Source organism: Oncorhynchus keta, unplaced genomic scaffold, assembly GCF_023373465.1.
Source record: "Oncorhynchus keta strain PuntledgeMale-10-30-2019 unplaced genomic scaffold, Oket_V2 Un_contig_6067_pilon_pilon, whole genome shotgun sequence".
In the NCBI taxonomy this organism is placed as follows: domain Eukaryota; kingdom Metazoa; phylum Chordata; class Actinopteri; order Salmoniformes; family Salmonidae; genus Oncorhynchus; species Oncorhynchus keta.
Genome location: NW_026288657.1, coordinates 1 through 72,089, shown reverse-complemented (window position 1 = coordinate 72,089; position 72,089 = coordinate 1). Strand labels below are relative to the sequence as shown.

Below are 72,089 nucleotides of genomic sequence, written 5' to 3'. Positions count from 1 at the left end.
AGGGAATGGTTAGAGAACAGAGCTCTATGGGGTAGGTTATAGGGCATGGTTAGAGAACAGAGCTCTATGGGGTAGGCTATAGGGCATGGTTAGAGAACAGAGCTCTATGGGGTAGTCTATAACATGGTTAGAGAACAGAGCTCTATGGGGTAGGCTATAGGGCATGGTTAGAGAACAGAGCTCTATGGGGTAGGCTATAGGGCGTGGTTAGAGAACAGAGCTCTATGGGGTAGGCTATAGGGCATGGTTAGAGAACAGAGCTCTATGGGGTAGGCTATAGGGGATGGTTAGAGAACAGAGCTCTATGGGGTAGGCTATAGGGGATGGTTAGAGAACAGAGCTCTATGGGGTAGGCTATAGGGCATGGTTAGAGAACAGAACTCTATGGGGTAGGCTATAGGGGATGGTTAGAGAACAGAGCTCTATGGGGTAGGCTATAGGTCATGGTTAGAGAACAGAGCTCTATGGAGTAGGCTATGGGGCATGGTTAGAGAACAGAGCTCTATGGGGTAGGCTATAGGGCATGGTTAGATAACAGAGCTCTATGGGGTAGGCTATAGGGCATGGTTAGAGAACAGAGATCTATGGGGTAGGCTATAGGGCATGGTTAGAGAACAGAGCTCTATGGGGTAGGCTATAGGGAATGGTTAGATAACAGAGCTCTATGGGGTAGGCTATAGGGCATGGTTAGAGAACAGAGCTCTATGGGGTAGGCTATAGGGCATGGTTAGAGAACAGAGATCTATGGGGTAGGCTATAGGGGATGGTTAGAGAACAGAGCTCTATGGGGTAGGCTATAGGGCATGGTTAGAGAACAGAGCTCTATGGGGTAGGCTATAGGGCATGGTTAGAGAACAGAGCTCTATGGGGTAGGCTATAGGGCATTTAGAGAACAGAGATCTATGGGGTAGGCTATAGGGCATGGTTAGAGAACAGAGCTCTATGGGGTAGGCTATAGGGAATGGTTAGATTACAGAGCTCTATGAGGTAGGCTATAGGGCATGGTTAGAGAACAGAGCTCTATGAGGTAGGCTATATGGCATGGTTAGAGGACAGAGCTCTATGGGGTAGGCTATAGGGCATGGTTAGAGAACAGAGCTCTATGGGGTAGGCTATAGGGCGTGGTTAGAGAACAGAGCTCTATGGGGTAGGCTATAGGGAATGGTGGGACACATTCTGAACGGAGCCTCACTAACCTTGGTCTAAGACTTACCCCATATGGCGCTGGGCAACATGAGGGCACTACATAGACAACACAGGGGCCATTTGGGACACATTCTGAACGGAGCCTCACTAACCTTGGTCTAAGACTTACCCCAAATGGCTCTGGGCAACATGAGGGCACTACATAGACAACACAGGGGCCATTTGGGACACATTCCAGGACAACAGTTGGTAATGATGGAGAGACAGACGGCAGGAAGTGCTCTGGTGTTTAATAAAGGTAATGTTGGTTCAGCAGGAAGTCCTCTGGTGTTTCATAAAGGTCATGTTGGTTCAGCAGGAAGTCCTCTGGTGTTTCATAAAGGTCATGTTGTTTCAGCAGGAAGTCCTCTGGTGTTTAATAAAGGTCATGTTGGTTCAGCAGGAAGTCCTCTGGTGTTTCATAAAGGTCATGTTGGTTCAGCAGGAAGTCCTCTGGTGTTTAATAAAGGTCATGTTGGTTCAGCAGGAAGTCCTCTGGTGTTTAATAAAGGTCATGTTGGTTCAGCAGGAAGTCCTCTGGTGTTTAATAAAGGTCATGTTGGTTCAGCAGGAAGTCCTCTGGTGTTTAATAAAGGTCATGTTGGTTCAGCAGGAAGTCCTCTGGTGTTTCATAAAGGTCATGTTGGTTCAGCAGGAAGTCCTCTGGTGTTTCATAAAGGTCATGTTGGTTCAGCAGGAAGTCCTCTGGTGTTTAATAAAGGTCATGTTGGTTCAGCAGGAAGTCCTCTGGTGTTTAATAAAGGTCATGTTGGTACAGCAGGAAGTCCTCTGGTGTTTAATAAAGGTCATGTTGGTTCAGCAGGAAGTCCTCTGGTGTTTAATAAAGGTCATGTTGGTTCAGCAGGAAGTCCTCTGGTGTTTAATTAAGGTCATGTTGGTTCAGCAGGAAGTCCTCTGGTGTTTAATTAAGGTCATGTTGGTACAGCAGGAAGTCCTCTGGTGTTTCATAAAGGTCATGTTGGTTCAGCAGGAAGTCCTCTGGTGTTTAATAAAGGTCATGTTGGTTCAGCAGGAAGTCCTCTGGTGTTTAATAAAGGTCAACAACTAATGCTAGCCAGATCAACAACTAATGCTTGCCAGATCAACAGCTAATGCTAGCCAGATCAACAGCTAATGCTAGCCAGATCAACAACTAATGCTAGCCAGATCAACAGCTAATGCTAGCCAGATCAATAACTAATGCTAGCCAGATCAACAGCTAATGCTAGCCAGATCAACAGCTAATGCTAGCCAGATCAACAACTAATGCTAGCCAGATCAACAACTAATGCTAGCCAGATCAACAACTAATGCTAGCCAGATCAACAGCTAATGCTAGCCAGATCAATAACTAATGCTAGCCAGATCAACAACTAATGCTAGCCAGATCAACAACTAATGCTAGCCAGATCAATAACTAATGCTAGCCAGATCAATAACTAATGCTAGCCAGATCAATAACTAATGCTAGCCAGATCAACAGCTAATGCTAGCCAGATCAACAGCTAATGCTAGCCAGATCAATAACTAATGCTAGCCAGATCAATAACTAATGCTAGCCAGATCAACAGCTAATGCTAGCCAGATCAATAACTGATGCTAGCCAGATCAACAGCTAATGCTAGCCAGATCAACAGCTAATGCTAGCCAGATCAACAACTAATGCTAGCCAGATCAACAACTAATGCTTGCCAGATCAACAGCTAATGCTAGCCAGATCAACAGCTAATGCTAGCCAGATCAATAACTAATGCTAGCCAGATCAACAGCTAATGCTAGCCAGATCAATAACTAATGCTAGCCAGATCAACAACTAATGCTAGCCAGATCAACAACTAATGCTAGCCAGATCAACAACTAATGCTAGCCAGATCAACAGCTAATGCTAGCCAGATCAACAGCTAATGCTAGCCAGATCAATAACTAATGCTAGCCAGATCAATAACTAATGCTAGCCAGATCAACAGCTAATGCTAGCCAGATCAATAACTAATGCTAGCCAGATCAACAACTAATGCTAGCCAGATCAATAACTAATGCTAGCCAGATCAATAACTAATGCTAGCCAGATCAATAACTAATGCTAGCCAGATCAACAGCTAATGCTAGCCAGATCAATAACTAATGCTAGCCAGATCAATAACTAATGCTAGCCAGATCAATAACTAATGCTAGCCAGATCAATAACTAATGCTAGCCAGATCAACAGCTAATGCTTGCCAGATCAATAACTAATGCTAGCCAGATCAATAACTAATGCTTGCCAGATCAATAACTAATGCTAGCCAGATCAACAGCTAATGCTTGCCAGATCAATAACTAATGCTTGCCAGATCAACAGCTAATGCTTGCCAGATCAATAACTAATGCTAGCCAGATCAATAACTAATGCTTGCCAGATCAATAACTAATGCTAGCCAGATCAATAACTAATGCTAGCCAGATCAATAACTAATGCTAGCCAGATCAACATCTAATGCTAGCCAGATCAATAACTAATGCTAGCCAGATCAACAACTAATGCTAGCCAGATCAATAACTAATGCTAGCCAGATCAAGATGAGCTTAGATCTAACAAAGGAACGTTAGATAAAACCTCTCAAACTTTTTCATCGAGATAAACAATGGGGAAGAGTAAGTAGACTGCTCGTCCTTCTGCAGCTTGCCTGCCAATGCATGCTTGTCCCAACCAAGCACTCCAGCTAACTGGCTAAAGTTGGCTAGCGGAGAACACCTCACTCTGACCATTTTACTCACCGTAACAGAGCTGTTAGGCTGTTTACATGTTATCTAGAACGTTCTTGATTAATTATTACTTTTTGTTTGCCTACGTTTACTAAACCCCGGTCATATTCATTACATTACATTTAAGTCATTTAGCAGACGCTCTTATCCAGAGCGACTTACAAATTGGTGCATTCACCTTATGACATCCAGTAGAATAGTCACTTTACAATAGTGCATCTAAATCTTAAAGGGGGGGGGGTGAGAATTCAGTGGGTTTTCGTTCGTAAATGTATTTTCGTCAGTTATTCTTCGCTCTGGCATACAGACGAGACGCTCTGAAATTTCAGAGCGTCTGGATATGCAGTTTTTCAACTTCCAACATTTAATTTTAATTTTACTAGAACAAATTCTTACTTTCAATGACAGCCTAGGAACAGTGGGTTAACTGCCTGTTCAGGGGCAGAATGACAGATTTGTACCTTGTCAGCTCGGGGATTCGAACTTGCAACCTTTCGCTTACTAGTCCAACACTCTAACCACTAGGCTACCCTGCCCTGCTGTGTATAGCCACCGAAAAACGATATGAGGGGGAAAAAGGGTCAGTCACTCACCCTCTCCTTCCAATGACATGTCATCCTCCTAAACAGCTAGCTAGCTAACGTTAGGCTCTGTGCTTTTAGCTCGCTACATAAATAGATACGCTAGGCTACTAGCCACGTTAACACTGACTTGTGATCATTGCCTTTTGCTTGTTTGATTGTAGTGACACTCCCAGCCTTTATAACATAGGTATGTTTTTGTCCAGAATATTGAGTCGTTGAAACTGAAACAGTGGATCCCGAATGGGAGGCAGTAAACAACGTACCAGGCCAGCTGCGATTTACAACCCGATAGCAATATGCTTTTTTTGGGAATACTAAGAAATGTATTGGTGAATTCTATTAATCATGCATTGAACTGCATCCATCGGTTCTGCCAACATTGCCTTACTCATGGAATGTTACAAAGTTGGTTTTATAGCATAAACTGGGATTTTGACAGATATTATGATTGTCTATTTCTTTCATATCTACAAAGTAGTTAACACACTGTCAGTTCCACTTTAACGAGTACTATTACAGACTTAGCGATGTTCCATTAGAGAAGTATCTCCCTTCCAACCTCCTGTCTGTCTGTCTGTCTGTCTGTCTGTCTGTCTGTCTGTCTGTCTGTCTGTCTGTCTGTCTGTCTGTCTGTCTGTCTGTCTGTCTGTCTGGCTGTCTGTCTGTCCGTCTGTCTGATGTACTGTCTGTCCGTCTGTCTGATGTACTGTCTGTCTGTCTGTCTGTCTGTCTGTCTGTCTGTCTGTCTGTCTGTCTGTCTGTCTGTCTGTCTGTCTGGCTGTCTGGCTGTCTGTCCGTGCTAGCAGTCACACCAGGCTAACGGTTACACCCAGTCCTATTATAACCAACAGGGGAAATAACTCTCTCATTGTATCAGACTCTTCCCTGACTGTATGGTCTGTCCGTGTGTCTGTCTGTCTGTCTGTCTGTCTGTCTGTCTGTCTGTCTGTCTGTCTGTCTGTCTGTCTGGCTGGCTGGCTGGCTGGCTGGCTGGCTGTCACTTTGTCATTATGGGTTATTGTGTGTAGATGGGTGAGATTCTTAACAAATGTCATCCATTTTGAAATCAGGTTGTCACATAATAAAATGTGAATATGTCGAGGGGTGTGAATTCTTTCCGAAGGAACGATATAAGATTAGGGCTGTCGTCAAACGATTTAAATAATGAATCGAGTTAATAGCATTCGTTAGTAAAAAATGTTTGTAATTTGCTCAAATTTGGCACCAAAGAAAGCTTTTTCTAAGCTGACACATTATGGAATTGTTTTAAGATGGGCACCAAGGGGGACGGGGGGGACGGGGACGGGGGGACGGGGGCATACCAAGGATCATTCAGCTAGTTGATTTAGCTTCTTAAAGACCCTAGAAGGTATAAGAAGTTATAAATAAAAACCATTATTTGATGAACTGTTGAATATGTTCATTATTGATATTAGCCAGTAGAAATGAATAACAAGACAGAGAGAAGATACTGCAACTCGCAAGAGCCAAAGGGGACATCGCCATCGATGGGAAGAGGGTCAGGTCAGCCTTTTCCCAGATATGAGCGCCGACCTCGCCAGACGCCACAAGCAGTTCAGACCTGCCGCCAAAGCACTGAAGGAGAAGAACATCACCGGCTACCTCATCCACCCTGCGCGGATGAAAGTTCAGTACAAAGGCCGAAGCCATCTCTTCAACACACTGGGAGAAGTGCACACTTTTCTCAAAGAACTGAGCAACGTCTGAGTCTGAGCCAGGACGGTCTCTCTGGGGGATAAGATGCAACGTCTGAGCCAGGACGGTCTCTCTGGGGGATAAATGCAACGTCTGAGTCTGAGCCAGGACGGTCTCTCTAGGGGATAAGATGCAACGTCTGAGCCAGGACGGTCTCTCTGGGGGATAAGATGCAACGTCTGAGCCAGGACGGTCTCTCTGGGGGATAAAATGCAACGTCTGAGCCAGGACGGTCTCTCTGGGGGATAAGATGCAACGTCTGAGCCAGGACGGTCTCTCTGGGGGATAAGATGCAACGTCTGAGCCAGGACGGTCTCTCTGGGGGATAAGATGCAACGTCTGAGCCAGGACGGTCTCTCTGGGGGATAAGATGCAACGTCTGAGCCAGGACGGTCTCTCTGGGGGATAAAATGCAACGTCTGAGCTCTCTGGGGGATAAGATGCAGGACGGTCTCTCTGGGGGATAAGATGCAACGTCTGAGCCAGGACGGTCTCTCTGGGGGATAAGATGCAACGTGAGCTGGAGCCATAAAATGGAGCCAGGACGGTCTCTGGGGGATAAGATGCAGTCGTTTGTTTTCTCTTATCCGGATTGAACTGCTGGTATCTCCCGGTCACTTTAATTGATTTGTACATTTTCAACTAACCGTATCTTCCCGGGGTGAGTTCTATTACATTTACAGGAGAGTATATTTTGGTTTAGTCCATATCTACTGGGCGAAGCAATAAGTGGGTTTAGGCCCACTGCTTTCCCCCTCATTTATGTTAATCTTTCGCAAAGAGACTCAAGCAGCCCTTACCGTGGGCAGTAAATATTCAGCCGTAAATATCTATTCACAACGTTCGTTTTCAATTTAGAGAGCTCGCAGGTTTTAGTTTACGCCAAGGTTTAGCTAGTAAGAGCAAGATGGAAAGCGAGCAGCAACGTATCTCTACAAGTGTATTCATGTTTGACTGTTGGGACTGTTGTTCTAGTCTGACAATCGGGGTGGGTGGGATTTTTATTTATTTTTTCTTCCTTTTTTCTATGTTTATTGTTTCCTTCCTAAAGAGACACACAGGTCACTTTTGTGCTCAAATCAAAGTTGAAACATTTCCTAATTATCTGCATATGATAGATTTCTATTCAGTTACATATTTGAAACCCAGCCTATGCTTAATCCACTAAAATATGTCACATTCAACGTAAAAGGTCTTAACAGCCCGATTAAAAGGAAAAGAGTCTATATACATACCTTAAGAAATTAAAGGCTGACATTGTGTTTTTACAAGAAACACATCTTACAGCCAGTGAACACAAGACATTGAAGAGGGAATGGGAAGGACATTTTTTTTTTCCTCTTAACTCCAAAGTTTAGGAACTGCAATTTTGATAAGTAGACACATCCCCTTCTGCGTCAACAACACCATCTCTGATCCCTCTGGCAGGTTTGTTTTGGTGCAGGGGCATATGTTTTCAGAGTCTTGGACCCTCTGGCACTGTTTTCAGAATACCATCTCTGATCCCTCAGGCAGTTTATTCAGTTTGTTTTGGTGCAGGGAATATGTTTTCAGAGTCAACAACACCAGGTCTCTGATCCCTCTGGCAGGTTTGTTTTGGTGCAAATATGTCATTCAGAAAGATCAACACCATCTCTGATCCCTCTGGCAGACAGTTGTTTTGGTGCAGGGGCAACAGGGATGTTTTTTGTTTTGAGTCACAAGACAACACCATCTCTGATAACTTTTTGTTTTGGACACAACTGTTTTCAGAGTGTTAGATACCGATCTGGCAGGTTTGTTTTGGTGCAGGGGCTATGTTTTCAAGTCCAAAACACCATCTCTGAAATCTGGCAGGTTTGTTTTGGTGCAGGGACATATGTTTTCAGAGTCAACAACACCATCTCTGATCCCTCTGGCAGGTTTGTTTTTTACTTTGTGCCTGACAGGGGAATATGTTTTCAGAGTCTTGACACCTATTGAATATTTATGCTCCTAACTTCGATGACCATATGTTTATTCAGAATGTCTTCCTTCAGGTTGCTCAAGCACCACCAGGATGGCTACTGGTTGGAGGGGATTTTAATTTTTGCTTTGATACAGTTCTTGATAGGTCTTCTGATAAACCCTCACTTCCTACCAAAGCCGGCAAGCTCACCGTGTCATTCACGAAAGATCTCAATTTACTAGACATCTGGAGACAGTTGCACCCACAGGATAGGGACTACTCTTTTTATTCACACCCACACAAGACACACACACGCATAGATAACTTTTTACTTTCGACACAACTGTTTCATAGAGTGTTAGATACTATGAAGAGTATCTTCCCAGGTTGCTTAGTGACCATTCTTCTCTGGTATTATCAATCTCCATTCCTACCAAGGTAAATGGAGCATATAGATGGAGACTAAATTCTACACTCCTAAAGCAACCTGAATTTTGTGCATTCATCAAAGAGCAGATCAATATTTTTACTTTGATAAACAAACCTCTGCTCCTGACAGCTTCATTCTTTGGGACACATTGAAAGCCTACCTGAGGGGACAGATTATTTCCTATACTAAAGGGCTGAAGAAAAAACACGGTGCGGAACTGAGTGCCCTTGAATCTGAAATCTCAGAGCTAGAGAAAACCTACCAAAGTGGCCCGACTAAAGATCTATACAGGCTTTTGGTAAATAAAAACTTAAATATAATATTCTGAACACATATCAAGCTGAGAGGGCCATCACTAAATCAAAACAGCGTTATTATGAGCTTGGAGAGAAAGCTCACAAAGTATTGGCATGGCAACTGAAAGCAGAGGAAAGTAAGAGGACAATTAATGCCATAGAAACTCTTTACTAAAGAGATATCTTTCGACCCTACTGAAATGAATAATACTTTTAAGAAATACTATGAAGACCTCTACACTTCCCAATCAAGCGATGATCTATCAGAGATAGACTCCTTTCTCTCCTCTCTCAACCTCCCATGCCTGTCAGGGGAAGACAAAGCGAGCGCCTGAGTGAACACTTCTCAGTCCCTGAATTGTTGGAGGCCATTAAATCCTTACCTTCTAATAAATCTCCTGGGGAGGATGGCTTCCTCCAGAGTTCTATAAAGAATTTATGCGTGTGGAAGCTGGGAGCTGTTGGTCCCCTACCTTATGGAGGCTACTTAAAAAGCCAGAGAAGACAACTGCTTTCCAGAGTCCTTCTCTCAAGCAGTGATTACTGTAATCCACAAGAAAGGGAAAAACCCGCTAAAGTGCGCCTCCTATAGACCAATCTCTCTCCTTAACACAGATTGTAAACTGGTCACCAAGATGCTATCTAAGAGACTGGAGTCATGTCTTCCCCTGTTGGTCAACCCAGATCAGACTGGCTTCATAATTAATAGATTGTCCTCCAATAATCTCAGAAGGTTCTTTGATATAATTCAACTTGCTAACAAAAACAAAATACCTGGTGTCGCAGTCTCCCTCGACGCTGAAAAGGCCTTTGATAGGGTTGAATGGCCATACCTCTTCCACGTCTTGGAAAAGTTCGGTTTAGGTACCGTGTTTGTAAATTTGATAAAATCACTCTACAAATCTCCTAAAGCTAGGAATGCTACCAATGGGATTACTTCCTCCTCTTTCCCTCTTTATAGGGGGAACAGACAAGGTTGCCCAATTAGCCCCCACCTCTTTGCCCTCGCCATCGAACCGTTGGCTGAGGCTATTAAGAACGTGCCCTGACATACATGGCTTTGAGGTGGGCCCCCATACCCATAAATTATCACTCTTTGCGGATGACCTTATCTTATTTCTAACAAACCCAGAACACTCCCTCTCACTTGCAGATCCTACTACAGTGTTATAGTTCTTTCTCTGGATATAAGGTCAATCTTGATAAAAGTGAAATCTTACCGTTGTCTGTCTTTGACCATCATACCATCAAGCACAAGTTTCCTTTTAGATGGTCTCCTATGGGCTTCACATATTTGGGCATAATGGTGGATGGTAATCTGAACAACCTCTATAAACTCAATCTGGCCAGTTAGTTGCAAAAGGTGGAGGTTGACCTTTGTAAATGGATGGACCTGCCTCTCACTGGGTAGAATCAATGTAATTAAAATGAATGTCCTGCCCAGGTTTCTATATCTGTTTCAATCTCTCCCTATCCCTGTTCCCGCAGCATTTTTTCCTCTCTCGACAAGCTGACCAGACGGTTTATCTGGCACGGCAAAACCCCTAGGGTTGGCCTGGATAAACTGACCCTTGATTACAGTCAAGGGGGCTTAAACCTCCCCAATTTTAGAATGTACTACTGGGCTGCACAGTCTAGGTTTCTGGCTCAGAGGTTTGACAATGGCCCCTCTCCTCATGGTTGAACATTGAAAAGCTTGAGGTAAATGAGGACACTGGGGCAGATCTGTTTTACAAATGGGACAGAAAATCTATAAAAACCATCACAGACAACCCTTTAATCATACATTCTGTCCTGGCATGGTGCAAACTGCATGAGCTGTTCGGACGAGGGGATTCCTTTCCCTAAAACCCCTTTATGGAACAATAGATTGATCCCTATGTTTTTCCAGAATAGTAACTTTAGACCATGGTCTGATAAGGGGATCACTCTTCTGGAACATTGTTACGAGGAGGGAGTTCTTATGTCTTTTGATCAGCTGAAACAGAAATACCACTTGCCTAACAGGGACTTCTTTAGCTACCTACAACTACGAAACTTTATTAGGGTGACTCTCAAGGGACAATGGAACCTACCTAAGATGTCACCTATTGAACAACTCTGCCACGCAGACCAACCACTGTTCAAGACCATTTCCCGTGTTTACAATGCTCTTATGTCAGGACTAACACTGCCTGGGCTAGATGAACCCCGACTTAGATGGGAGAAAGATCTGGGTATTGATCTTGATGAGGATCTATGGAGTGACCTGTGCAGGGATGGGGTTACATCCACATTGAACTCCAGATACAGACGGGTCCAGTTTAATTTCCTCCATCAGCTCTATATCACCCCATCTAGACTGCACAGGTTCAGCCCAGATATCTCCTCCCTATGTTTTAGATGTGGCTCAGGAACATTCCTCCATCAGCTCTATATCACCCCATCTAGACTGCACGGGTTCAACCCAGATATCTCCTCCCTATGTTTTAGATGTGGCTCAGATGAAGGAACATTCCTCCATTCCACTTGGCAGTGTTCAAAACTACACGGTTTCTGGCAGGGGGTATGCGATACCATATCCTCAATTCACGGGGTTGCATTCCCTTTAGACCCGGAGGTCTGTCTACTGGGTAACTTTACTAACACCAATCTTAGGCAAAGCCATACTATAAAGCTAACAGAAATATTGCTAGCGATGGCCAAGAAATGTATTGCCTTGAAATGGAAATTGGATTCCTCCCTGCCAGTTGCAATGTGGCTTTCGGAAGTTAATAGTTGTATCCCTTTGGAGAAAATCACTTCCTGCTTGAGGAATAAGTTAAAGACATTTTACAGAATTTGGCAACCTTTTATTGACTATATGGAGAATCTCCCCACATCTCATTGATTGAATCTATATATAATCCTCACATAATGTTTCACACGTAATGTATATTATGTAGCCTACGGCAGCTGATCCAATGTCTCGTTATTTATTTATTTTTTTTTTAAATATTTATTAAATATTTGTTTATTTTTTATTATTGTATGTTTATTTATATAACTATAATTATAATTTATTTTTGTTACGTTCGTCTGTTACTGTCACTTTGTCCTGTCGTTGTCCAATATCTTTTCACTTTTGTTTTAAATGTTCTTAATTGGAAAATGCAAAAAATAAAATATTTGTAAAAAAAATGTTAAAAACATGTTTGTTATGAAGTGTCTGTCCTACATCTGAGAGATATAAGAAATCAGGAAACATTTTTTTTTTTTTTTAATATGTATTTATTATTTTAGGAAATAAACTATCTCCATATATCCAGTGCATTGGGAAAATATTCACACCTTTTCTCTTTGTCCACATTTTGTTAGATAGAGCCTTATACACCGTTAGCCTGGTGTGACTGCTAGCACGCACAGACCATACAGCCAGGGAAGAGTCTGATACACATTTTGTTAGATAGAGCCTTATACACCGTTAGCCTGGTGTGACTGCTAGCACGCACAGACCATACAGCCAGGGAAGAGTCTGATACACATTTTGTTAGATAGAGCCTTATACACCGTTAGCCTGGTGTGACTGCTAGCACGCACAGACCATACAGCCAGGGAAGAGTCTGATACACATTTTGTTAGATAGAGCCTTATACACCGTTAGCCTGGTGTGACTGCTAGCACGCACAGACCATACAGCCAGGGAAGAGTCTGATACACATTTTGTTAGATAGAGCCTTATACACCGTTAGCCTGGTGTGACTGCTAGCACGCACAGACCATACAGCCAGGGAAGAGTCTGATACACATTTTGTTAGATAGAGCCTTATACACCGTTAGCCTGGTGTGACTGCTAGCACGCACAGACCATACAGCCAGGGAAGAGTCTGATACACATTTTGTTAGATAGAGCCTTATACACCGTTAGCCTGGTGTGACTGCTAGCACGCACAGACCATACAGCCAGGGAAGAGTCTGATACACATTTTGTTAGATAGAGCCTTATACACCGTTAGCCTGGTGTGACTGCTAGCACGCACAGACCATACAGCCAGGGAAGAGTCTGATACACATTTTGTTAGATAGAGCCTTATTCTAAAATGGATTACATTGTTTTTTCCCGTAATGACAAAGCGAAAACAGGTTTAAAAAAATATTAGCAAATTGATTTCCAAAAACAAACAGAAATAACTTATTTACATAAGTATTCAGACCCTTTGCTATGAGACTCGAAATTGAACTCAGGTGCATCCTGTTTCCATTGATCATCCTTGAGATGTTTCTACAACTTTATTGGATTGCTTCGTCATTATGGGGTATTGTGACATCATTATGGGGTATTTTGATGTCATTATGGGGTATTGTGACATCATTATGGGGTATTGTGACGTCATTATGGGGTATTATGATGTCATTATGGGGTATTGTGATGTCATTATGGCGTATTGTGATGTAATTATGGGGTATTGTGATGTCATTATGGGGTATTGTGACGTCATTATGGCTTATTGTGTGTAGATTGATGAGTGAAAAAAACTATTTGATCCATTTTAGAATGAGGCTGTAAACGTAACAAAATGTGGAGAAAAAAATAAGATATCTCCAGCGTTACAGACAGATTTAGCCAGGGATGTTTTTATTATGTTAATTCTATTTCAGCAGGGCTGCGGAAATGGTTGGTTAAGGGTTAAGGGAAATCTCCACCCACTGGGACATGCAAAACAAACTCCCGCTCTCACACACATCCTCACCCCACTCTTGCATATGCAGCCTAACTTTGAAGCATTGTAACAAGATGGGAGACAGAGAGCTGGTTTCGAGCACAGGGCGCAACAGTTATTTATTCGCAAAGGACCACAGGAGGAGGCAGGTAGCTGGGTCCAGGGGCAGGCAGAAGGGCATACACAGGAGGAGGCAGGTAGCTGGGTCCAGGGGCAGGCAGGAGGTCATACACAGGAGGAGGCAGGTAGCTGGGTCCAGGGGCAGGCAGAAGGGCATACACAGGAGGAGGCAGGTAGCTGGGTCCAGGGGCAGGCAGGAGGTCATACACAGGAGGAGGCAGGTAGCTGGGTCCAGGGGCAGGCAGGAGGTCATACACAGGAAGAGGCAGGTAGCTGGGTCCAGGGGCAGGCAGGAGGTCATACACAGGAGGAAGCAGGTAGCTGGGTCCAGGGGCAGGCAGAAGGTCATACACAGGAGGAGGCAGGTAGCTGGGTCCAGGGGCAGGCAGGAGGTCATACACAGGAGGAAGCAGGTAGCTGGGTCCAGGGGCAGGCAGAAGGTCATACACAGGAGGAGGCAGGTAGCTGGGTCCAGGGGCAGGCAGGAGGTCATACACAGGAGGAGGCAGGTAGCTGGGTCCAGGGGCAGACAGGAGGTCATACACAGGAGGAAGCAGGTAGCTGGGTCCAGGGGCAGGCAGAAGGTCATACACAGGAGGAGGCAGGTAGCTGGGTCCAGGGGCAGGCAGAAGGGCATACACAGGAGGAGGCAGGTAGCTGGGTCCAGGGGCAGGCAGAAGGTCATACACAGGAGGAGGCAGGTAGCTGGGTCCAGGGGCAGGCAGGAGGTCATACACAGGAAGAGGCAGGTAGCTGGGTCCAGGGGCAGGCAGGAGGTCATACACAGGAGGAAGCAGGTAGCTGGGTCCAGGGGCAGGCAGAAGGTCATACACAGGAGGAGGCAGGTAGCTGGGTCCAGGGGCAGGCAGGAGGTCATACACAGGAGGAAGCAGGTAGCTGGGTCCAGGGGCAGGCAGAAGGTCATACACAGGAGGAGGCAGGTAGCTGGGTCCAGGGGCAGGCAGGAGGTCATACACAGGAGGAGGCAGGTAGCTGGGTCCAGGGGCAGACAGGAGGTCATACACAGGAGGAAGCAGGTAGCTGGGTCCAGGGGCAGGCAGAAGGTCATACACAGGACGAGGCAGGTAGCTGGGTCCAGGGGCAGGCAGAAGGTCATACACAGGGGGTCCAGCAAGGCAACAGTACAGGCAGGGAAAAGGCTAGTAACGTAGTCCAGGAGACCAGGCAATAGGTAGGTAACAGGACATCTGATTGGCTAAAGTACAGGCAGGGAATAGGCAACAAGGCGTCGTTAGTGAGGCCAAAACTATCGAACCATAACTTTGACATGATTTTGTGCTAGAGGCACACGGTCTTCAGCGAAGTAAAGGAGTTCTATGTCAAGGCACAAACATTGACTGTAGCTGGGCTGTGTTCTGCCCTTAAAAGGGTTGTTGTGGAAACGTGTGCTGTAAAAGGTTCCTTGTGTTCCCTTAAAAGGTTCCTTGAGGAAACGTGTTCCCTTAAAAGGTTCCTTGAGGAAACGTGTTCCCTTAAAAGGTTCCTTGAGGAAACGTGTTCCCTTAAAAGGTTCCTTGAGGAAACGTGTTCCCTTAAAAGGTTCCTTGAGGAAACGTGTTCCCTTAAAAGGTTCCTTGAGGAAACGTGTGCCCTTAAAAGGTTCCTTGAGGAAACGTGTGCCCTTAAAAGGTAGGTAACAGGACATCTGATCCTTGAAGAAACGTGTTCCCTTAAAAGGTTCCTTGAGGAAACGTGTTCCCTTAAAAGGTTCCTTGAAGAAACGTGTTCCCTTAAAAGGTTCCTTGAGGAAACGTGTTCCCTTAAAAGGTTCCTTGAGGAAACGTGTTCCCTTAAAAGGTTCCTTGAGGAAACGTGTTCCCTTAAAAGGTTCCTTGAGGAAACGTGTGCCCTTAAAAGGTTCCTTGAGGAAACGTGTGCCCTTAAAAGGTTCCTTGAAGAAACGTGTTCCCTTAAAAGGTTCCTTGAGGAAACGTGTGCCCTTAAAAGGTTCCTTGAGGAAACGTGTGCCCTTAAAAGGTTCCTTGAGGAAACGTGTGCCCTTAAAAGGTTCCTTGAGGAAACGTGTGCCCTTAAAAGGTTCCTTGAGGAAACGTGTGCCCTTAAAAGGTTCCTTGAGGAAACGTGTGCCCTTAAAAGGTTCCTTGAGGAAACGTGTGCCCTTAAAAGGTTCCTTGACGAAACGTGTTCCCTTAAAAGGTTCCTTGAGGAAACGTGTGCCCTTAAAAGGTTCCTTGAAGAAACGTGTTCCCTTAAAAGGTTCCTTGAGGAAACGTGTGCCCTTAAAAGGTTCCTTGAGGAAACGTGTGCCCTTAAAAGGTTCCTTGAGGAAACGTGTGCCCTTAAAAGGTTCCTTGACGAAACGTGTTCCCTTAAAAGGTTCCTTGAGGAAACGTGTGCCCTTAAAAGGTTCCTTGAGGAAACGTGTTCCCTTAAAAGGTTCCTTGAGGAAACGTGTGCCCTTAAAAGGTTCCTTGACGAAACGTGTTCCCTTAAAAGGTTCCTTGAGGAAACGTGTTCCCTTAAAAGGTTCCTTGAGGAAACGTGTGCCCTTAAAAGGTTCCTTGAGGAAACGTGTTCCCTTAAAAGGTTCCTTGAGGAAACGTGTTCCCTTAAAAGGTTCCTTGAGGAAACGTTTGCCCTTAAAAGGTTCCTTGAGGAAACGTGTGCTTTATTAAAAGGTTCCTTGTGGTAAAGACATTGATTAATGTTTTAAACATGTTAACTTTGACAACCCTAATATGTATGATTATAAACAGCATATATATAAACATGTTTCCCCCTCTGATGAGAGTTGGACATATGTGTACATGGTTGTATAACTGAGTTAGTTTCTCTCATTCTTTTAAACTATTAGTATATTTGAGCTGTAAACCAGACTTGAAAGTTGCCATGAGAGAGTTAGTGAGATTGCAGTCAGTCAGTCAGTTAGGAGGTGAGCTGTTGCCGCAGCAACACTGTACAGCCTTCTGACTGTCTCTACGTAAATGTCCCAAATTGCACCCTATTCCCTAAATATAGTGGACTACTTTAGACCAGAGCCCTATGGCACCCTATTCCCTAAATATAGTGCACTACATTAGACCAGAGCCCAATGGCACTCTATTCCTTATATATAGTGCATTACATTAGACCAGAGCCCTATGGCACCCTATTCCCTAAATATAGTGCACTACTTTAGACCAGAGCCCAATGGCACTCTATTCCTTATATATAGTGCATTACATTAGACCAGAGCCCTATGGCACCCTATTCCCTATATATAGTGCACTACTTTAGACCAGAGCCCAATGGCACTCTATTCCCTATATATAGTGCATTACATTAGACCAGAGCCCAATGGCACTCTATTCCCTATATATAGTGCATTACATTAGACCAGAGCCCTATGGCACCCTATTCCCTATATAGTGCACTACTTTAGACCAGAGCCCTATGCACCCTATTCCCTATATAGTGCACTACTTTAGACCAGAGCCCTATGCACCCTATTCCCTATATAGTGCACTACTTTAGACCAGAGCCCTATGGCACCCTATTCCCTATATATAGTGCACTACTTTAGACCAGAGCCCTATGGCACCCTATTCCCTATATATAGTGCACTACTTTAGACCAGAGCCCTATGGCACCCTATTCCCTATATAGTGCACTACTTTAGACCAGAGCCCTATGGCACCCTATTCCCTATATAGTGCACTACTTTAGACCAGAGCCCTATGGCACCCTGTTCCCTATATAGTGCACTACTTTAGACCAGAGCCCTATGGCACCCTATTCCCTATATATAGTGCACTACTTTAGACCAGAGCCCTATGGCACCCTATTCCCTAAATATAGTGGACTACTTTAGACCAGAGCCCAATGGCACTCTATTCCTTATATATAGTGCACTACATTAGACCAGAACCCTATGGCACCCTGTTCCCTATATAGTGCACTACTTTAGACCAGGGCCCGTTTGAGATGCAGTGTCTTCATGTGCTTTAAAAAAACAGACGGTGATAAGACTTGTGGTAACGTCTCTCTAGTCAACAGAAAATGTCTACTGCTTTCACATTGGTGCTGATACTAAACTCCCAATGCAGGCAGCAGCTCACCTTATACACCCTGCTACCTACCACTGATGATAGTAGAGATACCACTGATGATAGTAGAGATACCACTGATGATAGTAGATATACCACTGATGAGAGTAGAGGTACCACTGATGATAGTAGAGATACCACTGATGATAGTAGAGATACCACTGATGAGAGTAGAGGTACCACTGATGATAGTAGAGGTACCACTGATGATAGTAGAGATACCACTGATGATAGTAGAGATACCACTGATGATAGTAGAGATACCACTGATGATAGTAGAGATACCACTGATGATAGTAGAGGTACCACTGATGATAGTAGAGATACCACTGATGATAGTAGAGGTACCACTGATGATAGTAGAGGTACCACTGATGATAGTAGAGGTACCACTGATGATAGTAGAGGTACCACTGATGATAGTAGAGATACCACTGATGATAGTAGAGATACCACTGATGATAGTAGAGATACCACTGATGATAGTAGAGATACCACTGATGATAGTAGAGGTACCACTGATGATAGTAGAGATACCACTGATGATAGTAGAGGTACTACTGATGATAGTAGATATACCACTGATGATAGTAGAGGTACCACTGATGATAGTAGAGATACCACTGATGATAGTAGAGATACCACTGATGATAGTAGAGATACCACTGATGATAGTAGAGGTACCACTGATGATAGTAGAGGTACCACTGATGATAGTAGAGATACCACTGATGATAGTAGAGATACCACTGATGATAGTAGAGATACCACTGATGATAGTAGAGGTACTACTGATGATAGTAGATATACCACTGATGATAGTAGAGGTACCACTGATGACAGTAGAGATACCTACCACTGATGATAGTAGAGATACCACTGATGATAGTAGAGGTACCACTGATGATAGTAGAGATACCACTGATGATAGTAGAGATACCACTGATGATAGTAGAGGTACCACTGATGATAGTAGAGATACCACTGATGATAGTAGAGATACCACTGATGATAGTAGAGATACCACTGATGATAGTAGAGGTACTACTGATGATAGTAGATATACCACTGATGATAGTAGAGGTACCACTGATGACAGTAGAGATACCTACCACTGATGATAGTAGAGATACCTACCACTGATGATAGTAGAGGTACCACTGATGATAGTAGAGATACCACTGATGAGAGTAGAGGTACCTACCACTGATGATAGTAGAGATACCACTGATGATAGTAGAGATACCACTGATGATAGTAGAGGTACCACTGATGATAGTAGAGATACCACTGATGATAGTAGAGATACCACTGATGATAGTAGAGATACCACTGATGATAGTAGAGATACCACTGATGATAGTAGAGATACCACTGATGATAGTAGAGGTACCACTGATGATAGTAGAGGTACCACTGATGATAGTAGAGATACCACTGATGATAGTAGAGATACCACTGATGATAGTAGAGATACCACTGATGATAGTAGAGATACCACTGATGATAGTAGAGATACCACTGATGATAGTAGAGATACCACTGATGATAGTAGAGATACCACTGATGATAGTAGAGATACCACTGATGATAGTAGAGATACCACTGATGATAGTAGAGATACCACTGATGATAGTAGAGATACCTACCACTGATGATAGTAGAGATACCTACCACTGATGATAGTAGAGATACCACTGATGATAGTAGAGGTACCACTGATGATAGTAGAGATACCTACCACTGATGATAGTAGAGATACCACTGATGATAGTAGAGGTACCACTGATGATAGTAGAGATACCACTGATGATAGTAGAGATACCACTGATGATAGTAGAGATACCACTGATAATAGTAGAGATACCACTGATGATAGTAGAGATACCTACCACTGATAATAGTAGAGATACCTCTATGCACACATAAACAAACACAAAAAAATGATGAAAATATAAATTGTCACTTTTGTTCCTCAGAATTATATTTAATAAGCTATTATTGTTATCCTCATACATGTCATATTATTTTACAAAACAGAAAAGTACACCAAAAATACACCCTAGTTACAGTACGTACGTATAGTATGCATCACGATACGTCGGAGGAATGCGATGTTTTACCGTGAATCCCTGACACTTTTACGTTACACAATATTTACATTGTCGTGTTGAGCTAACAACGTGCCTCACTGTGTTGTAGGGCTGGAGGGAAACTGCAGAAAACAGACAGATATCTTTACAGTATTAGGAAGGAAACTGTAGAAAACACACAGACATGTTTACAGTATTAGCATTGAGGGTGTGGGTGCGTTCCTGGAGAGGTTTTTTTAACATCTCAAGCAGCTCATAAATATGACACATATTGAAATCTTCTGAGATGTGCAGCATGACTGCAAAACAGACCACCTGGAACACGCCCAGTGTGTGTGAAGCAGCAGACCCAGACCTTGAAGTCCTGGTGAACTATACAGTATGCAGAGGAATGAGAGACTAGGGACACACAGTGACTGTCTGTAGAGGAGGAGGGACCAGGGACACACAGTGACTGTCTGTAGAGGAGGAGGGACTAGGGACACACAGTGACTGTCTGTAGAGGAGGAGGGACTAGGGACACACAGTGACTGTCTGTAGAGGAGGAGGGACCAGGGACACACAGTGACTGTCTGTAGAGGAGGAGGGACCAGGGACACACAGTGACTGTCTGTAGAGGAGGAGGGACTAGGGACACACAGTGACTGTCTGTAGAGGAGGAGGGACTAGGGACACACAGTGACTGTCTGTAGAGGAGGAGGGACTAGGGACACACAGTGACTGTCTGTAGAGGAGGAGGGACTGTCTGTAGAGGAGGGACACACAGTGACTGTCTGTAGAGGAGGAGGGACTAGGGACACACAGTGACTGTCTGTAGAGGAGGAGGGACTAGGGACACACAGTGACTGTCTGTAGAGGAGGAGGGACTAGGGACACACAGTGACTGTCTGTAGAGGAGGAGGGACCAGGGACACACAGTGACTGTCTGTAGAGGAGGAGGGACTAGGGACACACAGTGACTGTCTGTAGAGGAGGAGGGACTAGGGACACACAGTGACTGTCTGTAGAGGAGGAGGGACTAGGGAGACACACAGTGACTGTCTGTAGAGGAGGAGGGACCAGGGACACACAGTGACTGTCTGTAGAGGAGGAGGGACTAGGGACACACAGTGACTGTCTGTAGAGGAGGAGGGACCAGGGACACACAGTGACTGTCTGTAGAGGAGGAGGGACTAGGGACACACAGTGACTGTCTGTAGAGGAGGAGGGACTAGGGACACACAGTGACTGTCTGTAGAGGAGGAGGGACTAGGGACACACAGTGACTGTCTGTAGAGGAGGAGGGACCAGGGACACACAGTGACTGTCTGTAGAGGAGGAGGGACTAGGGACACACAGTGACTGTCTGTAGAGGAGGAGGGACCAGGGACACACAGTGACTGTCTGTAGAGGAGGAGGGACTAGGGACACACAGTGACTGTCTGTAGAGGAGGAGGGACTAGGGACACACAGTGACTGTCTGTAGAGGAGGAGGGACTAGGGACACACAGTGACTGTCTGTAGAGGAGGAGGGACCAGGGACACACAGTGACTGTCTGTAGAGGAGGAGGGACCAGGGACACACAGTGACTGTCTGTAGAGGAGGAGGGACCAGGGACACACAGTGACTGTCTGTAGAGGAGGAGGGACCAGGGACACACAGTGACTGTCTGTAGAGGAGGAGGGACTAGGGACACACAGTGACTGTCTGTAGAGGAGGAGGGACCAGGGACACACAGTGACTGTCTGTAGAGGAGGAGGGACCAGGGACACACAGTGACTGTCTGTAGAGGAGGAGGGACTAGGGACACACAGTGACTGTCTGTAGAGGAGGAGGGACTAGGGACACACAGTGACTGTCTGTAGAGGAGGAGGGACCAGGGACACACAGTGACTGTCTGTAGAGGAGGAGGGACCAGGGACACACAGTGACTGTCTGTAGAGGAGGAGGGACCAGGGACACACAGTGACTGTCTGTAGAGGAGGAGGGACCAGGGACACACAGTGACTGTCTGTAGAGGAGGAGGGACTAGGGACACACAGTGACTGTCTGTAGAGGAGGAGGGACTAGGGACACACAGTGACTGTCTGTAGAGGAGGAGGGACTAGGGACACACAGTGACTGTCTGTAGAGGAGGAGGGACCAGGGACACACAGTGACTGTCTGTAGAGGAGGAGGGACCAGGGACACACAGTGACTGTCTGTAGAGGAGGAGGGACTAGGGACACACAGTGACTGTCTGTAGAGGAGGAGGGACTAGGGACACACAGTGACTGTCTGTAGAGGAGGAGGGACTAGGGACACACAGTGACTGTCTGTAGAGGAGGAGGGACTAGGGACACACAGTGACTGTCTGTAGAGGAGGAGGGACTAGGGACACACAGTGACTGTCTGTAGAGGAGGAGGGACTAGGGACACACAGTGACTGTCTGTAGAGGAGGAGGGACCAGGGACACACAGTGACTGTCTGTAGAGGAGGAGGGACTAGGGACACACAGTGACTGTCTGTAGAGGAGGAGGGACCAGGGACACACAGTGACTGTCTGTAGAGGAGGAGGGACTAGGGACACACAGTGACTGTCTGTAGAGGAGGAGGGACCAGGGACACACAGTGACTGTCTGTAGAGGAGGAGGGACCAGGGACACACAGTGACTGTCTGTAGAGGAGGAGGGACTAGGGACACACAGTGACTGTCTGTAGAGGAGGAGGGACCAGGGACACACAGTGACTGTCTGTAGAGGAGGAGGGACTAGGGACACACAGTGACTGTCTGTAGAGGAGGAGGGACTAGGGACACACAGTGACTGTCTGTAGAGGAGGAGGGACTAGGGACACACAGTGACTGTCTGTAGAGGAGGAGGGACTAGGGACACACAGTGACTGTCTGTAGAGGAGGAGGGACTAGGGACACACAGTGACTGTCTGTAGAGGAGGAGGGACCAGGGACACACAGTGACTGTCTGTAGAGGAGGAGGGACTAGGGACACACAGTGACTGTCTGTAGAGGAGGAGGGACTAGGGACACACAGTGACTGTCTGTAGAGGAGGAGGGACTAGGGACACACAGTGACTGTCTGTAGAGGAGGAGGGACTAGGGACACACAGTGACTGTCTGTAGAGGAGGAGGGACTAGGGACACACAGTGACTGTCTGTAGAGGAGGAGGGACTAGGGACACACAGTGACTGTCTGTAGAGGAGGAGGGACTAGGGACACACAGTGACTGTCTGTAGAGGAGGAGGGACTAGGGACACACAGTGACTGTCTGTAGAGGAGGAGGGACTAGGGACACACAGTGACTGTCTGTAGAGGAGGAGGGACTAGGGACACACAGTGACTGTCTGTAGAGGAGGAGGGACTAGGGACACACAGTGACTGTCTGTAGAGGAGGAGGGACTAGGGACACACAGTGACTGTCTGTAGAGGAGGAGGGACTAGGGACACACAGTGACTGTCTGTAGAGGAGGAGGGACCAGGGACACACAGTGACTGTCTGTAGAGGAGGAGGGACTAGGGACACACAGTGACTGTCTGTAGAGGAGGAGGGACCAGGGACACACAGTGACTGTCTGTAGAGGAGGAGGGACTAGGGACACACAGTGACTGTCTGTAGAGGAGGAGGGACTAGGGACACACAGTGACTGTCTGTAGAGGAGGAGGGACTAGGGACACACAGTGACTGTCTGTAGAGGAGGAGGGACTAGGGACACACAGTGACTGTCTGTAGAGGAGGAGGGACTAGGGACACACAGTGACTGTCTGTAGAGGAGGAGGGACTAGGGACACACAGTGACTGTCTGTAGAGGAGGAGGGACTAGGGACACACAGTGACTGTCTGTAGAGGAGGAGGGACTAGGGACACACAGTGACTGTCTGTAGAGGAGGAGGGACTAGGGACACACAGTGACTGTCTGTAGAGGAGGGGAGGGACTGAGGGACACACAGTGACTGTCTGTAGAGGAGGAGGGACCAGGGACACACAGTGACTGTCTGTAGAGGAGGAGGGACCAGGGACACACAGTGACTGTCTGTAGAGGAGGAGGGACCAGGGACACACAGTGACTGTCTGTAGAGGAGGAGGGACCAGGGACACACAGTGACTGTCTGTAGAGGAGGAGGGACTAGGGACACACAGTGACTGTCTGTAGAGGAGGAGGGACTAGGGACACACAGTGACTGTCTGTAGAGGAGGAGGGACTAGGGACACACAGTGACTGTCTGTAGAGGAGGAGGGACTAGGGACACACAGTGACTGTCTGTAGAGGAGGAGGGACCAGGGACACACAGTGACTGTCTGTAGAGGAGGAGGGACCAGGGACACACAGTGACTGTCTGTAGAGGAGGAGGGACCAGGGACACACAGTGACTGTCTGTAGAGGAGGAGGGACTAGGGACACACAGTGACTGTCTGTAGAGGAGGAGGGACTAGGGACACACAGTGACTGTCTGTAGAGGAGGAGGGACTAGGGACACACAGTGACTGTCTGTAGAGGAGGAGGGACCAGGGACACACAGTGACAGTCTGTAGAGGAGGAGGGACCAGGGACCCACAGTGACTGTCTGTAGAGGAGGAGGGACTAGGGACACACAGTGACTGTCTGTAGAGGAGGAGGGACTAGGGACACACAGTGACTGTCTGTAGAGGAGGAGGGACCAGGGACCCACAGTGACTGTCTGTAGAGGAGGAGGGACTAGGGACACACAGTGACTGTCTGTAGAGGAGGAGGGACCAGGGACACACAGTGACAGTCTGTAGAGGAGGAGGGACCAGGGACCCACAGTGACTGTCTTTGAGACCAGAAATAGACAGCATTTGTAGACCCAGAGACCATATATTTAGCCTGGGTCTAAGTATGGCTCTGTGTCAGACCTTTACAACACATGCTTGGCCTGTCACATCTGTAACAGTATAGCTAGTTATTCCCACAGATGAGAAGTGGATCTATTCAGATAGTACTGTCTGGGCCTGTCACATCTGTAACAGTATAGCTAGTTATTCCCACAGATGAGAAGTGGATCTATTCAGATAGTACTGTCTGGGCCTGTCACATCTGTAACAGTATAGCTAGTTATTCCCACAGATGAGTTATTCCTGGGCCTGTCACAGATGAGAAGTGGATCTATTCAGATAGTACTGTCTGGGCCTGTCACATCTGTAACAGTATAGCTAGTTATTCCCACAGATGAGAAGTGGATCTATTCAGATAGTACTGTCTGGGCCTGTCACATCTGTAACAGTATAGCTAGTTATTCCCACAGATGAGAAGTGGATCTATTCTGATAGTACTGTCTGGGCCTGTCACATCTGTAACAGTATAGCTAGTTATTCCCACAGATGAGAAGTGGATCCCATTCAGATAGTACTGTCTGGGCCTGTCACATCTGTAACAGTATAGCTAGTTATTCCCACAGATGAGGAAGTAGATCCCATTCTGATAGTACTGTCTGGGACACAGTGAATTAGATGAGGAAGTGGATCCCATTCTGAAAGTACTGTCTGGGACACAGTGAATTAGATGAGGAAGTGGATCCCATTCTGAAAGTACTGTCTGGGACACAGTGAATTAGATGAGGAAGTGGATCCCATTCTGAAAGTACTGTCTGGGACACAGTGAATTAGATGAGAAGTAGATCCCATTCTGAAAGTACTGTCTGGGACACAGTGAATTAGATGAGACACAGTGAATTAGATGAGGAAGTAGATCCCATTCTGAAAGTACTGTCTGGGACACAGTGAATTAGATGAGACACAGTGAATTAGATGAGGAAGTGGATCCCATTCTGAAAGTACTGTCTGGAACACAGTGAATTAGATGAGGAAGTGGATCCCATTCTGAAAGTACTGTCTGGAACACAGTGAATTAGATGAGGAAGTGGATCCCATTCTGAAAGTACTGTCTGGAACACAGTGAATTAGATGAGGAAGTGGATCCCATTCTGAAAGTACTGTCTGGAACACAGTGAATTAGATGAGGAAGTGGATCCCATTCTGAAAGTACTGTCTGGGACACAGTGAATTAGATGAGAAGTGGATCCCATTCTGGAAGTACTGTCTGGAACACAGTGAATTAGATGAGGAAGTGGATCCCATTCTGAAAGTACTGTCTGGGACACAGTGAATTAGATGAGGAAGTGGATCCCATTCTGGAAGTACTGTCTGGGACACAGTGAATTAGATGAGGAAGTAGATCCCATTCTGATAGTACTGTCTGGGACACAGATGAGGAAGTGGATCCCATTCTGAAAGTACTGTCTGGGACACAGTGAATTAGATGAGAAGTAGATCCCATTCTGGAAGTACTGTCTGGGACACAGAGGAGGAAGTAGATCCCATTCTGGAAGTACTGTCTGGGAATTAGATGAGAAGTAGATCCCATTCTGAAAGTACTGTCTGGGACACAGTGAATTAGATGAGACACAGTGAATTAGATGAGACACAGTGAATTAGATGAGGAAGTGGATCCCATTCTGGAAGTACTGTCTGGGACACAGTGAATTAGAGGAGGAAGTAGATCCCATTCTGAAAGTACTGTCTGGGACACAGTGAATTAGATGAGGAAGTGGATCCCATTCTGGAAGTACTGTCTGGGACACAGTGAATTAGATGAGGAAGTAGATCCCATTCTGAAAGTACTGTCTGGGACACAGTGAATTAGATGAGGAAGTGGATCCCATTCTGAAAGTACTGTCTGGGACACAGTGAATTAGATGAGGAAGTGGATCCCATTCTGAAAGTACTGTCTGGGACACAGTGAATTAGATGAGGAAGTGGATCCCATTCTGGAAGTACTGTCTGGGACACAGTGAATTAGATGAGGAAGTGGATCCCATTCTGAAAGTACTGTCTGGGACACAGAGGAGGAAGTAGATCCCATTCTGGAAGTACTGTCTGGGACACAGAGGAGGAAGTAGATCCCATTCTGATAGTACTGTCTGGAACACAGTGAATTAACTCTGTGGTCTCATCATGTCATAATGATTGGCAGTGCTGTTTATAGGCAGATGGGCAGGAAGCATCCCTTGATATTAGTGGCATAGTTACTTACCCCTCTGCATTAAAAACCCTGCAGAGAGATTCTAGTGCAAAACCTCAGTCCTCACTATTTAGGCTATAAAAGGCAATAAACACAACATGAACATTCCTAGGCTTCGTTCCTGACGGTACCCTATTCCCTATGTAGTGCACTGCTTTTGAGCTGAGCTGTTACGCACCCTGGTCTAAAGTAGTGCACTACTTCCCTATTGACCCTGGTCTAAAGTAGTGCACTACGTAGGGAATATGATGCCATTTGAGGGGCTCCTCTAGTCTGGAATCCCAAACACTGTTTGCATAGACTAAAATTAGTTCCAAAGAGTTTTCAATAGTTTTCAATCTCCTCTCTCTCTTTTCAGGAGATTCAATAGTTTTCAATCTCCTCTCTCTCTTTTCAGGAGATTCAATAGTTTTCAATCTCCTCTCTCTCTTTTCAGGAGATTCAATAGTTTTCAATCTCCTCTCTCTCTTTTCAGGAGATTCAATAGTTTTCAATCTCCTCTCTCTCTTTTCAGGAGATTCAATAGTTTTCAATCTCCTCAATAGTTTTCAATCTCCTCTGTGTTTTCAGGAGTTTCATTAGTTGTGGACTTTGAACTTGTGCGTCAATGTCAAAGTAGGTTTGACTCTATGTACTTGGCGTCTGCTATTTTAAAAAAAAGGCAGTTAACTTAACACCTTAAATTGCCTCGTTGAAGCAAGTCGATTGAAGCAAGTTGAGTGCTAGGTGCTGCTGGGTTCAGTTTGGAACCTTTCACCTGCTGAATGTCTTAGGGCTTAACTGAAGCAGGGCTAAACTCTAGAAGGGCTTAAACTCTAGAAGGGCTAAACTCTAGAAGGGCTAAACTCTAGAAGGGCTAAACTCTAGAAGGGCTTAAACTCTAGAAGGGCTAAACTCTAGAAGGGCTAAACTCTAGAAGTCACTACAGGTCAGACCGTATCTCATCACCACCAAACTCTAGAGGTTATCTACAGGTCAGACATCTAAACACCAAACTCTAGAGGTTACTACAAACTCTAGAAGTCTCTACTACAGGTCAGACCGTAACTCAAACTCAGAAGGGCCTCTAGAAGGGCAAACTCTAGAGGTTCTACTAAACAGGTCAGATCTCTAGAAGGGCAAACTCTAGAAGTCACTAAACAGGTCAGACCGTATCTCATTAACACCAAACTCTAGAGGTTACTACAGGTCAGATCGTATCTCATTAACACCAAACTCAGAGGTTACTATCAGGTCAGACCGTAGAGGGATTAAACTCTAGAAACTGAAGCAGGTCTCAGGTCAGACCGTATCTCATCAACACCAAACTCTAGAAGTCACTACAGGTCAGACCGTATCTCATCAACACCAAACTCTAGAAGTCACTACAGGTCAGACCGTATCTCATCAACACCAAACTCTAGAGGTTACTACAGGTCAGACCGTATCTCATCAACACCAAACTCTAGAGGTTACTACAGGTCAGACCGTATCTCATCAACACCAAACTCTAGAAGTCACTACAGGTCAGACCGTATCTCATCAACACCAAACTCTAGAGGTTACTACAGGTCAGACCGTATCTCATTAACACCAAACTCTAGAGGTTACTACAGGTCAGACCGTATCTCAGGTCAGACCGTATCTCATCAACACCAAACTCTAGAGGTTACTACAGGTCAGACCGTATCTCAGGTCAGGTCAGACCGTACTCTCTCTAGAGGTTAACTCATCACAAAACTCTAGAGGTTACTACAGGTCAGACCGTATCTCATTAACACCAAACTCTAGAGGTTACTACAGGTCAGGTAACTACAGGTCAGACCGTATCTCATCAACACCAAACTCTAGAGGTTACTACAGGTCAGACCGTATCTCATCAACACCAAACTCTAGAGGTTACTACAGGTCAGACCGTATCTCATCTAACACCAAACTCTAGAGGTTACTACAGGTCAGACCGTATCTCATCAACACCAAACTCTAGAGGTTACTACAGGTCAGACCGTATCTCATCAACACCAAACTCTAGAGGTTACTACAGGTCAGACCGTATCTCAGGTCAGACCGTATCTCATCAACACCAAACTCTAGAGGTTACTACAGGTCAGACCGTATCTCATCAACACCAAACTCTAGAGGTTACTACAGGTCAGACCGTATCTCATCAACACCAAACTCTAGAGGTTACTACAGGTCAGACCGTATCTCATCACCACCAAACTCTAGAGGTTACTACAGGTCAGACCGTATCTCATCAACACCAAACTCTAGAGGTCACTACAGGTCAGACCGTATCTCATCAACACCAAACTCTAGAAGTCACTACAGGTCAGACCGTATCTCATCAACACCAAACTCTAGAAGTTACTACAGGTCAGACCGTATCTCAGGTCAGACCGTATCTCATCAACACCAAACTCTAGAGGTCACTACAGGTCAGACCGTATCTCATCAACACCAAACTCTAGAGGTCACTACAGGTCAGACCGTATCTCATCAACACCAAACTCTAGAGGTTACTACAGGTCAGACCGTATCTCAGGTCAGACCGTATCTCAGGTCAGACCGTATCTCATCAACACCAAACTCTAGAGGTCACTACAGGTCAGACCGTATCTCATCAACACAAACTCTAGAGGTTACTACAGGTCAGACCGTATCTCAGGTCAGACCGTATCTCAGGTCAGACCGTATCTCATCAACACCAAACTCTAGAGGTCACTACAGGTCAGACCGTATCTCAGGTCAGACCGTATCTCAGGTCAGACCGTATCTCATCAACACCAAACTCTAGAAGTCACTACAGGTCAGACCGTATCTCATCAACACCAAACTCTAGAGGTCACTACAGGTCAGACCGTATCTCAGGTCAGACCGTATCTCATCAACACCAAACTCTAGAGGTTACTACAGGTCAGACCGTATCTCATCAACACCAAACTCTAGAGGTCACTACAGGTCAGACCGTATCTCATCAACACCAAACTCTAGAAGTCACTACAGGTCAGACCGTATCTCATCAACACCAAACTCTAGAGGTCACTACAGGTCAGACCGTATCTCATCAACACCAAACTCTAGAGGTCACTACAGGTCAGACCGTATCTCAGGTCAGACCGTATCTCATCAACACCAAACTCTAGAGGTCACTACAGGTCAGACCGTATCTCAGGTCAGACCGTATCTCATCAACACCAAACTCTAGAAGTTACTACAGGTCAGACCGTATCTCAGGTCAGACCGTATCTCATCAACACCAAACTCTAGAGGTTACTACAGGTCAGACCGTATCTCATCAACACCAAACTCTAGAAGTCACTACAGGTCAGACCGTATCTCATCAACACCAAACTCTAGAAGTCACTACAGGTCAGACCGTATCTCAGGTCAGACCGTATCTCATCAACACCAAACTCTAGAAGTCACTACAGGTCAGACCGTATCTCATTAACACCAAACTCTAGAAGTCACTACAGGGAAAACAGGAAGTCATGGGAAGTAGTGGGAAGTGTAGCCAAAGGAAAACCACTGTAAATACTACTGTACCTCAGGGAGTAGTACACCGTTGAAACTTAATATCACCACAAAATCAATAGGCCGTATCAAAGAAACAAAACATTAAAAACATTCAAATTAATCCCACTTGTAAGGCACAATAAAATGGACAAAGTTTAGACTCATTTCAAAAACAAATACTACTAAAAAAAAAGAAAACAAATATCACAGAAAATAAAAGTTCCTTGAGTACAGTGTCTTGGCATTGGTTGTCTAGTGAAGAGAAGGGGAGGGGTATCGACCAATACAACCTTTACTGATCCTGATGCCCCTCCCACTAAACACAGCCTGAGGCAGCTTCTCAGAAGTACCAGGATGGAAGAGCCTGAGGCAGTTTCTCAGAAGTACCAGGATGGAAGAGCCTGAGGCAGCCTCTCAGAAGTACCAGGATGGAAGAGCCTGAGGCAGCTTCTCAGAAGTACCAGACCGATCGTATCATCAACACCAAACTCTAGAAGAGCCTGAGGCAGCTCTCAGGTCACCAGGAGAGCCTGAGGCAGCTTCTCAGAAGTACCAGGATGGAAGAGCCTGATCTCAAGCCTCTCAGAAGTACCAGGATGGAAACTTAGTCATATGTGTTTACTTTACACCAGGGCCCAGGTGCTGGAAAAGAGGGGGAATAGGTGCCATTTGGGATGCATTCAGGGAGTAGAAGGCAACGAACAGAAAGAGGTTTAAAAAGTCCCTGGTAGGCGGGCGGATCAGGCCGTTCTGGCAACTCAGCCCCTGAGATGGACAGGGGAGAGAGGTGTTCAGCCTCAGTCATTGTGTTTATCCGAGGCTGTGAGGGGGGGGGTCTTCAGTCATTGTGTTTATCCGAGGCTGTGAGGGGGGCCAAACTCAGTCGTTGTGTTTATCCGAGGCTGTGAGGGGGAGAGCTGTTCAGTCATTGTGTTTATCCGAGGCTGTGAGGGGGGCTCGTTCAGTCGTGTGTTTATCCGAGGCTGTGAGGGGGGGTCAGGTATCTCATTCAGTCATTGTGTTTATCCGAGGCTGTGAGGGGGGGCCGTTCAGTCGATGTGTTTATCCGAGGCTGTGAGGGGGGCCTGTTCAGTCTTGTGTTTATCAGGCAGGGGGGCCTGTGTGTTATCCGAGGCTGTGAGGGGGGGGGGGGCTCGTTCAGTCATTGTGTTTATCCGAGGCTGTGAGGAGGGGGAGGCTGTGAGGGGGGGATGCTGTTCAGTCATTGTGTTTATCCGAGGCTGTGAGGGGGGCCTCGTTCAGTCATTGTGTTTATCCGAGGCTGTGAGGGGGGGCTCGTTCAGTCGTTGTGTTTATCCGAGGCTGTGAGGGGGGGGCCTGTTCAGTCGTTGTGTTTATCCGAGGCTGTGAGGGGGGGGGCTCGTTCAGTCATTGTGTTTATCCGAGGCTGTGAGGGGGGGGGTGCTCGTTCAGTCGTTGTGTTTATCCGAGGCTGTGAGGAGGGGGCTCTTCAGTCGATGTGTTTATCCGAGGCTGTGAGGAGGGGGGCTCAGTTCAGTCATTGTTTTATCAGTCATTGTGTTTATCCGAGGCTGTGAGGAGGGGGGCTCTTCAGTCGTTGTGTTTATCCGAGGCTGTGAGGAGGGGGCTCTTCAGTCGATGTGTTTATCCGAGGCTGTGAGGGGGGGGCTCTTCAGTCGTTGTGTTTATCCGAGGCTGTGAGGGGGGCTCTTCAGTCATTGTGTTTATCCGAGGCTGTGAGGGGGGCCTTCAGTCGATGTGTTTATCCGAGGCTGTGAGGGGGGTTCAGTCGATGTGTTTATCCGAGGCTGTGAGGGGGGCTCGTTCAGTCGTTCAGTCGATGTGTTTATCCGAGGCTGTGAGGGGGCTCGTTTATCCGAGGCTCGTTCAGTCATGTGTTTATCCGAGGCTGTGAGGGGGCTCTTCAGTCGATGTGTTTATCCGAGGCTGTGAGGGGGGGGGGGGGCTCTCAGTCATTGTGTTTATCCGAGGCTGTGAGGGGGGGCTCGTTCAGTCGATGTGTTTATCCGAGGCTGTGAGGGGGGCCTCGTTCAGTCGTTGTGTTTATCCGAGGCTGTGAGGGGGGGGCTCGTTCAGTCATTGTGTTTATCCGAGGCTGTGAGGGGGGGGGCTCGTTCAGTCATTGTGTTTATCCGAGGCTGTGGCTGTGTTTATCCGAGGAGGGGGCTCGTTCAGTCATTGTGTTTATCCGAGGCTGTGAGGGGGGTGATCTCTGACAGGTCTTCTTGGGGGAACACCACGAAACACAGCTTCTGACCCACGTAGGTCACACACTCTGGAACAGACAGACATGGGGGTCAGGGACATATACAGTGAAGTCCCTGACTTCAACACGTGACTCAACATGATGGTGTTTGGGTGACTCTGGAAGAGCAGGCGTGTACTGCCCTCTAGTGGTAGATGACAACTTCATGACTAAAATGTAATTGTGTTGTAAGACACATAGCCTGCAGACAGCAGCATGTCATTCTGCCTTATCAGTGTTGATACAGAGACAGCAGCATGTCATTCTGCCTTATCAGTGTTGATACAGAGACAGCAGCATGTCATTCTGCCTTATCAGTGTCGATACAGAGACAGCAGCATGTCATTCTGCCTTATCAGTGTTGATACAGAGACAGCAGCATGTCATTCTGCCTTATCAGTGTTGATACAGAGACAGCAGCATGTCATTCTGCCTTATCAGTGTTGATACAGAGACAGCAGCATGTCATTCTGCCTTATCAGTGTCGATACAGAGACAGCAGCATGTCATTCTGCCTTATCAGTGTTGATATGGAGACAGCAGCATGTCATTCTGCCTTATCAGTGTTGATACAGAGACAGCAGCATGTCATTCTGCCTTATCAGTGTTGATACGGAGACAGCAGCATGTCATTCTGCCTTATCAGTGTTGATACAGAGACAGCAGCATGTCATTCTGCCTTATCAGTGTCGATACAGAGACAGCAGCATGTCATTCTGCCTTATCAGTGTCATTAAGGAGACAGCAGCATGTCATTCTGCCTTATCAGTGTCGATATGGAGACAGCAGCATGTCATTCTGCCTTATCAGTGTTGATACAGAGACAGCAGCATGTCATTCTGCCTTATCAGTGTCGATATGGAGACAGCAGCATGTCATTCTGCCTTATCAGTGTTGATACAGAGACAGCAGCATGTCATTCTGCCTTATCAGTGTTGATACAGAGACAGCAGCATGTCATTCTGCCTTATCAGTGTTGATACAGAGACAGCAGCATGTCATTCTGCCTTATCAGTGTCATTAAGGAGACAGCAGCATGTCATTCTGCCTTATCAGTGTTGATACAGAGACAGCAGCATGTCATTCTGCCTTATCAGTGTTGATACAGAGACAGCAGCATGTCATTCTGCCTTATCAGTGTTGATACAGAGACAGCAGCATGTCATTCTGCCTTATCAGTGTTGATACAGAGACAGCAGCATGTCATTCTGCCTTATCAGTGTTGATACGGAGACAGCAGCATGTCATTCTGCCTTATCAGTGTCATTAAGGAGACAGCAGCATGTCATTCTGCCTTATCAGTGTCGATACAGAGACGACAGCATGTCATTCTGCCTTATCAGTGTTGATACAGAGACGACAGCATGTCATTCTGCCTTATCAGTGTCATTAAGGAGACAGCAGCATGTCATTCTGCCTTATCAGTGTCGATATGGAGACAGCAGCATGTCATTCTGCCTTATCAGTGTCGATACAGAGACAGCAGCATGTCATTCTGCCTTATCAGTGTCGATACAGAGACAGCAGCATGTCATTCTGCCTTATCAGTGTTGATACAGAGACAGCAGCATGTCATTCTGCCTTATCAGTGTCGATACAGAGACGGCAGCATGTCATTCTGCCTTATCAGTGTTGATACGGAGACAGCAGCATGTCATTCTGCCTTATCAGTGTCGATACAGAGACAGCAGCATGTCATTCTGCCTTATCAGTGTTGATACAGAGACAGCAGCATGTCATTCTGCCTTATCAGTGTTGATACAGAGACAGCAGCATGTCATTCTGCCTTATCAGTGTTGATACAGAGACAGCAGCATGTCATTCTGCCTTATCAGTGTTGATACAGAGACGACAGCATGTCATTCTGCCTTATCAGTGTTGATACAGAGACAGCAGCATGTCATTCTGCCTTATCAGTGTTGATACAGAGACAGCAGCATGTCATTCTGCCTTATCAGTGTTGATACAGAGACACAGCATGTCATTCTGCCTTATCAGTGTTGATACAGAGACGACAGCATGTCATTCTGCCTTATCAGTGTTGATACAGAGACAGCAGCATGTCATTCTGCCTTATCAGTGTTGATACGGAGACAGCAGCATGTCATTCTGCCTTATCAGTGTTGATATGGAGACAGCAGCATGTCATTCTGCCTTATCAGTGTCATAAGGAGACAGCAGCATGTCATTCTGCCTTATCAGTGTTGATACAGAGACAGCAGCATGTCATTCTGCCTTATCAGTGTTGATACAGAGACAGCAGCATGTCATTCTGCCTTATCAGTGTTGATACAGAGACAGCAGCATGTCATTCTGCCTTATCAGTGTCGATATAGAGACAGCAGCATGTCATTCTGCCTTATCAGTGTCGATATAGAGACAGCAGCATGTCATTCTGCCTTATCAGTGTTGATACAGAGACAGCAGCATGTCATTCTGCCTTATCAGTGTTGATACGGAGACAGCAGCATGTCATTCTGCCTTATCAGTGTCGATACAGAGACAGCAGCATGTCATTCTGCCTTATCAGTGTTGATATGGAGACAGCAGCATGTCATTCTGCCTGATCAGTGTTGATACGGAGACAGCAGCATGTCATTCTGCCTTATCAGTGTTGATACAGAGACAGCAGCATGTCATTCTGCCTTATCAGTGTTGATACAGAGACAGCAGCATGTCATTCTGCCTTATCAGTGTTGATACAGAGACAGCAGCATGTCATTCTGCTGCCTTATCAGTGTCGATATGGAGACAGCAGCATGTCATTCTGCCTTATCAGTGTTGATACGGAGACAGCAGCATGTCATTCTGCCTTATCAGTGTCGATACCGAGACAGCAGCATGTCATTCTGCCTTATCAGTGTTGATACAGAGACAGCAGCATGTCATTCTGCCTTATCAGTGTTGATACAGAGACAGCAGCATGTCATTCTGCCTTATCAGTGTTGATACAGAGACAGCAGCATGTCATTCTGCCTTATCAGTGTTGATGCAGAGACAGCAGCATGTCATTCTGCCTTATCAGTGTCGATATAGAGACAGCAGCATGTCATTCTGCCTTATCAGTGTCGATATGGAGACAGCAGCATGTCATTCTGCCTTATCAGTGTTGATACAGAGACAGCAGCATGTCATTCTGCCTTATCAGTGTTGATACAGAGACAGCAGCATTTCATTCTGCCTTATCAGTGTTGATACAGAGATGGCAGCATGTCATTCTGCCTTATCAGTGTCGATATGGAGACGGCAGCATGTCATTCTGCCTTATCAGTGTTGATACAGAGACAGCAGCATGTCATTCTGCCTTATCAGTGTTGATACAGAGACAGCAGCATGTCATTCTGCCTTATCAGTGTCGATACAGAGACAGCAGCATGTCATTCTGCCTTATCAGTGTCGATATGGAGACAGCAGCATGTCATTCTGCCTTATCAGTGTCGATACAGAGACAGCAGCATGTCATTCTGCCTTATCAGTGTTGATACAGAGACAGCAGCATGTCATTCTGCCTTATCAGTGTTGATACAGAGACAGCAGCATGTCATTCTGCCTTATCAGTGTTGATACAGAGACATTCTGCCTTATCAGGATACAGCATGTCATTCTGCCTTATCAGTGTTGATACAGAGACAGCAGCATGTCATTCTGCCTTATCAGTGTCGATACAGAGACAGCAGCATGTCATTCTGCCTTATCAGTGTTGATACAGAGACAGCAGCATGTCATTCTGCCTTATCAGTGTCGATATGGAGACAGCAGCATGTCATTCTGCCTTATCAGTGATGATACAGAGACAGCAGCATGTCATTCTGCCTTATCAGTGTCGATACAGAGACAGCAGCATGTCATTCTGCCTTATCAGTGTCGATACAGAGACAGCAGCATGTCATTCTGCCTTATCAGTGTTGATACAGAGACAGCAGCATGTCATTCTGCTGCCTTATCAGTGTTGATACAGAGACAGCAGCATGTCATTCTGCTGCCTTATCAGTGTTGATACAGAGACAGCAGCATGTCATTCTGCTGCCTTATCAGTGTTGATACAGAGACAGCAGCATGTCATTCTGCCTTATCAGTGTTGATACAGAGACAGCAGCATGTCATTCTGCTGCTTTATCAGTGTTGATACAGAGACAGCAGCATGTCATTCTGCCTTATCAGTGTTGATACAGAGACAGCAGCATGTCATTCTGCCTTATCAGTGTTGATACAGAGACGACAGCATGTCATTCTGCCTTATCAGTGTCGATACAGAGACAGCAGCATGTCATTCTGCCTTATCAGTGTTGATACAGAGACAGCAGCATGTCATTCTGCTGCCTTATCAGTGTTGATACAGAGACAGCAGCATGTCATTCTGCTGCCTTATCAGTGTTGATACAGAGACAGCAGCATGTCATTCTGCTGCCTTATCAGTGTTGATACAGAGACAGCAGCATGTCATTCTGCCTTATCAGTGTTGATACAGAGACAGCAGCATGTCATTCTGCTGCCTTATCAGTGTTGATACAGAGACAGCAGCATGTCATTCTGCCTTATCAGTGTTGATACAGAGACAGCAGCATGTCATTCTGCCTTATCAGTGTTGATACAGAGACAGCAGCATACCTAACGTAGTTGACTGTAAGTTGCTCTGATTAAGAGCGTCTGGTGAATGACCTACGTGGACTTGCAATACAAGGAGTGTAGGAGTCACTCACCCACGACCCTGTAGACACATCTGGGCTTGTTCTTCCAGTGGACCCCGACGAAGTAGACGGGTACCCCGGTGAGCATGATGACGATCCCCATGCCACACACCACAGGCTCCGAGTACAGGCTGAACCCCAGCAGCACCGCCCAGAACGCCAGGTAACTGATAGGGACCAACACACTCACCTGAAGGGAGAGGGGGAGGAGGGAGAGGAGAGAAGGGGAATGAGGAGAGGATAGAGGTCAGGGGGAGAGAAGAGGGAGGATGGGGAGGATGTGGGAGGGGGAGGAGGGAGAGGAAGGAAGGAAGTAAGGAAGGAAGTAATAGAATGACAGTTCATTTCCTGGTTACCCATCAATAATAGACTGACAGTTCATTTCCTGGTTTTCCATCAGTAATAGACTGACAGTTCATTTCCTGGTTTCCCATCAGTAATAGAATGACCAGTTCATTTCCTGGTTTCCCATCAGTAATAGACTGACAGTTCATTTCCTGGTTTCCCATCAGTAATAGACTGACAGTTCATTTCCTGGTTTCCCATCAGTAATAGACTGACAGTTCATTTCCTGGTTTCCCATCAGTAATAGACTGACAGTTCATTTCCTGGTTTCCCATCAGTAATAGACTGACAGTTCATTTCCTGGTTTCCCATCAGTAATAGACTGACAGTTCATTTCCTGGTTTCCCATCAGTAATAGAATGACCAGTTCATTTCCTGGTTTCCCATCAGTAATAGAATGACAGTTCATTTCCTGGTTTCCCATCAGTAATAGACTGACAGTTCATTTCCTGGTTCCCCATCAGTAATAGACTGACAGTTCATTTCCTGGTTTCCCATCAGTAATAGACTGACAGTTCATTTCCTGGTTCCCCATCAGTAATAGACTGACAGTTCATTTCCTGGTTTCCCATCAGTAATAGACTGACAGTTCATTTCCTGGTTTCCCATCAGTGATAGAATGACCAGTTCATTTCCTGGTTTCCCATCAGTAATAGAATGACAGTTCATTTCCTGGTTTCCCATCAGTAATAGACTGACAGTTCATTTCCTGGTTCCCCATCAGTAATAGAATGACCAGTTCATTTCCTGGTTTCCCATCAGTAATAGACTGACAGTTCATTTCCTGGTTTCCCATCAGTAATAGACTGACAGTTCATTTCCTGGTTTCCCATCAGTAATAGACTGACAGTTCATTTCCTGGTTTCCCATCAGTAATATAATGACAGTTCATTTCCTGGTTGTGTGCACTAGTAAATAGTTCCCAGATATAGTAGATATACTACCACCAGATATAGTTGCACCAGATATAGTAGCATCAGATATAGTAGCACCAGATATAGTAGCAGATATAGTAGCATCAGATATAGTAGCAGCAGATATAGTACCACCAGATATAGTATCAGATATAGTAGCATCAGATATAGTAGCAGCAGATATAGTAGCAGCAGATATAGTAGCAGATATAGTAGCAGCAGATATAGTAGCAGATATAGTAGATATAGTAGCAGCAGATATAGTAGCAGCAGATATAGTAGCACCAGATATAGTAGCACCAGATATAGTAGCAGCAGATATAGTAGCAGATATAGTAGCAGCAGATATAGTAGACAGCAGATATAGTAGCAGCAGATATAGTAGCAGCAGATATAGTAGCAGCAGATATAGTAGCAGCAGATATAGTAATATATATAATAATAATAATAATATAATAATAATATAATAATATAATAATAATAGATATAGTAGCCATTTAGCTGACGCTTTATATCCAATATAGCACTTAGATATAGTAGCAGTCATGTGTGCATACAGATATAGTAGCAGCAGATATGGGTGGTCCCGAATCGAACCCACTACCCTGGCGTTACAGTAGCGCCATGCTCTACCAACTGAGCCACAGAAGGACCAGATATAGTAGCAGCAGATATAGTAGCAGCAGATATAGTAGCAGATATAGTAGCAGCAGATATAGTAGCAGCAGATATAGTAGCAGATATAGTAGCAGCAGATATAGGCCTGCTGTACCTTGATGGGACGTAGCAGGTTGGGTCTCTTCCAGCGATAGTACAGCAGGCCAGCGATGGTCACTCCATAGGACAGGAAGTTAATAAACGAGACATAGTTGATCAGGTTGTGAGTCTCTCCGATACACAGGATCACAATGGTGGCTCCGCACTGTGGAGGAGGAGGAGGGAAGCAGAGGTCAATGAACATAGACATTATACACAAAGCTATATAACACAGCCCTGGGGTTTGGGGCTATAGGAACTAGTACAGCCCTGAGGTTTGGGGCTATAGGAACTAGTACAGCCCTGGGGTTTGGGGCTATAGGAACTAGTACAGCCCTGGGGTTTGGGGCTATAGGAACTAGCACAGCCCTGGGGTTTGGGGCTATAGGAACTAGTACAGCCCTGGGGTTTGGGGCTATAGGAACTAGAACAGCCCTGGGGTTTGGGGCTATAGGAACTAACACAGCCCTGGGGTTTGGGGCTATAGGAACTAGTACAGCCCTGAGGTTTGGGGCTATAGGAACTAGAACAGCCCTGGGGTTTGGGGCTATAGGAACTAACACAGCCCTGGGGTTTGGGGCTATAGGAACTAACACAGCCCTGGGGTTTGGGGCTATAGGAACTAACACAGCCCTGGGGTTTGGGGCTATAGGAACTAACACAGCCCTGGGGTTTGGGGCTATAGGAACTAGTACAGCCCTGGGGTTTGGGGCTATAGGAACTAGAACAGCCCTGGGGTTTGGGGCTATAGGAACTAGTACAGCCCTGGGGTTTGGGGCTATAGGAACTAGTACAGCCCTGGGGTTTGGGGCTATAGGAACTAGTACAGCCCTGGGGTTTGGGGCTATAGGAACTAGCACAGCCCTGGGGTTTGGGGCTATAGGAACTAGCACAGCCCTGGGGTTTGGGGCTATAGGAACTAGCACAGCCCTGGGGTTTGGGGCTATAGGAACTAACACAGCCCTGGGGTTTGGGGCTATAGGAACTAGTACAGCCCTGGGGTTTGGGGCTATAGGAACTAGCACAGCCCTGGGGTTTGGGGCTATAGGAACTAGCACAGCCCTGGGGTTTGGGGCTATAGGAACTAGCACAGCCCTGGGGTTTGGGGCTATAGGAACTAGCACAGCCCTGGGGTTTGGGGCTATAGGAACTAACACAGCCCTGGGGTTTGGGGCTATAGGAACTAGCACAGCCCTGGGGTTTGGGGCTATAGGAACTAACACAGCCCTGGGGTTTGGGGCTATACAAACTAACACAGCCCTGGGGTTTGGGGCTATAGGAACTAACACAGCCCTGGGGTTTGGGGCTATAGGAACTAACACAACTGTGGACAAATGCAGGCAAGAATGGGGCTAATTTACACAGACTAGCAGAGTGGGAATAGGGGCGCAGTAATTTACACAGACTAGCAGAGCGGGAATAGGGGCGCAGTAACTTACACAGACTAGCAGAGCGGGAATAGGGGCGCAGTAACTTACACAGACTAGCAGAGCAGGAATAGGGGCGCAGTAACTTACACAGACTAGCAGAGCGGGAATAGGGGTGCAGTAACTTACACAGACTAGCAGAGCGGGAATAGGGGTGCAGTTTTTCAGGTGGATCATGGCCAACAGGTAAGGCAGGTGACCCTCTCTGGCTCCAGAGAAACACAACCTGGGGAGAAACAGGACCACAGCGTTAGGTGTGTATGCAGTTGGTTGGAGAGTGATGCCAGCAACATCAGGGTTGGAGAGTGATGCCAGCAACAACAGGGTTGGAGAGTGATGCCAGCAACAACAGGGTTGGAGAGTGATGCCAGCAACAACAGGGTTGGAGAGTGATGCCAGCAACAACAGGGTTGGAGAGTGATGCCAGCAACAACAGGGTTGGAGAGTGATGCCAGCAACAACAGGGTTGGAGAGTGATGCCAGCAACAACAGGGTTGGAGAGTGATGCCTTCAACAACAGGGTTGGAGAGTGATGCCAGCAACAACAGGGTTGGAGAGTGATGCCAGCAACAACAGGGTTGGAGTTTGTGATGCCAGCAACAACAGGGTTGGAGAGTGATGCCAGCAACAACAGGGTTGGAGAGTGATGCCAGCAACAACAGGGTTGGAGAGTGATGCCAGCAACAACAGGGTTGGAGAGTGATGCCAGCAACAACAGGGTTGGAGAGTGATGCCAGCAACAACAGGGTTGGAGAGTGATGCCAGCAACAACAGGGTTGGAGAGTGATGCCAGCAACAAGAGGGTTGGAGAGTGATGCCAGCAACAACAGGGTTGGAGAGTGATGCCAGCAACACCAGGGTTGGAGAGTGATGCCAGCAACAACAGGGTTGGAGAGTGATGCCAGCAACAACAGGGTTGGAGAGTGATGCCAGCAACAAGAGGGTTGTGGGTTGGAGAGTGATGCCAGCAACACCAGGGTTGGAGAGTGATGCCAGCAACAACAGGGTTGGAGAGTGATGCCAGCAACAACAGGGTTGGAGAGTGATGCCAGTAACAACAGGGTTGGAGAGTGATGCCAGCAACAACAGGGTTGGAGAGTGATGCCAGCAACAACAGGGTTGGAGAGTGATGCCAGCAACACCAGGGTTGGAGAGTGATGCCAGCAACACCAGGGTTGTGGGTTGGAGAGTGATGCCAGCAACACCAGGGTTGTGGGTTGGAGAGTGATGCCAGAAACACCAGGGTTGGAGAGTGATGCCAGCAACACCAGGGTTGTGGGTGGAGAGTGATGCCAGCAACACCAGGGTTGTGGGTTGGAGAGTGATGCCAGCAACACCAGGGTTGTGGGTTGGAGAGTGATGCCAGCAACACCAGGGTTGTGGGTTGGAGAGTGATGCCAGCAACACCAGGGTTGGGGTGGGTTGGAGAGTGATGCCAGCAACACCAGGGTTGTGGGTTGGAGAGTGATGCCAGCAACACCAGGGTTGTGGGTTGGAGAGTGATGCCAGCAACACCAGGGTTGTGGGTTGGAGAGTGATGCCAGCAACACCAGGGTTGTGGGTTGGAGAGTGATGCCAGCAACAACAGGGTTGGAGAGTGATGCCAGGAACAACAGGGTTGTGGGTTGGGGAGTGATGCCAGCAACACCAGGGTTGGAGAGTGGGTTGGAGAGTGATGCCAGCAACAACAGGGTTGTGGGTTGGAGAGTGATGCCAGCAACACCAGGGTTGTGGGTTGGAGAGTGATGCCAGAAACACCAGGGTTGGGGTTGAGAGTGATGCCAGCAACACCAGGGTTGTGGGCTGGAGAGTGATGCCAGCAACACCAGGGTTGTGGGTTGGAGAGTGATGCCAGAAACACCAGGGTTGTGGGTTGAGAGTGATGCCAGCTGACTATATTGGGGTGGTCCCCAGAGGAGAGGTTGAGAACCACTGACTATATTGGGGCGGTCCCCTGAGGAGAGGTTGAGAACCACTGACTAGACTTATTGGGGCGGTCCCCTGAGGAGAGGTTGAGAACCACTGACTATATTGGGGCTGTCCCCAGAGGAGAGGTTGAGAACCACTGACTATATTGGGCTGTCCCCTGAGGAGAGGTTGAGAACCACTGACTATATTGGGGCGGTCCCCTGAGGAGAGAACCACTGACTTGAGAACCACTGACTATATTGAGGCGGTCCCCTGAGGAGAGGTTGAGAACCACTGACTATATTGGGGCGGTCCCCAGAGGAGAGGTTGAGAACCACTGACTATATTGGGGCTGTCCCCTGAGGAGAGGTTGAGAACCACTGACTATATTGGGGCGGTCCCCTGAGGAGAGGTTGAGAACCACTGACTATATTGAGGCGGTCCCCTGAGGAGAGGTTGAGAACCACTGACTATATTGAGGCTGTCCCCTGAGGAGAGGTTGAGAACCACTGACTATATTGGGGTAGTCCCCTGAGGAGAGGTTGAGAACCACTGACTATATTGGGGCTGTCCCCTGAGGAGAGGTTGAGAACCACTGACTATATTGGGGCGGTCCCCTGAGGAGAGGTTGAGAACCACTGACTATATTGGGGCGGTCCCCTGAGGAGAGGTTGAGAACCACTGACTATATTGAGGCGGTCCCCTGAGGAGAGGTTGAGAACCACTGACTATATGGGGCTGTCCCCTGAGGAGAGGTTGAGAACCACTGACTATATTGGGGCGGTCCCCTGAGGAGAGGTTGAGAACCACTGACTATATTGGGGCGGTCCCCTGAGGAGAGGTTGAGAACCACTGACTATATTGGGGCGGTCCCCTGAGGAGAGGTTGAGAACCACTGACTATTGAGGCGGTCCCCTGAGGAGAGGTTGAGAACCACTGACTATATGGGGCTGTCCCCTGAGGAGAGGTTGAGAACCACTGACTATATTGAGGCTGTCCCCTGAGGAGAGGTTGAGAACCACTGACTATATTGGGGCTGTCCCCTGAGGAGAGGTTGAGAACCACTGACTATATTGAGGCTGTCCCCTGAGGAGAGGTTGAGAACCACTGACTATATTGGGGCGGTCCCCTGAGGAGAGGTTGAGAACCACTGACTATATTGGGGCTGTCCCCTGAGGAGAGGTTGAGAACCACTGACTATATTGGGGTGGTCCCCTGAGGAGAGGTTGAGAACCACTGACTATATTGAGGCGGTCCCCTGAGGAGAGGTTGAGAACCACTGACTATATTGGGGCGGTCCCCTGAGGAGAGGTTGAGAACCACTGACTATATTGGGGCTGTCCCCTGAGGAGAGGTTGAGAACCACTATATTGGGGCTGTCCCCAGAGGAGAGGTTGAGAACCACTGACTATATTGAGGCGGTCCCCTGAGGAGAGGTTGAGAACCACTGACTATATTGGGGCTGTCCCCTGAGGAGAGGTTGAGAACCACTGACTATATTGGGGCGGTCCCCTGAGGAGAGGTTGAGAACCACTGACTATATTGGGGCGGTCCCCTGAGGAGAGGTTGAGAACCACTGACTATATTGGGGCGGTCCCCTGAGGAGAGGTTGAGAACCACTGACTATATTGGGGCGGTCCCCTGAGGAGAGGTTGAGAACCACTGACTATATTGGGGCGGTCCCCTGAGGAGAGGTTGAGAACCACTGACTATATTGGGGCGGTCCCCTGAGGAGAGGTTGAGAACCACTGACTATATTGAGGCGGTCCCCTGAGGAGAGGTTGAGAACCACTGACTATATTGAGGCGGTCCCCTGAGGAGAGGTTGAGAACCACTGACTATATTGAGGCGGTCCCCTGAGGAGAGGTTGAGAACCACTGACTATATTGGGGCGGTCCCCTGAGGAGAGGTTGAGAACCACTGACTATATTGGGGCGGTCCCCTGAGGAGAGGTTGAGAACCACTGACTATATTGGGGTGGTCCCCTGAGGAGAGGTTGAGAACCACTGACTATATTGGGGCGGTCCCCTGAGGAGAGGTTGAGAACCACTGACTATATTGGGGCGGTCCCCTGAGGAGAGGTTGAGAACCACTGACTATATTGGGGCGGTCCCCTGAGGAGAGGTTGAGAACCACTGACTATTGGGGCGGTCCCCTGAGGAGAGGTTGAGAACCACTGACTATATTGGGGCTGTCCCCTGAGGAGAGGTTGAGAACCACTGACTATATTGGGGCGGTCCCCTGAGGAGAGGTTGAGAACCACTGACTATATTGGGGCGGTCCCCTGAGGAGAGGTTGAGAACCACTGACTATATTGGGGCGGTCCCCTGAGGAGAGGTTGAGAACCACTGACTATATTGGGGCGGTCCCCTGAGGAGAGGTTGAGAACCACTGACTATATTGGGGCTGTCCCCTGAGGAGAGGTTGAGAACCACTGACTATATTGAGGCGGTCCCCTGAGGAGAGGGGTGAGAACCACTGACTATATTGGGGCGGTCCCCTGAGGAGAGGTTGAGAACCACTGACTATATTGGGGCGGTCCCCTGAGGAGAGGTTGAGAACCACTGACTATATTGAGGCGGTCCCCTGAGGAGAGGTTGAGAACCACTGACTATATTGGGGCTGTCCCCTGAGGAGAGGTTGAGAACCACTGACTATATTGGGGCGGTCCCCTGAGGAGAGGTTGAGAACCACTGACTATATTGGGGCGGTCCCCTGAGGAGAGGTTGAGAACCACTGACTATATTGGGGCTGTCCCCAGAGGAGAGGTTGAGAACCACTGACTATATTGGGGCGGTCCCCTGAGGAGAGGTTGAGAACCACTGACTATATTGGGGCTGGTCCCCTGAGGAGAGGTTGAGAACCACTGACTATATTGGGGCGGTCCCCTGAGGAGAGGTTGAGAACCACTGACTATATTGGGGCGGTCCCCTGAGGAGAGGTTGAGAACCACTGACTATATTGGGGTGGTGCCCTGAGGAGAGGTTGAGAACCACTGACTATATTGGGGTGGTCCCCTGAGGAGAGGTTGAGAACCACTGACTATATTGAGGCTGTCCCCTGAGGAGAGGTTGAGAACCACTGACTATATTGGGGCAGTCCCCTGAGGAGAGGTTGAGAACCACTGACTATATTGAGGTGGTCCCCTGAGGAGAGGTTGAGAACCACTGACTATATTGGGGCGGTCCCCTGAGGAGAGGTTGAGAACCACTGACTATATTGAGGCGGTCCCCTGAGGAGAGGTTGAGAACCACTATATTGGGGCTGTCCCCTGAGGAGAGGTTGAGAACCACTGACTATATTGAGGTGGTCCCCTGAGGAGAGGTTGAGAACCACTATATTGAGGTGGTCCCCTGAGGAGAGGTTGAGAACCACTATATTGAGGTGGTCCCCTGAGGAGAGGTTGAGAACCACTGACTATATTGAGGCTGTCCCCTGAGGAGAGGTTGAGAACCACTGACTATATTGGGGTTGTCCCCTGAGGAGAGGTTGAGAACCACTGACTATATTGGGGCGGTCCCCTGAGGAGAGGTTGAGAACCACTGACTATATTGAGGCGGTCCCCTGAGGAGAGGTTGAGAACCACTGACTATATTGGGGCAGTCCCCTGAGGAGAGGTTGAGAACCACTGACTATATTGGGGCGGTCCCCTGAGGAGAGGTTGAGAACCACTGACTATATTGGGGCTGTCCCCTGAGGAGAGGTTGAGAACCACTGACTATATTGGGGCGGTCCCCTGAGGAGAGGTTGAGAACCACTGACTATATTGAGGTGGTCCCCTGAGGAGAGGTTGAGAACCACTGACTATATTGAGGCTGTCCCCTGAGGAGAGGTTGAGAACCACTGACTATATTGGGGCTGTCCCCTGAGGAGAGGTTGAGAACCACTGACTATATTGGGGCGGTCCCCTGAGGAGAGGTTGAGAACCACTGACTATATTGGGGCGGTCCCCTGAGGAGAGGTTGAGAACCACTGACTATATTGGGGCTGTCCCCTGAGGAGAGGTTGAGAACCACTGACTATATTGGGGCGGTCCCCTGAGGAGAGGTTGAGAACCACTGACTATATTGAGGCTGTCCCCTGAGGAGAGGTTGAGAACCACTGACTATATTGGGGTGGTCCCCTGAGGAGAGGTTGAGAACCACTGACTATATTGGGGCGGTCCCCTGAGGAGAGGTTGAGAACCACTGACTATATTGGGGCGGTCCCCTGAGGAGAGGTTGAGAACCACTGACTATATTGGGGCGGTCCCCTGAGGAGAGGTTGAGAACCACTGACTATATTGGGGCGGTCCCCTGAGGAGAGGTTGAGAACCACTGACTATATTGAGGCAGTCCCCTGAGGAGAGGTTGAGAACCACTGACTATATTGGGGCGGTCCCCTGAGGAGAGGTTGAGAACCACTGACTATATTGGGGCGGTCCCCTGAGGAGAGGTTGAGAACCACTGACTATATTGGGGCGGTCCCCTGAGGAGAGGTTGAGAACCACTGACTATATTGAGGTGGTCCCCTGAGGAGAGGTTGAGAACCACTGACTATATTGGGGCGGTCCCCTGAGGAGAGGTTGAGAACCACTGACTATATTGGGGCGGTCCCCTGAGGAGAGGTTGAGAACCACTGACTATATTGGGGCGGTCCCCTGAGGAGAGGTTGAGAACCACTGACTATATTGGGGCGGTCCCCTGAGGAGAGGTTGAGAACCACTGACTATATTGGGGCGGTCCCCTGAGGAGAGGTTGAGAACCACTGACTATATTGGGGCGGTCCCCTGAGGAGAGGTTGAGAACCACTGACTATATTGAGGCGGTCCCCTGAGGAGAGGTTGAGAACCACTGACTATATTGGGGCTGTCCCCTGAGGAGAGGTTGAGAACCACTGACTATATTGGGGCTGTCCCCTGAGGAGAGGTTGAGAACCACTGACTATATTGAGGCGGTCCCCTGAGGAGAGGTTGAGAACCACTGACTATATTGGGGCTGTCCCCTGAGGAGAGGTTGAGAACCACTGACTATATTGGGGCGGTCCCCTGAGGAGAGGTTGAGAACCACTGACTATATTGGGGTAGTCCCCTGAGGAGAGGTTGAGAACCACTGACTATATTGAGGCTGTCCCCTGAGGAGAGGTTGAGAACCACTGACTATATTGGGGTGGTCCCCTGAGGAGAGGTTGAGAACCACTGACTATATTGGGGTAGTCCCCTGAGGAGAGGTTGAGAACCACTGACTATATTGGGGCGGTCCCCTGAGGAGAGGTTGAGAACCACTGACTATATTGGGGTGGTCCCCTGAGGAGAGGTTGAGAACCACTGACTATATTGGGGCTGTCCCCTGAGGAGAGGTTGAGAACCACTGACTATATTGGGGCTGTCCCCTGAGGAGAGGTTGAGAACCACTGACTATATTGAGGCGGTCCCCTGAGGAGAGGTTGAGAACCACTACTATTGGGGCTGTCCCCTGAGGAGAGGTTGAGAACCACTGACTATATTGAGGCGGTCCCCTGAGGAGAGGTTGAGAACCACTGACTATATTGGGGCTGTCCCCTGAGGAGAGGTTGAGAACCACTGACTATATTGAGGCGGTCCCCTGAGGAGAGGTTGAGAACCACTATATATGGGGCTGTCCCCTGAGGAGAGGTTGAGAACCACTGACTATATTGAGGGCGGTCCCCTGAGGAGAGGTTGAGAACCACTATATTGGGGCTGTCCCCTGAGGAGAGGTTGAGAACCACTGACTATATTGAGGCGGTCCCCTGAGGAGAGGTTGAGAACCACTGACTATATTGAGGCGGTCCCCTGAGGAGAGGTTGAGAACCACTGATATATGGGGTGGTCCCCTGAGGAGAGGTTGAGAACCACTGACTATATTGAGGCGGTCCCCTGAGGAGGGTTGAGAACCACTGACTATATTGGGGCTGTCCCCAGAGGAGAGGTTGAGAACCACTGACTATATTGGGGCTGTCCCCAGAGGAGAGGTTGAGAACCACTGACTATATTGGGGCGGTCCCCTGAGGAGAGGTTGAGAACCACTGACTATATTGGGGCGGTCCCCTGAGGAGAGGTTGAGAACCACTGACTATATTGAGGCTGTCCCCAGAGGAGAGGTTGAGAACCACTGACTATATTGAGGCTGTCCCCTGAGGAGAGGTTGAGAACCACTGACTATATTGGGGCTGTCCCCAGAGGAGAGGTTGAGAACCACTGACTATATTGGGGCGGTCCCCTGAGGAGAGGTTGAGAACCACTGACTATATTGGGGCTGTCCCCTGAGGAGAGGTTGAGAACCACTGACTATATTGGGGCTGTCCCCTGAGGAGAGGTTGAGAACCACTGACTATATTGGGGCGGTCCCCAGAGGAGAGGTTGAGAACCACTGACTATATTGGGGCTGTCCCCTGAGGAGAGGTTGAGAACCACTGACTATATTGGGGCGGTCCCCTGAGGAGAGGTTGAGAACCACTGACTATATTGAGGCGGTCCCCTGAGGAGAGGTTGAGAACCACTGACTATATTGAGGTGGTCCCCTGAGGAGAGGTTGAGAACCACTGACTATATTGAGGCTGTCCCCTGAGGAGAGGTTGAGAACCACTGACTATATTGAGGCGGTCCCCTGAGGAGAGGTTGAGAACCACTGACTATATTGAGGCGGTCCCCTGAGGAGAGGTTGAGAACCACTGACTATATTGAGGCTGTCCCCTGAGGAGAGGTTGAGAACCACTGACTATATTGGGGCGGTCCCCTGAGGAGAGGTTGAGAACCACTGACTATATTGAGGTGGTCCCCTGAGGAGAGGTTGAGAACCACTGACTATATTGAGGCTGTCCCCTGAGGAGAGGTTGAGAACCACTGACTATATTGAGGCTGTCCCCTGAGGAGAGGTTGAGAACCACTGACTATATTGAGGCTGTCCCCTGAGGAGAGGTTGAGAACCACTGACTATATTGGGGCTGTCCCCTGAGGAGAGGTTGAGAACCACTGACTATATTGAGGCGGTCCCCTGAGGAGAGGTTGAGAACCACTGACTATATTGGGGCGGTCCCCTGAGGAGAGGTTGAGAACCACTGACTATATTGGGGCGGTCCCCTGAGGAGAGGTTGAGAACCACTGACTATATTGAGGTGGTCCCCTGAGGAGAGGTTGAGAACCACTGACTATATTGAGGCGGTCCCCTGAGGAGAGGTTGAGAACCACTGACTATATTGGGGCGGTCCCCTGAGGAGAGGTTGAGAACCACTGACTATATTGGGGTGGTCCCCTGAGGAGAGGTTGAGAACCACTGACTATATTGGGGCGGTCCCCTGAGGAGAGGTTGAGAACCACTGACTATATTGAGGCGGTCCCCTGAGGAGAGGTTGAGAACCACTGACTATTTTGGGGCGGTCCCCTGAGGAGAGGTTGAGAACCACTGACTATATTGGGGTTGTCCCCTGAGGAGAGGTTGAGAACCACTGACTATATTGAGGTGGTCCCCTGAGGAGAGGTTGAGAACCACTGACTATATTGAGGCGGTCCCCTGAGGAGAGGTTGAGAACCACTGACTATATTGGGGTGGTCCCCTGAGGAGAGGTTGAGAACCACTGACTATATTGGGGCTGTCCCCTGAGGAGAGGTTGAGAACCACTGACTATATTGAGGCGGTCCCCTGAGGAGAGGTTGAGAACCACTGACTATATTGAGGTGGTCTCCTGAGGAGAGGTTGAGAACCACTGACTATATTGGGGCGGTCCCCTGAGGAGAGGTTGAGAACCACTGACTATATTGGGGCGGTCCCCTGAGGAGAGGTTGAGAACCACTGACTATATTGGGGTGGTCCCCTGAGGAGAGGTTGAGAACCACTGACTATATTGAGGCGGTCCCCTGAGGAGAGGTTGAGAACCACTGACTATATTGAGGCGGTCCCCAGAGGAGAGGTTGAGAACCACTGACTATATTGGGGCGGTCCCCTGAGGAGAGGTTGAGAACCACTGACTATATTGAGGCGGTCCCCTGAGGAGAGGTTGAGAACCACTGACTATATTGGGGCTGTCCCCTGAGGAGAGGTTGAGAACCACTGACTATATTGGGGCGGTCCCCGAGGAGAGGTTGAGAACCACTGACTATATTGGGGCGGTCCCCTGAGGAGAGGTTGAGAACCACTGACTATATTGAGGCTGTCCCCTGAGGAGAGGTTGAGAACCACTGACTATATTGGGGCGGTCCCCGAGGAGAGGGTTGAGAACCACTGACTATATTGAGGCGGTCCCCGAGGAGAGGGTTGAGAACCACTATATTGGGGCGGTCCCCGAGGAGAGGTTGAGAACCACTGACTATATTGGGGCGGTCCCCTGAGGAGAGGTTGAGAACCACTATATATGGGGCTGTCCCCTGAGGAGAGGTTGAGAACCACTGACTATATTGGGGCGGTCCCCTGAGGAGAGGTTGAGAACCACTGACTATATTGGGGCGGTCCCCTGAGGAGAGGTTGAGAACCACTATATTGAGGCTGTCCCCTGAGGAGAGGTTGAGAACCACTATATTGGGGCGGTCCCCTGAGGAGAGGTTGAGAACCACTGACTATATTGAGGCTGTCCCCTGAGGAGAGGTTGAGAACCACTGACTATATTGGGGCGGTCCCCTGAGGAGAGGTTGAGAACCACTGACTATATTTGGGCGGTCCCCTGAGGAGAGGTTGAGAACCACTATATTGGGGCGGTCCCCTGAGGAGAGGTTGAGAACCACTGACTATATTGGGGCGGTCCCCTGAGGAGAGGTTGAGAACCACTATATTGGGGCGGTCCCCTGAGGAGAGGTTGAGAACCACTGACTATATTGGGGCGGTCCCCTGAGGAGAGGTTGAGAACCACTGACTATATTGGGGCGGTCCCCTGAGGAGAGGTTGAGAACCACTGACTATATTGAGGCGGTCCCCTGAGGAGAGGTTGAGAACCACTGACTATATTGGGGCTGTCCCCGAGGAGAGGTTGAGAACCACTGACTATATTGGGGCGGTCCCCTGAGGAGAGGTTGAGAACCACTGACTATATTGAGGCGGTCCCCTGAGGAGAGGTTGAGAACCACTGACTATATTGGGGCGGTCCCCTGAGGAGAGAGGGTTGAGAACCACTGACTATATTGAGGCGGTCCCCTGAGGAGAGGGTTGAGAACCACTATATTGGGGCGGTCCCCGAGGAGAGGGTTGAGAACCACTGACTATATTGGGGCGGTCCCCTGAGGAGAGGTTGAGAACCACTATATTGGGGCTGTCCCCTGAGGAGAGGTTGAGAACCACTGACTATATTGGGGGCGGTCCCCTGAGGAGAGGTTGAGAACCACTGACTATATTGGGGCGGTCCCCTGAGGAGAGGTTGAGAACCACTATATTGAGGCTGTCCCCTGAGGAGAGGTTGAGAACCACTATATTGGGGCGGTCCCCTGAGGAGAGGTTGAGAACCACTGACTATATTGAGGCTGTCCCCTGAGGAGAGGTTGAGAACCACTGACTATATTGGGGCGGTCCCCTGAGGAGAGGTTGAGAACCACTGACTATATTTGGGCGGTCCCCTGAGGAGAGGTTGAGAACCACTATATTGGGGCGGTCCCCTGAGGAGAGGTTGAGAACCACTGACTATATTGGGGCGGTCCCCTGAGGAGAGGTTGAGAACCACTATATTGGGGCGGTCCCCTGAGGAGAGGTTGAGAACCACTGACTATATTGGGGCGGTCCCCTGAGGAGAGGTTGAGAACCACTGACTATATTGGGGCGGTCCCCTGAGGAGAGGTTGAGAACCACTGACTATATTGAGGCGGTCCCCTGAGGAGAGGTTGAGAACCACTGACTATATTGGGGCTGTCCCCTGAGGAGAGGTTGAGAACCACTGACTATATTGGGGCGGTCCCCTGAGGAGAGGTTGAGAACCACTGACTATATTGGGGCGGTCCCCTGAGGAGAGGTTGAGAACCACTGACTATATTGGGGTGGTCCCCTGAGGAGAGGTTGAGAACCACTGACTATATTGGGGCGGTCCCCTGAGGAGAGGTTGAGAACCACTGACTATATTGGGGTGGTCCCCTGAGGAGAGGTTGAGAACCACTGACTATATTGGGGCTGTCCCCTGAGGAGAGGTTGAGAACCACTGACTATATTGGGGCGGTCCCCTGAGGAGAGGTTGAGAACCACTGACTATATTGAGGCGGTCCCCTGAGGAGAGGTTGAGAACCACTGACTATATTGGGGCGGTCCCCCGAGGAGAGGTTGAGAACCACTGACTATATTGGGGCGGTGCCCCTGAGGAGAGGTTGAGAACCACTGACTATATTGAGGCTGTCCCCTGAGGAGAGGTTGAGAACCACTGACTATATTGGGGCGGTCCCCTGAGGAGAGGTTGAGAACCACTGACTATATTGGGGTGGTCCCCTGAGGAGAGGTTGAGAACCACTGACTATATTGAGGTGGTCCCCAGAGGAGAGGTTGAGAACCACTGACTATATTGAGGCTGTCCCCTGAGGAGAGGTTGAGAACCACTGACTATATTGGGGTTGTCCCCTGAGGAGAGGTTGAGAACCACTGACTATATTGGGGCGGTCCCCTGAGGAGAGGTTGAGAACCACTGACTATACTGAGGCTGTCCCCTGAGGAGAGGTTGAGAACCACTGACTATATTGGGGTTGTCCCCTGAGGAGAGGTTGAGAACCACTGACTATATTGGGGCGGTCCCCTGAGGAGAGGTTGAGAACCACTGACTATATTGGGGCTGTCCCCTGAGGAGAGGTTGAGAACCACTGACTATATTGAGGCTGTCCCCTGAGGAGAGGTTGAGAACCACTGACTATATTGGGGTAGTCCCCTGAGGAGAGGTTGAGAACCACTGACTATATTGGGGCGGTCCCCTGAGGAGAGGTTGAGAACCACTGACTATATTGAGGTGGTCCCCTGAGGAGAGGTTGAGAACCACTATATTGAGGTGGTCCCCTGAGGAGAGGTTGAGAACCACTGACTATATTGAGGTGGTCCCCTGAGGAGAGGTTGAGAACCACTGACTATATTGAGGCTGTCCCCTGAGGAGAGGTTGAGAACCACTATATTGAGGTGGTCCCCTGAGGAGAGGTTGAGAACCACTGACTATATTGGGGCTGTCCCCCTGAGGAGAGGTTGAGAACCACTGACTATATTGGGGCTGTCCCCCTGAGGAGAGGTTGAGAACCACTATATTGGGGCGGTCCCCTGAGGAGAGGTTGAGAACCACTGACTATATTGGGGCGGTCCCCTGAGGAGAGGTTGAGAACCACTGACTATATTGGGGCGGTCCCCAGAGGAGAGGTTGAGAACCACTGACTATATTGGGGCGGTCCCCAGAGGAGAGGTTGAGAACCACTGACTATATTGGGGCGGTCCCCAGAGGAGAGGTTGAGAACCACTGACTATATTGGGGCGGTCCCCAGAGGAGAGGTTGAGAACCACTGACTATATTGGGGCTGTCCCCAGAGGAGAGGTTGAGAACCACTGACTATATTGGGGCGGTCCCCTGAGGAGAGGTTGAGAACCACTGACTATATTGGGGCGGTCCCCTGAGGAGAGGTTGAGAACCACTGACTATATTGGGGCGGTCCCTGAGGAGAGGTTGAGAACCACTGACTATATTGGGGCGGTCCCCAGAGGAGAGGTTGAGAACCACTGACTATATTGAGGCGGTCCCCAGAGGAGAGGTTGAGAACCACTGACTATATTGGGGCGGTCCCCAGAGGAGAGGTTGAGAACCACTGACTATATTGGGGCGGTCCCCAGAGGAGAGGTTGAGAACCACTGACTATATTGGGGCTGTCCCCAGAGGAGAGGTTGAGAACCACTGACTATATTGGGGCGGTCCCCTGAGGAGAGGTTGAGAACCACTGACTATATTGGGGCGGTCCCCAGAGGAGAGGTTGAGAACCACTGACTATATTGAGGCTGTCCCCTGAGGAGAGGTTGAGAACCACTGACTATATTGGGGCGGTCCCCTGAGGAGAGGTTGAGAACCACTGACTATATTGGGGCGGTCCCCTGAGGAGAGGTTGAGAACCACTGACTATATTGGGGTGGTCCCCTGAGGAGAGGGTGAGAACCACTGACTATATTGAGGCGGTCCCCAGAGGAGAGGTTGAGAACCACTGACTATATTGAGGCTGTCCCCTGAGGAGAGGTTGAGAACCACTGACTATATTGAGGCTGTCCCCTGAGGAGAGGTTGAGAACCACTGACTATATTGAGGCGGTCCCCTGAGGAGAGGTTGAGAACCACTGACTATATTGGGGTAGTCCCCTGAGGAGAGGTTGAGAACCACTGACTATATTGGGGCGGTCCCCTGAGGAGAGGTTGAGAACCACTGACTATATTGGGGCTGTCCCCTGAGGAGAGGTTGAGAACCACTGACTATATTGGGGCTGTCCCCTGAGGAGAGGTTGAGAACCACTGACTATATTGGGGCTGTCCCCTGAGGAGAGGTTGAGAACCACTGACTATATTGGGGCTGTCCCCAGAGGAGAGGTTGAGAACCACTATATTATGAGACTAGTAGTACCTGGATGAAGTGAAGAGATAGCCGTTGATTCCTCCGAATGTAGACAGAGCTACAGAGATGGGCATCACCCAGGAGAATACGCCCAGCAACTTCTCACCAAATGTCTGTAGAAAACCATTCAACAATCATTAAACAACCTTTAAAAAACAAACAAACAACCACAGAAAGTTAACTGTTAAATAACCATATTTATTTGTTTATTATGGATCCCCATTAGTTCCTGTTGCCAAGGCAGCAGCTACTCTTCCTGGGGGTTTATTCTGGATCCCCATTAGTTCCTGTTGCCAAGGCAGCAGCTACTCTTCCTGGGGGTTTATTCTGGATCCCCATTAGTTCCTGCCAAGGCAGCAGCTACTCTTCCTGGGGTTTATTATGGATCCCCATTAGTTCCTGTTGTCAAGGCAGCAGCTACTCTTCCTGGGGTTTATTATGGATCCCCATTAGTTCCTGTTGCCAAGGCAGCAGCTACTCTTCATGGGGGTTATTATGGATCCCCATTAGTTCCTGCCAAGGCAGCAGCTACTCTTCCTGGGGTTTATTATGGATCCCCATTAGTTCCTGTCAAGACAGCAGCTACTCTTCCTGGGGTTAATTATGGATCCCCATTAGTTCCTGCCAAGGCAGCAGCTACTCTTCCTGGGGTTTATTATGGATCCCCATTAGATCCTGCCAAGGCAGCAGCTACTCTTCCTGGGGTTTATTATGGATCCCCATTAGTTCCTGCCAAGGCAGCAGCTACTCTTCCTGGGGTTTATTATGGATCCCCATTAGTTCCTGTTGCCAAGGCAGCAGCTACTCTTCCTGGGGTTTATTATGGATCCCCATTAGTTCCTGTTGCCAAGGCAGCAGCTACTCTTCCTGGGGTTTATTATGAATCCCCATTAGTTCCTGTTACCAAGGCAGCAGCTACTCTTCCTGGGGTTTATTATGGATCCCCATTAGTTCCTGTTGCCAATGCAGCAGCTACTCTTCCTGGGGTTAATTATGGATCCCCATTAGTTCCTGTTGCCAAGGCAGCAGCTACTCTTCCTGGGGTTAATTATGGATCCCCATTAGTTCCTGCCAAGGCAGCAGCTACTCTTCCTGGAGCTTATTATGGATCCCCATTAGTTCCTGCCAAGGCAGCAGAGAGACAGTGGTAGGCCCGATCACCGACAACGATGAGACAGCCAATAGGAATGAGGTCAAAGACGTGGCCGTGTGGTGCCAGGACAACAACCTCTCCCTCAATGTGATCAAGACAAAGGAGATGATTGTGGACTAAAGGAAAAGGAGGACCGAGCATGCCCCCATTCTCATCAACCGGGACGTAGTGGAACAAGAGCTTCAAGTTCGAGAACGAGAGCTTCAAGTTCCTTGTTGTCCACATCACCAACAAACTAACATGGTCCAAGCACACCAAGACAGTCATGAAGAGGACACGACAAAACCTATTACCCCTCAGGAGACTGAAAAGTTTGGCATGTGTCCTCAGATCCTCAAAAAGTTCTACAACTCCACCATCGAGAGCATCCTGACTGGTTGCATCACCGCCTGGTATGGAGCATCTATTATCTATCCTTTACCCCTACCTACAGTATACTGCTGTTACTGTCTATTATCTATCCTTTACCCCTACCTACAGTATACTGCTGTTACTGTCTATTATCTATCCTTTACCCCTACCTACAGTATACTGCTGTTACTGTCTATTATCTATCCTTTACCCCTACCTACAGTATACTGCTGTTACTGTCTATTATCTATCCTTTACCCCTACCTACAGTATACTGCTGTTACTGTCTATTATCTATCCTTTACCCCTACCTACAGTCTACTGCTGTTACTGTCTATTATCTATCCTTTACCCCTACCTACATTATACTGCTGTTACTGTCTATTATCTATCCTTTACCCCTACCTACAGTATACTGCTGTTACTGTCTATTATATATCCTTTACCCCTACCTACATTATACTGCTGTTACTGTCTATTATCTATCCTTTACCCCTACCTACAGTATACTGCTGTTACTGTCTATTATCTATCCTTTACCCCTACAGTATACTGCTGTTACTGTCTATTATCTATCCTTTACCCCTACCTACAGTATACTGCTGTTACTGTCTATTATCTATCCTTTACCCCTACAGTATACTGCTGTTACTGTCTATTATCTATCCTTTACCCCTACCTACATTATACTGCTGTTACTGTCTATTATCCTTTACCCCTACCTACAGTATACTGCTGTTACTGTCTGTTATCTATCCTTTACCCCTACCTACAGTATACTGCTGTTACTGTCTATTATCTATCCTTTACCCCTACAGTATACTGCTGTTACTGTCTATTATCTATCCTTTACCCCTACCTACAGTATACTACTGTTACTGTCTATTATCTATCCTTTACCCCTACCTACAGTATACTGCTGTTACTGTCTATTATCTATCCTTTACCCCTACCTACAGTATACTACTGTTACTGTCTGTTATCTATCCTTTACCCCTACCAACAGTATACTGCTGTTACTGTCTATTATCCTTTACCCCTACCTACAGTATACTGCTGTTACTGTCTATTATCTATCCTTTACCCCTACCTACAGTATACTGCTGTTACTGTCTATTACCTATCCTTGACCCCTACCTACAGTATACTGCTGTTACTGTCTATTATCTATCCTTGACCCCTACCTACAATATACTGCTGTTACTGTCTATTACCTATCCTTGACCCCTACCTACAGTATACTGCTGTTACTGTCTATTATCTATCCTTTACCCCTACCTACAGTATACTGCTGTTACTGTCTATTATCTATCCTTTACCTACAGTATACTGCTGTTACTGTCTATTATCTATCCTTTACCCCTACCTACAGTATACTGCTGTTACTGTCTATTATCTATCCTTTACCCCTACCTACAGTATACTGTTACTGTCTATTATCTATCCTTTACCCCTACCTACAGTATACTGCTGTTACTGTCTATTATCTATCCTTTACCCCTACCTACAGTATACTGCTGTTACTGTCTATTATCTATCCTTTACCTCTACCTACAGTATACTGCTGTTACTGTCTATTATCTATCCTTTACCCCTACCTACAGTATACTGCTGTTACTGTCTATTATCTATCCTTTACCCCTACCTACAGTATACTGCTGTTACTGTCTATTATCTATCCTTTACCCCTACCTACAGTATACTGCTGTTACTGTCTATTATCTATCCTTTACCCCTACCTACAGTATACTGCTGTTACTGTCTATTATCTATCCTTTACCCCTACCTACAGTATACTGCTGTTACTGTCTATTATCTATCCTTTACCCCTACCTACAGTATACTGCTGTTACTGTCTATTATCTATCCTGTACCCCTACCTACATTATACTGCTGTTACTGTCTATTATCTATCTATTACCTGGTACTTCCTGTATATAACCATGTTATTACCTGGTACTTCCTGTATATAGCCATGTTATTACCTGGTACTTCCTGTATATAGCCATGTTATTACCTGGTACTTCCTGTATATAGCCATGTTATTACCTGGTACTTCCTGTATATAGCCATGTTATTACCTGGTACTTCCTGTATATAGCCATGTTATTACCTGGTACTCCCTTTATATAGCCATGTTATTACCTGGTACTTCCTGTATATAGCCATGTTATTACCTAGTACTTCCTGTATATAGCCATGTTATTACCTGGTACTTCCTGTATATAGCCATGTTATTACCTGGTACTTCCTGTATATAACCATGTTATTACCTGGTACTTCCTGTATATAGCCATGTTATTACCTGGTACTTCCTGTATATAGCCATGTTATTACCTGGTACTTCCTGTATATAGCCATGTTATTACCTGGTACTTCCTGTATATAACCATGTCATTACCTGGTACTTCCTGTATATAGCCATGTTATTACCTGGTACTTCCTGTATATAGGCTTATTATTGTTACTCATTGTGTATTTATTATGACTTAATTATTAAGTGTTATAACGTTTCTATTATTTTATGTATAGATGAATTAATTAATTAATTCTCACCACGGCCACGGCGTTGGATGCCAACAGCTCTTCGGGGGTCATGGAGGAGAAGTATGCAATGTTGGTCAGAGTGTAGACTAACGTCACCAGGGGAATGGATATGTAGATAGCCCGGGGCAGGTTCCTGAGATAAGAGACATATTTTACACTAATATACAAAGTTCCTGTAAAACAGTACAATATATTACAGTAATATAGTACTGTAATAATATATTACCTGGTACTTCCTGTATATAGCCATGTTATTACCTGGTACTTCCTGTATATAGCCATGTTATTACCTGGTACTTCCTGTATATAGCCATGTTATTACCTGGTAATAATATATTACAGTAATATGTAGATAGCCCGGGGCAGGTTCCTGATATAAGAGACATATTTTACAGTAATATACCAGGTTCCTGTAAAACAGTACATTATATTACAGTAATATACTACTGTAATAATATATTACAGTAATATGTAGATGGCTGGGAGCAGGTTCCTGAGATAAGAGACATATTTTACAGTAATATACCAGGTTCCTGTAAAACAGTACAATATATTACAGTAATATAGTACTGTAATAATATATTACAGTAATATGTAGATGGCTGGGAGCAGGTTCCTGAGATAAGAGACATATTTTACAGTAATATACCAAGTTCCTGTAAAACAGTACATTATATTACAGTAATATGTAGATAGCCCGGGGAAGGATCCTGAGATAAGAGACATATTTTACAGTAATATACATAGTTCCGGTAAAACAGTACATTATATTACAGTAATATGTAGATAGCCCGGGGCAGGTTCCTGAGATAAGAGACATATTTTACAGTAATATACCAGGTTCCTGTAAAACAGTACATTATATTACAGGTGCCAGTCAACCCATTAGACAGTCAACCCATTAGACAGTCAACCCATTAGACAGCAGTGAGACAGTCAACCCATTAGACAGCAGTGAGACAGTCAACTCATTAGACAGCAGTGAGACAGTCAACTCATTGGACAGCAGTGAGACAGTCAACCCATTAGACAGCAGTGAGACAGTCAACCCATTAGACAGTCAACCCATTAGACAGTCAACCCATTAGACAGCAGTGAGACAGTCAACCCATTAGACAGCAGTGAGACAGTCAACTCATTAGACAGCAGTGAGACAGTCAACTCATTAGACAGCAGTGAGACAGTCAACCCATTAGACAGCAGTGAGACAGTCAACCCATTAGACAGCAGTGAGACAGTCAACTCATTAGACAGCAGTGAGACAGTCAACCCATTAGACAGCAGTGAGACAGTCAACTCATTAGACAGCAGTGAGACAGTCAACCCATTAGACAGCAGTGAGACAGTCAACCCATTAGACAGCAGTGAGACAGTCAACTCATTAGACAGCAGTGAGACAGTCAACCCATTAGACAGCAGTGAGACAGTCAACTCATTAGACAGTCAACCCATTAGACAGCAGTGAGACAGTCAACCCATTAGACAGCAGTGAGACAGTCAACTCATTAGACAGCAGTGAGACAGTCAACCCATTAGACAGTCAACTCATGAGACAGCAGTGAGACAGTCAACCCATTAGACAGCAGTGAGACAGTCAACCCATTAGACAGCAGTGAGACAGTCAACCCATTAGACAGCAGTGAGACAGTCAACTCATGAGACAGCAGTGAGACAGTCAACCCATTAGACAGCAGTGAGACAGTCAACTCATTAGACAGCAGTGAGACAGTCAACTCATGAGACTGCAGTGAGACAGTCAACCCATTAGACAGCAGTGAGACAGTAAAGTTAATGAATATAATCTGAGCATTGGAAGCAATAAGGAAACTGCCACAACATGACCACACGTAAAGTCCATATATTAATGTATGACAACAGGTGCTCTTCCCTTTGCCACCACCAGATGGCGATCTGACGACACAGTTCGTTGCGCTCCGATTCTCCACCCTTCTCCTGAAGTGTGCACTTCAGCTTATGTTTAGAGCAGACCGATGCTTTGAAATTCATAACAGAGAGTGTGCAAGCGCACACCTTGTTAGAAGGTTAAAAAATTGGGACGTAGCCTACATCTAGAGGTCTAGAGGTCTGTCCTGATTAAATTGGGACGTAGCCTACATCTAGAGGTCTATCCTGATTAAATTGGGACGTAGCCTACATCTAGAGGTCTATCCTGATTAAATTGGGACGTAGCCTACATCTAGAGGTCTATCCTGATTAAATTGGGACGTAGCCTACATCTAGAGGTCTATCCTGATTAATTTGGGACGCATCCTAAATCTAGAGATCTATCCTGATTAAATTGGGACGTAGCCTAAATCTAGAGATCTATCCTTACTTGCGTGGCTCCACCACCTCCTCAGTGACGTAGTTCAGGAAGTTCCAGCCGCTGAAGGCGAAGGAGGCCTGGAGGAAAGCCAGAGCTATCTGACCGACAGACGGGTCCCGTGTGAACTCAAACGCCTGACTGGGTCTCAGAGCATCATAGTGACCTGGTGGGAGGGAGACAGAGAGAGAGAGAGAGAGACAGAGAGAGAGAGAGAGAGACAGAGAGAGACAGAGAGAGACAGAGAGAGACAGACAGACAGAGAGACAGAGAGACAGAGAGAGACAGAGAGAGACAGACAGACAGAGAGACAGAGAGAGACAGACAGACAGAGAGAGACAGACAGAGAGAGGGAGACAGACAGAGAGAGAGAGAGAGAGAGAGAGCCTAGATTAAGATTTTACTGATGAGGATTGCTTCTGAAAGAACACACACACACCATCATCATCAACACCAGCCCTCAGTCGAAAGAGGCGTGACAGCAAGTGAGTAGTGAGACAGTAGTGATTCAACATGTGACCAGACGGAGAGATCTCCAGTATCCGATGGTGCTTGTTCCAATCTGGGACATGATTCCTATCCAGACAGACTACTTCCTGATGTTTAATGGCAGACAGATACTTCCTGATACAGTGTTTAATGGCAGACAGATACTTCCTGATGTTTAATGGCAGACAGATACTCCCTGATACACAGTGTTTAATGGCAGACAGATACTCCCTGATACAGTGTTTAATGGCAGACAGACTACTTCCTGATACAGTGTTTAATGGCAGACAGATACTTCCTGATACAGTGTTTAATGGCAGACAGATACTTCCTAATACAGTGTTTAATGGCAGACAGACTACTTCCTGATACAGTGTTTAATGGCAGACAGATACTCCCTGATACAGTGTTTAATGGCAGACAGATACTTCCTGATACAGTGTTTAATGGCAGACAGATACTTCCTGATACAGTGTTTAATGGCAGACAGATACTTCCTGATACAGTGTTTAATGGCAGACAGACTACTTCCTGATACAGTGTTTAATGGCAGACAGACTACTTCCTGATATACAGTGTTTAATGGCAGACAGATACTTCCTGATACAGTGTTTAATGGCAGACAGATACTCCCTGATACACAGTGTTTAATGGCAGACAGATACTCCCTGATACACAGTGTTTAATGGCAGACAGACTACTTCCTGATACAGTGTTTAATGGCAGACAGATACTTCCTGATACAGTGTTTAATGGCAGACAGATACTCCCTGATACACAGTGTTTAATGGCAAACAGATACTTCCTGATACAGTGTTTAATGGCAGACAGATACTCCCTGATACACAGTATATATATATATATATATATGTATATATATATATGTATATATCGCAACCTTCCGGTTACTAGTCCAACGCTCTAACCACTAGGCTACCCTGCCACCCCTCCACTCTAACCACTAGGCTACCCTGCCGTCCCTCCACTCTAACCACTAGGCTACCCTGCCGCCCCTCCACTCTAACCACTAGGCTACCCTGCCACCCCTCCACTCTAACCACTAGGCTACCCTGCCGCCCTCCACTCTAACCACTAGGCTACCCTGCCGCCCCTCCACTCTAACCACTAGGCTACCCTGCCGCCCCCCCACTCTAACCACTAGTCTACCCTGCCGCCCCTCCACTCTAACCACTAGGCTACCCTGCCGTCCCTCCACTCTAACCACTAGTCTACCCTGCCGCCCTCCACTCTAACCACTAGGCTACCCTGCCGCCCTCCACTCTAACCACTAGGCTACCCTGCCGCCCCTCCACTCTAACCACTAGGCTACCCTGCCGCCCCTCCACTCTAACCACTAGGCTACCCTGCCGCCCTCCACTCTAACCACTAGGCTACCCTGCCGCCCTCCACTCTAACCACTAGTCTACCCTGCCGCCCTCCACTCTAACCACTAGTCTACCTGCCGCCCTCCACTCTAACCACTAGGCTACCCTGCCGCCCTCCACTCTAACCACTAGGCTACCCTGCCGCCCCTCCACTCTAACCACTAGGCTACCCTGCCGCCCCTCCACTCTAACCACTAGGCTACCCTGCCGCCCTCCACTCTAACCACTAGGCTACCCTGCCGCCCTCCACTCTAACCACTAGGCTACCCTGCCGCCCCTCCACTCTAACCACTAGTCTACCTGCCGCCCCTCCACTCTAACCACTAGTCTACCTGCCGCCCTCCACTCTAACCACTAGGCTACCCTGCCATCCCTCCACTCTAACCACTAGGCTACCCTGCCGCCCTCCACTCTAACCACTAGGCTACCCTGCCGTCCCTCCACTCTAACCACTAGGCTACCCTGCCGCCCATCCACTCTAACCACTAGGCTACCCTGCCGCCCCTCCACTCTAACCACTAGGCTACCCTGCCGCCCCTCCACTCTAACCACTAGGCTACCCTGCCGCCCCTCCACTCTAACCACTAGTCTACCCTGCCGCCCCTCCACTCTAACCACTAGGCTACCCTGCCACCCCTCCACCCTAACCACTAGACTACCCTGCCGCCCCTCCACTCTAACCACTAGGCTACCCTGCCACCCCCCTCCACTCTAACCACTAGGCTACCCTGCCGCCCTCCACTCTAACCACTAGGCTACCCTGCCGCCCCTCCACTCTAACCACTAGGCTACCCTGCCGCCCTCCACTCTAACCACTAGTCTACCTGCCGCCCTCCACTCTAACCACTAGTCTACCTGCCGCCCCTCCACTCTAACCACTAGGCTACCCTGCCATCCCTCCACTCTAACCACTAGGCTACCCTGCCGCCCTCCACTCTAACCACTAGGCTACCCTGCCGTCCCTCCACTCTAACCACTAGGCTACCCTGCCGCCCTCCACTCTAACCACTAGGCTACCCTGCCACCCCTCCACTCTAACCACTAGGCTACCCTGCCGCCCCTCCACTCTAACCACTAGGCTACCCTGCCGCCCTCCACTCTAACCACTAGGCTACCCTGCCGCCCTACACTCTAACCACTAGTCTACCCTGCCGCCCTCCACTCTAACCACTAGGCTACCCTGCCGCCCTCCACTCTAACCACTAGTCTACCCTGCCGCCCCTCCACTCTAACCACTAGGCTACCCTGCCGCCCCTCCACTCTAACCACTAGGCTACCCTGCCGCCCCTCCACTCTAACCACTAGGCTACCCTGCCGCCCCTCCACTCTAACCACTAGGCTACCCTGCCGCCCTCCACTCTAACCACTAGGCTACCCTGCCGCCCCTCCACTCTAACCACTAGTCTACCCTGCCGCCCTCCACTCTAACCACTAGTCTACCTGCCGCCCCTCCACTCTAACCACTAGGCTACCCTGCCGCCCTCCACTCTAACCACTAGGCTACCCTGCCACCCCTCCACTCTAACCACTAGGCTACCCTGCCGCCCTCCACTCTAACCACTAGGCTACCCTGCCGCCCCTCCACTCTAACCACTAGGCTACCCTGCCGCCCCTCCACTCTAACCACTAGGCTACCCTGCCGCCCTCCACTCTAACCACTAGTCTACCTGCCGCCCCTCCACTCTAACCACTAGTCTACCTGCCGCCCTCCAGTCTAACCACTAGGCTACCCTGCCGCCCCTCCACTCTAACCACTAGGCTACCCTGCCGCCCTCCACTCTAACCACTAGTCTACCCTGCCGCCCCTCCACTCTAACCACTAGGCTACCCTGCCGCCCCTCCACTCTAACCACTAGGCTACCCTGCCGCCCCTCCACTCTAACCACTAGGCTACCCTGCCGCCCTCCACTCTAACCACTAGGCTACCCTGCCGCCCTCCACTCTAACCACTAGTCTACCCTGCCGCCCTCCACTCTAACCACTAGGCTACCCTGCCGTCCCTCCACTCTAACCACTAGTCTACCCTGCCGCCCTCCACTCTAACCACTAGGCTACCCTGCCGCCCTCCACTCTAACCACTAGGCTACCCTGCCGCCCCTCCACTCTAACCACTAGGCTACCCTGCCGCCCCTCCACTCTAACCACTAGGCTACCCTGCCGCCCCTCCACTCTAACCACTAGGCTACCCTGCCGCCCTCCACTCTAACCACTAGTCTACCCTGCCGCCCTCCACTCTAACCACTAGTCTACCTGCCGCCCTCCACTCTAACCACTAGGCTACCCTGCCGCCCTCCACTCTAACCACTAGGCTACCCTGCCGCCCTCCACTCTAACCACTAGGCTACCCTGCCGCCCTCCACTCTAACCACTAGGCTACCCTGCCGCCCTCCACTCTAACCACTAGGCTACCCTGCCGCCCTCCACTCTAACCACTAGGCTACCCTGCCGCCCTCCACTCTAACCACTAGTCTACCTGCCGCCCCTCCACTCTAACCACTAGTCTACCTGCCGCCCTCCACTCTAACCACTAGGCTACCCTGCCATCCCTCCACTCTAACCACTAGGCTACCCTGCCGCCCCTCCACTCTAACCACTAGGCTACCCTGCCGTCCCTCCACTCTAACCACTAGGCTACCCTGCCGCCCATCCACTCTAACCACTAGGCTACCCTGCCGCCCCTCCACTCTAACCACTAGGCTACCCTGCCGCCCCTCCACTCTAACCACTAGGCTACCCTGCCGCCCCTCCACTCTAACCACTAGTCTACCCTGCCGCCCCTCCACTCTAACCACTAGGCTACCCTGCCACCCCCTCCACTCTAACCACTAGTCTACCCTGCCGCCCCTCCACTCTAACCACTAGGCTACCCTGCCACCCCTCCACTCTAACCACTAGGCTACCCTGCCGCCCCTCCACTCTAACCACTAGGCTACCCTGCCGCCCTCCACTCTAACCACTAGGCTACCCTGCCGCCCTCCACTCTAACCACTAGTCTACCTGCCGCCCCTCCACTCTAACCACTAGTCTACCTGCCGCCCTCCACTCTAACCACTAGGCTACCCTGCCATCCTCCACTCTAACCACTAGGCTACCCTGCCGCCCTCCACTCTAACCACTAGGCTACCCTGCCGTCCCTCCACTCTAACCACTAGGCTACCCTGCCGCCCCTCCACTCTAACCACTAGGCTACCCTGCCACCCCTCCACTCTAACCACTAGGCTACCCTGCCGCCCTCCACTCTAACCACTAGGCTACCCTGCCGCCCCTCCACTCTAACCACTAGGCTACCCTGCCGCCCCTACACTCTAACCACTAGTCTACCCTGCCGCCCTCCACTCTAACCACTAGGCTACCCTGCCGCCCTCCACTCTAACCACTAGTCTACCCTGCCGCCCTCCACTCTAACCACTAGGCTACCTGCCGCCCTCCACTCTAACCACTAGGCTACCCTGCCGCCCTCCACTCTAACCACTAGGCTACCCTGCCGCCCCTCCACTCTAACCACTAGGCTACCCTGCCGCCCTCCACTCTAACCACTAGGCTACCCTGCCGCCCCTCCACTCTAACCACTAGTCTACCCTGCCGCCCCTCCACTCTAACCACTAGTCTACCTGCCGCCCCTCCACTCTAACCACTAGGCTACCCTGCCGCCCTCCACTCTAACCACTAGGCTACCCTGCCGCCCTCCACTCTAACCACTAGGCTACCCTGCCGCCCTCCACTCTAACCACTAGGCTACCCTGCCGCCCTCCACTCTAACCACTAGGCTACCCTGCCGCCCCTCCACTCTAACCACTAGGCTACCCTGCCGCCCTCCACTCTAACCACTAGTCTACCTGCCGCCCCTCCACTCTAACCACTAGTCTACCTGCCGCCCCTCCAGTCTAACCACTAGGCTACCCTGCCGCCCCTCCACTCTAACCACTAGGCTACCCTGCCGCCCTCCACTCTAACCACTAGTCTACCCTGCCGCCCTCCACTCTAACCACTAGGCTACCCTGCCGCCCCTCCACTCTAACCACTAGGCTACCCTGCCGCCCTCCACTCTAACCACTAGTCTACCCTGCCGCCCCTCCACTCTAACCACTAGTCTACCTGCCGCCCCTCCACTCTAACCACTAGGCTACCCTGCCTGCCCCTCCACTCTAACCACTAGGCTACCCTGCCGCCCCTCCACTCTAACCACTAGGCTACCCTGCCGCCCTCCACTCTAACCACTAGGCTACCCTGCCGCCCTCCACTCTAACCACTAGGCTACCCTGCCGCCCTCCACTCTAACCACTAGGCTACCCTGCCGCCCCTCCACTCTAACCACTAGTCTACCTGCCGCCCTCCACTCTAACCACTAGTCTACCTGCCGCCCCTCCAGTCTAACCACTAGGCTACCCTGCCGCCCTCCACTCTAACCACTAGGCTACCCTGCCGCCCCCTCCACTCTAACCACTAGTCTACCCTGCCGCCCCTCCACTCTAACCACTAGTCTACCCTGCCGCCCCTCCACTCTAACCACTAGGCTACCCTGCCGCCCCATATCTGATTCCATGTGCTTTTTGGCTGTTCAGACTGCAGGGAAAAAAGATCAGATTCAAATCATGTATGCAAAAAAATATGATTGAGTCACTTCAAACTGCTAGTGTGAACAAGGCTAAACTATCTCTGCCTGCCTCTCTCTGCCTGCCTCTCTCCGCCTGCCTCTCTCCGCCTGCCCCTTTCCGTCTGCCTCTCTCCGCCTGCCTCTCTCCGCCTGCCTCTCCGCCGCCTGCCTCTCCGCCTGCCTCTCTCCGCCTTTCCTCTATGCCCCTCTCTGCCTGCCTGCCTGCCTCTCCGCCTGCCTCTGTCCGCCTGCCTCTCTCCCGCCTGCCTCTCTCCGCCTGCCTCTCTCCGCCTGCCTCTCTCCGCCTGCCTCTCTCCGCCTGCCTCTCCGCCTGCCTCTCCGCCTGCCTCTCTCCCGCCTGCCTCTCTCCGCCTGCCTCTCTCTGCCTGCCTCTCCGCCTGCCTCTCCCGCCTGCCTCTCTCCGTCTGCCTCTCTCCGCTTGCCTCTCTCCGTCTGCCTCTCCGCCTGCCTCTCACCGTCTGCCTCTCTCCGTCTGCCTCTCTGCCTGCCTCTCTCTGTCTGCCTCTCTCCGCCTGCCTCTCTCCGTCTGCCCCTCTCTGCCTGCCTCTCTCCGTCTGCCTCTCTCCGCCTGCCTCTCTCCCGCCCCGCCTCTCTCCGTCTGCCTCTCTCCGCCTGCCTCTCTCCGTCTGCCTCTCTCCCCTGCCTCCTCTCTGCCTGCCTCTCTCCCGTCTGCCTCTCTCCGCCTGACCTCTCTGCCTGCCTCTCTCCGCCTGCCCCTCTCTGCCTGCCTCTCTCCGCCTGCCCCTCTCCGCCTGCCTCTCTCCGCCTGCCCCTCTCCGCCTGCCTCTCTCCCGTCTGCCTCTCTCTGCCTGCCTCTCTCCGCCTGCCTCTCTCCGCCTGCCTCCCTCTCTCCGCCTGCCTCTCTCCGCCTGCCTCTCTCCGCCTGCCTCTCTCCGCCTGCCTCTCTCCGCTGCCTCTCTCCGCCTGCCTCTCTCCGCCTGCCTCTCTCCGCCTGCCTCTCTCTGCCTGCTTCTCTCCTGCCTGCCTCTCCTCCGCCTGACCCTCTCTGCCTGCCTCTCTCCGCCTGCCCCTCTCTGCCTGCCTCTCTCCGCCTGCCCCTCTCCGCCTGCCTCTCTCCGCCTGCCCCTCTCTCTGCCTCTCTCCGTCTGCCTCTCTCCCATGCCTGCCTCTCTCCGCCTGCCCCTCTCCGCCTGCCTGCTCTCCGCCTGCCTCTCCGCCTGCCTCCCTCTCCGCCTGCCTCTCTCCGCCTGCCTCTCTCTGCCTGCCTCTCTCCGCCTGCCTCTCTCCGCCTGCCTCTCTCCATGCCTGCCTCTCTCCGCCTGCCTCTCTCCGCCTGCCTCTCCGCCTGCCTCTCTCCGTCTGCCTCTCTCCTGCCTCTCTCCCCTGCCTCTCTCCTCCGTCTGCCTCTCTCCGCCTGCCTCTCTCCGCCTGCCTCTCTCCATGCCCTCTCTCCGCCTGCCTCTCTCCCTGCCTGCCTCTCTCCGCCCTGCCTCTCTCCGCCTGCCTCTCTCCGCCTGCCCCTCTCCGCCTGCCTCTCTCCGCCTGCCTCTCTCCGCCTGCATCTCTCCGCCTGCCTCTCCCGCCTGCCTCTCTCCCGCCTGCCTCTCTCCGCCTGCCCCTTCCGCCTGCCTCTGCCTTCCGCCTGCCTCCTCTCCGCCTGCCTCTCTCCGCCTGCCTCTGCGCCTGCCTCTCTCCCGCCTGCCTCTCTCTGCCTGCCTCTCTCTGCCTGCCTCTCTCCGCCTGCATCTCTCCGCCTGCCTCTCTCTGCCTGCCTCTCCCTGCCTGCCTCTCTCCGCCTGCCTGCTCTCCGCCTGCCTCTCTCCGCCTGCCTCTCCGCCTGCCTCTCTCCGTCTGCCTGCCTCTCCGCCTGCCTCTCTCCGCCTGCCTCTCCGCCTGCCTCTCTCCGCCTGCATCTCTCCGCCTGCCTCTCTCTCTCCTGCCTCTCTGCCTGCCTCTCTCTGCCTGCCTCTCTCCGCCTGCCTCTCTCCGCCTGCCTCTCTCCGCCTGCCTCTAACCCTCCCCAAACTGGCCAGGGCCCAGTGACTGTATGATAGTGATAGGGATAGGGCTAGCTAGACAGTTAGACAGTCAATTTCTCCTTTTCAACTCCCACCTCTACAGGGCAGCAGCCACCAGGCCAGGAGTTTAATCTCCCAGCATCCACCAGGCCAGGAGTTGAATCTCCCAGCAGCCAACAGGCCAGGCCAGGAGTTTAATCTCCCAGCAGCCACAAGGAATGGAAACGCCATCAAAAAGCTTCACATTTATACATCCGGTGAAATATCTGGCTCGTTATTCTATCTGTGGTAGTGTCTAGACACGTCCACCAGGTGGCAGCAGAGGCTATTCATTTCCTCACTCCTGTCATGTGACCTGAAGGTAATGACTGTAATCAGTATGGTGAGGAGCATCCTAAAGAAGCAGTTGAAACTCACATTTATCCTGTGACTCAGAGACAATTATAAGGACAGCTGGCAAGTGAGAACAAAAGCGACTCTTGTTTGTGACACTGAGACTTTTGGGGTTAAAACTGGACGCTTCAAGAATGTTTAACTCTAGTTTATCAGAAAAATTACATCGGTGTCTCAGACCTCTGTGTTTGTCCGTGTGACTCAGACCTCTGTGTGTTTTGTCCATGTGTCTCAGACCTCTGTGTGTTTGTCCGTGTGACTCAGACCTCTGTGTGTTGGTCCGTGTGACTCAGACCTCTGTGTGTTTGTCCGTGTGTCTCAGACCTCTGTGTGTTTGTCCGTGTGTCTCAGACCTCTGTGTGTTGGTCCGTGTGTCTCAGACCTCTGTGTGTTTGTCCGTGTGTCTCAGACCTCTGTGTGTTTGTGTCCGTGTGTGTCTCAGACCTCTCAGTGTTGGTCTGTGTGACTGTTCTGTGTGTCCGTGTGACTCAGACCTCTGTGTGTTTGTCTGTGTGTCTCAGACCTCTGTGTGTTTGTCCGTGTGTCTCAGACCTCTGTGTGTTTGTCCGTGTGTCTCAGACCTCTGTGTGCTTGTGACTCAGACCTCTGTGTGCTTGTGTCCGTGTGACTCAGACCTCTGTGTGTTGGTCCGTGTGACTCAGACCTCTGTGTGTCCGTGTGTCTCAGACCTCTGTGTGTTTGTCTGTGTGTCTCAGACCTCTGTGTGTTTGGTCCGTGTGACTCAGACCTCTGTGTGTTTGTGTCCGTGTGACTCAGACCTCTGTGTGTTTCCGTGTCTCAGACCTCTGTGTGTTGGTCCGTGTGAGACCTCTGTGTGTTGGTCCGTGTGCTCAGACCTCTGTGTGTCTCAGACCTCTGTGTGTTGTCCGTGTGTCTCAGACCTCTGTGTGTTGGTCCGTGTGTCTCAGACCTCTGTGTGTTTGTCCGTGTGACTCAGACCTCTGTGTGTTGGTCCGTGTGACTCAGACCTCTGTGTGTTTGTCCGTGTGTCTCAGACCTCTGTGTGTTTGTCCGTGTGTCTCAGACCTCTGTGTGTTTGTCTGTGTGTCTCAGACCTCTGTGTGTTTGTCCGTGTGTCTCAGACCTCTGTGTGTTTGTGTCCGTGTGTCTCAGACCTCTGTGTGTTTGTCCGAAAAATGGCTGTGTTTTCCGGTGACTTGGTGGTGACCTAACATAATCGTTTGTGGAGCTTTCGCTGTAAAGCATTTTTTAAATCAGACACTGTGACTGGATTAACGAGAATTGTATCTTTAAAATGGTGCCTAATACTTGTTTGTTTGAGAAATTAGATTTAAGAGATTTCTGTTGTTCGAATTTGGAGCCCCGTTAGCAGAACCCCGTTCCCAGATAAGATACTCTAACCCAGGTTAAACTGATAATACAGATATGTAGAATGATTTGGCAACGGAACTGCGTGTGCCTGCCTGCATACGTGTGTGTGTGTGTGTGTGTGTGTGTGTGTGTGTGTGTGTGTGTGTGTGTGTGTGTGTGTGTGTGTGTGTGTGTGTGTGTGTGTGTGTGTGTGTGTGTGTGTGTGTGTGTGTGTGTGTGTGTGTGTGTGTGTCCTCACCTCTGCAGATCTGCACCAGTCCCACAGCTATGATGAGTCCCAGAGCCAGAAGCTTGGCCACCGTGAACACGTCCTGGATCCTGGTGGCCCAGCGCACGCTGGAG

General features: G+C 49.0%; 3 protein-coding genes across 19 annotated transcripts in view; 2 read left to right on the top strand and 1 right to left on the bottom strand.

The window, feature by feature from the left end:
• LOC127925676 (low-density lipoprotein receptor-related protein 3-like) overlaps positions 1–5,613 on the top strand; it is a 76,569-nt gene extending 70,956 nt beyond the window's left edge. The window contains exons 11-14 of one of the 17 annotated variants that reach the window (XM_052510687.1): positions 1,112–1,948; positions 2,075–2,116; positions 2,201–2,242; positions 2,705–5,613. The gene's annotated coding sequence lies outside the window, so the exon portion shown is untranslated. Of the gene's footprint in view, positions 1–1,111; positions 2,243–2,704 lie in introns of those variants that run through there. The other 16 variants (XM_052510722.1, XM_052510730.1, XM_052510727.1 and 13 more) reach the window with 16 other exon arrangements.
• A 20,969-nt stretch (positions 5,614–26,582) lies between these two features.
• Positions 26,583–30,223, top strand: LOC127925675 (putative protein TPRXL). The gene is made up of 10 exons (XM_052510684.1): positions 26,583–26,660; positions 27,986–28,044; positions 28,137–28,451; positions 28,594–28,643; positions 28,704–28,743; positions 28,790–28,879; positions 28,942–29,228; positions 29,364–29,397; positions 29,566–29,599; positions 30,073–30,223. Exons 1-10 carry the CDS (start codon positions 26,583–26,585, stop codon positions 30,103–30,105), a joined length of 1,020 nt encoding a protein of 339 aa, XP_052366644.1. The 3' UTR covers positions 30,106–30,223.
• A 2,287-nt stretch (positions 30,224–32,510) lies between these two features.
• Positions 32,511–72,085, bottom strand: LOC127925674 (asc-type amino acid transporter 1-like; the record flags this gene model as incomplete). Its single annotated transcript, XM_052510683.1, has 8 exons — positions 32,511–32,632; positions 37,303–37,480; positions 39,322–39,471; positions 40,862–40,958; positions 55,169–55,272; positions 59,220–59,343; positions 61,546–61,699; positions 71,986–72,085. Coding segments are annotated over 8 exons (1,011 nt in total), but the record flags the coding sequence as incomplete, so codon positions are not given.
• Between the last annotated feature and the right edge of the window lie 4 nt (positions 72,086–72,089).

Bases quoted from the DNA above. Each gene is read 5' to 3' on its own strand.
- LOC127925675 (XM_052510684.1), top strand. From the start codon at position 26,583: ATGAGGAAGTGGATCCCATTCTGGAAGTACTGTCTGGGACACAGTGAA. The intron at 28,880-28,941 runs GTCAGACCGTAT...AGGTTACTACAG, and splicing joins AACTCTAGAGGTTACTACAG to GTCAGACCGTATCTCATCAA. The intron at 29,398-29,565 runs GTCAGACCGTAT...AGGTCACTACAG, and splicing joins CAGGTCAGACCGTATCTCAG to GTCAGACCGTATCTCAGGTC.